This window comes from Diospyros lotus, chromosome 1 (genome assembly GCF_014633365.1).
Source record: "Diospyros lotus cultivar Yz01 chromosome 1, ASM1463336v1, whole genome shotgun sequence".
Classification (NCBI taxonomy): Eukaryota; Viridiplantae; Streptophyta; class Magnoliopsida; order Ericales; family Ebenaceae; genus Diospyros; species Diospyros lotus.
Window position 1 is genome coordinate 41,414,945 of NC_068338.1, and position 69,556 is coordinate 41,484,500.

Genomic DNA, 69,556 nt, shown 5'->3' on the forward strand with positions numbered 1-69,556 from the left:
TGGTTTACTTATAACCGAATACACAGTCCTAAAGGCAACCATGGTAGAAAAGAAAAGAGAGAACATTTTTTTTTATAAAATAATGAAAAAAATAAAAAAAATAAATTAAATAACAACAAATTTATTCTTAAACTTTCTAATAAATTACTCAAATAATCTAATCATTTATTATTTTTTTTTTCAAGTCATCCTGGTTTGTTTTTTTAGATAAACTCCTATTAAGTAAAGAACTCAAATGAATTCTCCTTTAATTTTAGGTTTAAATTATGAAAAATGAAAATAAAACTAACGAAGACTTTCAACTTAATGGAATAAGGTTGTTGAGAAAAATATAAAATTGTTATAATTTAATATAAAAAATACATTAATATAGATATCAAAATTACTTATTTGTGTGGGTTTAGATTAATTTTAGTATAAAGTGATTTTAAGATTTATATTAATATATGTTATATCAATTTTAATTAATAAAACTTGACAGAAAATTAAAAGAGAAATTCAACTTTAACATGAATCAAAATTAGTGGCTATGACAACAAAAAATTAGAGTAGAGTGATTTATTTGTTATGAAGTGTAAAATTTAAAAATTAATAATAATTTACCTAAAACAATACACGTGTCTAACTAATTTATATTTAAAAATATAAAATCATATACCTTTGAAATTAACTATTGACTGAATGGCCCAATTCGGAGCGGGCTCCATGTTTTTGGGCCTTGAGAGAGACAAGCCCACCCGAATACGAATCCGGGGAGCAGCCTCGGATCAATCTTTCCGTCAGGTCTAAGACTACGGTTCTACTTCTACCAGAGAGAACACTCTTGAATTCAACAGATCTTCGACCAAAAGGAGTTGTCGAAGAAGAAGAAGAAGAAGAAGACGACGAAGACGAACAAGAAGAAATGTTGCCGACCGCAGCGAAAGGGCGTACGGCCTCCAATGTCCGAGCCAATCCCTTCTTCCCTCAGTACCTCCGACGAATTGTCAAGGTTCCGATCGCTCGCCTCTTCCCCTTTCTTTTCTCTGTCTCCACACACATCCACGCACCCACACACACGCAATTACACGGCCATCTTTAATTTCAAGCTTCAACCATCGCCAATTGATCAGATCTCCTCCTTAATATCTGGTTTCTGAGAAACTGCCTTCATTTCCCTTTATTTCCAACATTTTTATAGGAAGGGAAGATATATTTGAATCCCTGGCGCTAGATTCATATAACAATCTCTTGTAGTTTGGTCTTTGTGAGAATTGCTTTATTGTGGTAATTTTGGGAGTTTCCATGATCAGGACATTTGGAATTCTAAGGATTGCATATTACTATTGGACTATATTTTGGTGGGGGATTGTATTATGATCAGCTAATGGATTTTGATATTGGGGTTGAAGAGTTACAGCTCCGTGATCTATGTTTTGAGAGTTAAAGTGTTGAATGTTGTGCTGTCTTGGCGTTTCCAGTAGCGTGTGATGCCAGAGTCTTGAGCCTTGTGAAGGAAGACTTTTAGTATATTCATAGTTTCATGTGATACAATATCCAGGAAATATTTCTCTAATTTTTGTTAACTGCAGAAACATTAAGATGGTTAAATTAATTTATATGTTTATTCAGCCTTATGCGCACAAGCTAAAATGAAATAAAATCATATCTTATCAAATTAGCAATTAGCAAACTTGAAATCTTTGATGATCTTAACCAAATTTTAGCTCACTTCTCTCCCCCCCCCACCCCAAAAAATGAGCGAGAAGAAACTGATTCTCCAGTGAAGCCGTATTTAAAATGGGCTTACTATGGCTTAGCTTTTCCTTTTTCTTCTTTTTGCTCACTGTTCACTTTTTAAGTAAAAATATTTGTTTTCATTTCTTTTTCTTGGTGGGAGGGTGGTTTTTTTTTTTTTTTTTTTTGGGGGGGGGGGGGGGGGGGTGGTGTTGAGAGTCAATTGTTGCATGGGAATATAGATTATAATAACAGAACATCACGTGACATCCTTCTATTTGTACCTCAGCTTGAACTTAAATTGACGATGCAACACTGTTACTTATTCTCTTTCAAGAATACATATAGATGAAAGTGATCTATTTCACCCATTCTTGTTTTTGATTTTCCCCCTTCTAAGTTTGTTTTGTTTGATTGGATATTTGTAGTGGCAACAAATGGATATCGAATATACTTTTTGGCAGATGCTTCATCTATGCACCTCACCTAAAGTTGTGTATGTATCTGTCCTTTTCTATCATTATTATAATTTTTGTCGTCATCCTGAAATTGTACTGGTGGTTGTGGTAGTTACTCTTATTTTTCATCCACACTGTCGTTTATATTCGATATCAATTAGGGCTAGAAGTGGCCTGTCGCTAGTTTTCCAGAATGTTCTTTTCATTATTAAAGAACCACAAATGCATATGATGATCTGAACACGACAAAAATTGACAATTTCTAAATTTGGCAGGATCAATTATTAAATTCTATGTGTCCTTAGGTTTTTACAAAAAAGGGATGGATACGTCATTATGTTGTCATAGATATTTCTAGCAGTAATTGCTGATGAAATTTGGACTATCTAGAATAAATTGTATGGTATGATTTTTGTTCTGAAAGGCCATCTCAAAACTTCTAACGTTATTTTTTCCCTGAATTTTGCATGCGGAACCATTCAATGGCTGCAGCTATCAGCATACAAAGTACCATAAGCGTAAGTCTGCCTTCCATTCTCTAGCTGTCATTTGGTTAGTTTTGGAGAATTTGTGTGGGCAATCTGTAATGTGTTGAAATCTTGATAACATTTTATTGGGCTCTGGCATGCAAATGTTTTATGTTTGTTTATTTAATAGCAGTCACATTTTTCCTTTTAAATACCAGTATTACCTTTCATCTTGAATGGCTTTTGGTCAAAGCACCATTAGGAACTGTTGGAGTTACAGATGCAGGGATCTTTTTCCTATTTAAAGATAACATTTCCATGATTAAATGTTTTCTTATTTAATAGTGTCTTTTGCCTGAAACAGTACAGAAAATAGTTGAAACTTCTAACATCATGAAGTTGTTTCCTAGTTATTGGAAATTCTGGGATGTCCTGACAGTGTGGCATTGCAAGCAAAAAAATTATAACACAAGCAATGTATCTATGTTGTAACTGGTGATGCTTGCAAATTCTCTGTCCTGGTCAGAGTGGCCTTTATATATTACATATAGCTATATTTTAAGAATATCTTGTATTAATAGAATAAAAGGTGGTGCAACGTGTTAGAATGAGATTCTGACAAGAGAAAGTTCTCTCGCAATTCAGTGAGGATTGCGCGCGAACGGGTGAATTTAGAAGGGAAGAAGAATAGAGAGGGAGAGAGAGAGAGAGATCGAGAAGTTGAGAGGGAATTTGAACAGTTGTATTTCCAAAAGATGTCTCCTCTGGCTGCAAAGGTTGGTTATATAAGTCCCAGACCTTGGCACCAATATTTGGGTTACATTTGAATTAGGCCCATGTGCTGTAATTGCCAACCTAATTCCTATTACTATAGTATCCTATATCCTTCCCTTATTTACATAATAGTCTTGTGACAACTCCCCCTTGCTAGAGACATTAATTGTCCTCAGGTAAGTCATAGAAGGTCGGCTGCCTTGGGAAACTGTTTCAAGAAGTCAGGGAGATATTCCCATGTGTTGTTTTCCAGGTGCAAATTGGACCATCGGACCAACACCTTTGTGATAGGTGCCTATTGTCGATAGATGATTCTCCTGTTGACTATAGCTATTGATTCAACCTCTTGGTGTGTCGGTTGTATTGTAGTGGGTAAGGCAGAACTGGTAGGATTGGTGCCCGGGGATGGTTTGAGGAGTGACACATGAAACACATGATGTATGTGAGACCCTGTTGGCAGTTGGAGTTTGTACGCCATTTGTCTAACCTTGTCTACTACTTTGTAAGGCTCGTAAAATTTAGGACTCAGCTTAGTGACCGCCTTAGGAGCCAAAGTCTTCAATTGGGCTTGCCTTAGTTTCAGATATACCGTGTCTCCCACTGTGAATACCTGTTCACTTCTCTTTCTGTCCGCATATTGTTTCATTCTATTTTGGGCAGTGGCTAGTTCCTCCCTTAAGGTTTGCAACATTTGTTGCTTCTGAGTTAAGTAATCGTCCACTATGGCTACTTGATTGGGGCTTCCTCTTAGTGGTAAGAGAGGTGGTTTATAGCCGTATAGGGCTTCGAATGGTGTCATCTTCAAGGAGGAGTGTGAAGTGGTATTGTACCACCATTGAGCTAGGGAGAGCCATTTGTGCCACCCTGTAGAATGCATTAAACTCATGCATCTTAGGTATGTTTCAAGGCATTGATTGGTCCTTTCGGTCTATTCATCCATCTCCGGGTGGTAAGAGGATGACATGTGTAGTTGTGTTCCTAGGGACTTCATCAGTTCTTTCCAGAGGAGGCTGGTGAAGATTTTGTCTTGGTCCGAAACAATCACTTGAGGTAGCCCATGCAATTTGCCCACCTGATTCAAGAAAACTCGTGCCACCTCTTGTGCAGTGAAGGGATGTGCTAAGCCTAAGAAGTGGGCATATTTGGTTGTATGATCCACCACCACTAGCACACAGTCCTTACCTTCTGACTTCGGAAGGCCTTCTACGAAGTCCATGCTGATGTGGGTCCATTCTTGATCGGGAATGGGAAGTGGTTGTAGCAACCCGAGAGGGCGTATGTTCTCATGTTTGCACCTGTTGCAAGTGTCACAGCCTTTTACATACTCCATCACGTCTTTTCGTAATCCTAGCTAGAAGAATAACTGTTTAACCTTGTTGTAGGTGTTTTGTATTCCTGAATGACCCCCCACAGGGGAATCATGTAATGCTTCTAGGATCTTTTGTCATAGAGCTTGATCCTCACAAATTATTAATCTATCCTTGTACCAAAGTAGCCCATTCTTCAACAGATAACCTAGTCTGCCATCTGGGGCCAAAATCATTTGTTCCAACAACTCTTTGGTCCACTCTCCCTTGGTGTAATTGGTTGTCACTTCCCGAAACCAATATGGGGTGATTGCAGTGATGGCTGCTGATGCTCCTTCTTCCACACAACGAGACAAAGCATCGATTGCTTTGTTCTCCTGGCCCTTCCTATACTGAATACTATAGTCAAGGCCCATTAACTTCGACATGCCCTTCCGTTGAAGGTGAGTATGCAATTTTTGTTGTAATAAAAACTTAAGGCTCTCATGGTCTGTTTTAATAATAAACCTTCCTCCTTCAAGGTAGTGACGCCATTTCTCTATTGCGATTAGAACAACCAGGAGCTCTTTATCATATACACTTAGGCCCAAGTGTTTAGGGGCTAATGCTTGGCTGATAAAGGCCAACGGTCTTCCACATTGCACCAATACTGCTCCCACTCCCCTATCTCCAGCATCGGTCTCCAGTATGAAAGGCCGATTGAAATCGGGTAAATTGAGTGTAGACATCGTACTCATTGTCTTTGATCATGCATTCAATTTCAACCTTATGTTTTGGGGGATATCTATATGAACGGATTTTAACGGCCTTAGCATTGGATTTGAGATTAATAGTATGGTCTAGTGGTCTTGGGGGTGACAGAGACTTAGGTTCCTCAAACAAATTCTCAAATTCATCGAAAGAGTAAATTGAGAGAATCGAATTGAGTTACCTCCCAAGGAGTTTGCGTAGTCTCCACTGAGTTCAGCCAGAAGCTCTTCATTATCTGTGTCCTCCCTCCTGTCCATGGCCTGTGCTGAGAATAGCTGTGCTACTTGCGTCCACTTACTCTTGAATAACTTTTGTAGTTTTTTTACCAGAAATCATCTTACATGCTCTTGTCTCCATACTGCCCGTTAGAGTCTCCATACTGCCCGTTAGAGTCATCCTCCTTCCCCCTTTCTCGAATGTGACCTCCATCTTGTTAAAGTCAAAACAAATGGAGTTTACTTCCCTCATCCAATCCACTCCTAAGACCATATCACATCCCCCTAACTTTAGTAAGCGTAGGTTAGCCTCAAAGTCTTCCCCTTGCATCTGCCAACAAAACCCCACACAAGTAGATTTGCACAAGACATTTTGATCATTAGCTACGATTACAGACAAGGTTTGAGTCCTCGTGAGGCTGCACTTCAGTGTTCTTACTATCCCCTCATCCAGGAAGCTATGAGTGCTTCCACTATCAATTAGAATCATCAAGCGGTTATCTCTTGCTTTTCCTTCCACTTTGATAATTTTATTGGTCACAATTCCCCTTAGTCATGTAGGGAGATCTCTACCTTCTCCTCGTTATCATCTTCTTCCACTATGTTACCGTCCTCTTCTACCACTTCTTCTGCCCCTTCTAATAGTAACAACTATCTTCTACATTGATGGTTGGGTGTATATTTATCTCCACACCTGAAACAGAGGCCAGCTAATCGTCTTTGCTCACCCAAGTGTCCTTGAGATGGTTGGGAAGGTGTTGGTAGGGCCACCAATCCCCTGCTTCCGGGACCCAAGGGTCCCCCATTCCTTCCCCATCCCTTATTATTGGGTGGTAAGGGTGTCGCCTGCCATCCTCTAGTTACACTCTTCTGCTTCTTAACCAAGGCCTCCATTGTTAACGCTTGCTGTTTAGCACATTCAACTGCTTGTTGGACAGTCTTGGGTTGGAACATCTTGACTATGGGATGGACTTCTTCGTTCAAGCTGCTCATGAAACTCGACACAAAGTAGCCATTCGTCAATGTAGGATTCGATAGTAACATAAAAGCCTTCAACTCCTCAAACCTCTATTGATAGGCTTGCACCGATCCTCTTTGTCTCAATTTGTTGAACTTTTCCACCACATCCATCATTCTTTTCTCTCCAAACCGTTCACAAAGTCCTTCCACGAATTCTTCCCAAGAGCACTCTTCCTTCACCCCATTCCAGCCTTGATACCATGCATCTCCTTCGTCATTGAGATACGTAATTACTAGTGTCACCCTCTGAGCTTCAACCACATGGTGCAGGCTAAACACCCTGGCATAACGTCTCGCCCACCACCTTGGGTTCTGGCCATCAAAGAGAGGTATCTCCATCTTAGGCATAGGGAAGTCGATCTGGTGTGATCCGGTTCTATAGCCTTGCCTCTTAACTCCCACATTCTCCTCCATGATCGATGGTTCGATCTCCAATTCTGCTGATCCTTCCGATTGGGAATTATCCCGTGGTCATGTAAAATCGGCTCTGATCTATCCCTTGGAGGAAACTCAGGTGAAATTCGTACCTGAGTTTGGCGAGTGAGCATTAAAACAAATTGTTGCATCTGATCTTTGAGGGCTTGACCCTGCTCTCTCATTTGCTTCTCCAACCTTGCCGTCTGTGACCCACTTTTCTCTCGCCACACTTGTACTGCTCCTTCAATTCTCCGATCAAAAGAATTCTCCAATGCCTCCATCTCCATTGTTGTCGATACCTGATGGAGCTGTGATTCCATCTGCTTCATTCGAGTTTCATCTGCCATCTCCGATTCCAATTGCCCAAGATAATGCTCTGATACCAAATTGTCAGAATGTGATTCTGACAAGAGAAAGTTCTCTCGCGATTCAATGAGGATTGCGCAGGAACTGGTGAATTTAGAAGGGAAGAAGAATAGAGAGAGAGAAATAGAGAGGGAGAGAGAGAGATCGAGAAGTTGAGAGGGAATTTGAATCAATTGTATTTACAAAAGATGTCTCCTTTGGCCACGAAGGTTGGTTATATAAGTCCCAGACCTTGGCGTCAATATTTGGGTTACATTTGAATTAGGCCCCTCTGCTATAACTGCCAACCTAATTCCTATTACTATAGTATCCTATATCCTTCCCTTATTTACATAATAGCCCCGTGACACAACGTTTTCAACTTTGTAGTCTTCATAGTTTCAGCACGTCTTGCACTCCAAGTGACTTTCTTTTTTCATTACCTTTTCTTCTCTTTCCTTGTTGGATTCTTGATGGGCTTCATGTTAGTTGCATGAGATTTGAAATCTTTTTTCTTTTAGAGAGCCATTCAAATTCTTGGCTTTATGATTTCAATGGTAAATTGTGTTTGTACAACAAATTATGATAATTGTACACACTAAGAGTTCACACTGTCCGTCATGTAACTTTCTCTTGTATGTGGGGAGAAGAATAAACATAATATAGTGCACATGAAGAAACCTTTACTTAAGTTTTATTTATTTAATGATGTGCGCACCAGTTCAGGTGGCATTTGGTTCAGTGTTTATTTTATTATACTAAAATATGGAAACTAGGTGTGGAGAAGTGTAATGAACACAATTTTTCAAGTTATGTTGTCTCAATTGACAGGGCAGTGGTTTCCTTATATTTTAATTTAAGAAATTTTTTTGGTTAGTTTTCATGATAATGTAAAGAAAATTATGAAGTTTCATTGGTGTATTTGGGTACAAAAGGTATGACCTTTTTGGTCCAGATGTAGGAGTCGAAATTTCAGGAAGGAAACTGTAATACCTTAAGAGCCCAGAGAAAGGTAGTATATATTGAGGATAAGTAAGGAAGGAAACACCATCAGTTGGATACCTTTTTGGATGAATGTAGATAAAGAACTCACGGGTTAAACATGCTTTAGTTAGGGAAGCTCAAGGATGGGTGACCCCCTGGAGGGTAAGTTGTTCCGGTCATTCTTATTACTTGATGCGGTATGTTACAAGTGATATTAGAGTCGTCCCTTAGTAAAGATGGTCTGATGAGGGTGGGGAGTGGCGCTAGGGCTAGAGGGCCTGTATAAGGAGCGACTTCTGGCATGTTTCTAGGATGACAACCCCCTAAGGGGAGAAGATCTAAGACTCCAGTTATAAGGTCGCATGAAGAGGACGTTATGTGCTCAAGGGGGGAAGAATGTATACCCCAAGAGCCTAGAGAAGGGTAGTATATATCGAGGATAAGTAAGGAATGAAACAACACCAGTTGGATACTTTTTGGCCTGAATGTAGGCAAAGAATTCCTGAGTTAAGTGTAAGCTCAAGCTCAAGGATGGGTGACCCTTGGGAAGTTCGCGTAGGCCCATCAAGATAAGTTGTTCCGGTCCTTCCTATCGCTCGATGCGGGATGTTACAGAAACTTTGGAGAGTTCACCTTTGAGCAGTATCCATTAAGAATACTGAAGAGCAGAACTTGGGCTGCTTTTTTATTCTTTTGGCTGCTACAGTTTAAAGTTCAAAAGGTTGAGCTTGTATGATAGTTTATCTAAGGGCAGAAAAAGGATGCAGAGATCTGTTTATGGTTAAAAAAAGCTTGAAAATGTCAAAAGGATTAAGGAGAAGGATTAGTAGAATAAGTTGCATTCCGACTAAATTTCTACATTCATCATTCCTGGGGATAGAATTGCATTATACAATCCCAAGAGAGTTTGAAAAGAAATTGGAAAGTTCTCCAACTTGTTTAATTGAAAGCATTTCGTAATAGATTTTCAAGAACTTTTACCTTTTATTCCCTCATATCAGAGGACATGAAAATTGAACCAGAAACATATTAACAGACTTGGAATGATTGTGAACTGAGTGCTAAGTGATCCCAGCATCATCTAGCACGTGCCAAACCAAAGTCTTGGTCTGCTAGAACCAAATGGGAATTGAGCACAGTCATTGCCTAATGTTAAGAATGGATAGGGTTTTCTTTCTTTAAAGCATGCAATTGGATCCAGGAAAGGTTAATTTATTGAAGCGTGGGAAAAAAATGACATTTTCTTTATGTTCTCAAAAACATAAAAATTACACACTATGCTTTTGTTGACAACTCATAACAGATTTAATTGATAATTGAAGTGTTAACTTTTGCTCTAGGTTCTCTTTGTATTATTTTCACTTAATATAAAATATTAAATTTAAGCTGAAAGTGGAATCTTGTCAGTTTATGGAGTTTGTCTTCTTTGTTTTTGTCCTCAAGTTGGCGCTTTTAGCAAAGTTCTATCAAGGGTTCTCCTCTGCAACTCCTTTCCTTGATATTTGCTTGAACTAGAACTTCAGCTCAACAACTAATTTTTCTAACTTTATTTGCTAAATTTTCTGCTTGATCTTTACTTCTGCATTTATTTTGTGTCTTTAAGCTAATTGAATATGCAGAGATCCCAAGCATGTCTTTGTAGGAGTTGGCATTGGATAGTTGTTCACATGTCTTTTTGGTCTCAGAAACTAAGAATCAGTGGGCACGTGATGATCCGGCATTCATTGTAATCTGCAGTCTTCTTTTGGCCATTTCTGCTTTGGCTTATTGTGTTGCGTAAGTTTTTCATGTACCCATCAGTTGCTGCTAATTTCTGTACAATTAATGTTTTGCAGATCATGATAAAATTGACCTTTCGGTAGTTTTATTTGCAATTATGACGTTTGTTTGTACAAGGGTCAATGCATTAATCATTTCTAAATATTTGGTGAAATTTGTGGCTCAAAATTTTTGGTTCTATTGGATTATGTTTTCCATGCTGTTTCTGATTCTGTATAGCTGTCTTATGCATTTCAGATATGACCATAGCACGGCACATGCAGCTTTTGTTATTATTTCAGTATTGCTCATCCATTTTTTGCTTACTGGAGTAGTTGTGGCTACATGTTGCTGGTAAGAGCCACTGCTAATGTGAAAAATACTTTGTTACTGTTATGTTATGGAAAGTACTCTTCTTGTTAACAGCACCAATGTCTCCATAAAATGGAAGTCGGTACTTGATGCTGGTTCGCTTGTCCCATAGTGTGGTTGACTGGTTGCTATGAGAATTAAAGTGGGTGTTAGGTCTTTTGATGTTGTTTTTCAATTGTTTTTGTGCTTGAGCTTGAATTCTTGTCTGAGGCCAATGCCTTTAGTACTGCACCAATAACAAGACCCTGGTATATAAGATTTGATGTTTGTGCTTCTTGTTTTCAGCATCCAGTTAAAACAATTATGATTTCCTTTTTTTATTTTGTCTCAATAAGACAGAATTTTATAACAGAATACAGAAACATCATCTTTTTTGGATTGGTAAGAAAGACTTCCATTATAGAAAGACAAAAGTTCCAAGTTTATTGATCAGCCTGAGGCATGCTTTGTCCATAAACCCTGCCCACAAACCGAAATAAAGAAACAATTCTTAACATCAAACCCTATTACCTTAAAAATACTTCAATCTTAAGCATATAAATGCTTGTGAACTCAATATTTCATCAGCAGTATGAACTTGCTCAAACTTATAAGCACAGAGAGAGATTCCATTTATAATGCTTAAGTTGAAGGTAGTATATCTGTAACATATTAGGAGTCATACATAGTATCTTTAACCTCATAACCATCTTGAAAATCTATTTGCCAATGTCTGTGCAGGTTCCTGACAAATAATTATCTTAGAGAGGAAGCTCCGAATAGTCATGTGGTGGAGCAAAGGGTTGAATGGCAAGTTCTAGAACTTTGGACTTCTCCCCAGTTATTGAATTTTTTCGTACCTTTTACCATTCAATTTCACCCGTATGTTCTGCAGGTTTGAAAAATCAAGCCAATTTTTCCAACCCATATCTTTGATTATGCTTTTTAATTTTAGTTTGGGGTTTAGGGTTTTCCATGCTTTACTCATATTTCTGTTTCTAATGAAGTTTATTTTGATTACTCACTCTGTTTGGTTTCACACTCCTGAAGGCTGTATGCTTTTGATGTACACTGCAACTCTTTCTTCCCAATATTTGTGGCACTTTATGGTAATTCTTTCTCGCTCTTGCCTTTTCAATTCCCAAATGTGAACCAGAATGTTACTTAACAATTCAATTTTTGGTTGCAGTGTTACATTATTTCCTATCACCACTTCTGCTAGCTCATGGTTTCATCCCAGTTTTGCTGTCAAATTTGCTTTTTATGGTGACCGTGTCCTATTATCATTACCTAAATTTTTTAGGTTATGATGGTAAGTTAAATTAAATCATTTATGTTATTGCTTCTGTCTAAATGAAATGAGGAATGCTTAGTAACTGAGTATTCTCATGTACACTGGCCATGGCAAACATCTGGGTTCAGAAGTTTAATGGCATGGGTTCCATTAGAACCACACTCAGATGTTAATGAGATTTTCTCATTCTATTGACATGAAATTTTGAATTTTTAAACTGGAATACATGGCTATTTCATCAAAGCACCTTCAAATATGCCTGCAAAATCAATCTTTTATCTCTAGGGAAGTCCGATCTAGATTGTGAGGATGCCCTAAACTTTCTTAGCCTGATGGGAGAAGTATGGCAAGTCCTGACTTTTTTTATTCTTGGAACCATTTGAAGTTTGATTCTAATGTTGATGGATCTTACATAAATTGTTCAGCTCAACTCATCATTTTCCCTCCATAACTTGGGATTGCTTATGCGGATCTTTTTTTCTCTATTTCACTCTTACAAAGGCATTCATTTTGGTTAAATCATAACATTTCCTTTATTTGTTTATTTTCTATCACATCTCCTGACATTACTCTCAATATGGATATCTTGCTTCGTCTAAATGGTGCACTTATCATCTCATGGATGTAGTTGATCCCATCTAGTGGGATTAAGGCTTGATATGTTATACTAGTATCATCTCATTGATCCATTGTTGCACTTATCATCTCTCATTGGAGTCACTATTTGATCTTGTGTGTCATGATGCAGTATTTGATTTACTTTTACTAACAATTCTTCTGATCTGGTGTTTCATGATGAAGTATTGCCCTTTCTAGAGCGGACCACCTTTTTCTTGTATCCAATTGGCGTCGTTATTGTCCTTTCACCTATCTGTGAGTTATCACCACCGGTCCTAAATTCTTTGTTCTCTGTGAATTATTACCATAAAAAATTTATGCAAATTTCTGGTTTGCTCTGCAGTGATTCTTAGTGGCTTCAATCCGTCAAGATACTTCATGAACATGTACTTCAGCCGGCGGCTATGATTCAGCATGGCTAACGCATCTGGTCGGCACATATAACATGAATGAATTGGGTATAGTTGATAGATCGAAGGAACACAAGGGATTGCACAACTGCAAAATCGATGGATTCATGCACATGTAAATGGAGGAGGTTAGAATGACAAGAAGGTTGTTTGTAGGTATTCTCATAGCCAGCCAGTAAAAAGCCAACATGAGTCATGTGAAGGCCTAAAACTGTTAGTAATGAATTTGTTGATTGCAGTGATTTTGGCCCCCTCATCTTCTTCTTCTTCTTCTTCTTCTTCTTCTTCTTGTCAATCAGTACTCAAGATTTCCTTCGCTTCGATTTTTCGCTAAATCTCTGGAAGCCCCGTTGAGTGTAGTTTAGATGTAGCAGTTTGATTTATAGATGCATTCTGTCTTCCATTTTACTTTACAGTGGATGCTTTGCAAAAAAGACTGGTTTTTTGTTGAGGTGAGGTGAGAAAAAGCTGGAATTGTCTTCCATTTTACTTTCCAGTGGATGCTTTGCAAAAAAGAGTGGTTTTTTGTTGAGGTGAGGTGAGAAAAAGCTGGAATTGCTGTGTTGGTCTCAGAATTTTGTTTGTCTAATGCCATGTTCATTGTTCGGAACTAGTATTTGCATTTTGCCCAATGAAGAGAAAAGAGAAGATATTTCAATAAATAGAAAGAAAGAAGGAAAGAAAGAGAAATGTGAATTTTATATTCTCTATTTATTGTCTGTAGATAAAGTTTGAAAGAATGTCATTTTTTAAATTACATTTTCCTCCCTAATCAAAAAGGTATGATAAGCCTTAAGCTTACATTCTTACTATTTATTTTTTTAAGTTGCAAAACATACCGTTTAAATACCGTTTACTCGTAACGTGACTTCAAGAATGTTTTTTTTTATTTATTTATTTTTACTACAATAAAATTCTTGACACCTTAACGTACTTAAATACATAAATTATATTATGTGAAATAATTTAGAGATGAATAAAGTTCTATATTTCTCAAACCCCCTGCCTCGACAGAAGTGTTCATTGTTGAAGCTACTATCTACACCAATTATAAGCGTGTCTAATTGGTCAATTTTTTTTATGAAAAATATTAATTTTTTATTTAAATTTTAACTTTTAGGGTGTTTTATTGTCCTTTTTTTTTTTTCCCTACACAATTTATTTTCTAAGTTTCGCTCATACTAATTTTTCTCCAAATGCTATAAAATATTTTTACGTGGTGGGAATAGTTTTTATTTTTCAAGCAATTTGGACACTTCCCAAACGTGTTTAGTTTACTCTCTTGTATTAATCTCATGTTATATTTTTTCTCTCAACAGCCCTTCATTGCCTTCACCTTCTTCTCATACTCCTCCTCATACGCTTTTGTACTAAGAATCTCAAAATCTTGTCTAATCCTCATTCTTAGCCTCTAAGCAATCGATCTTCATCACGTTTTGCGCAATCTTTGCATCCTTGGAAGCAATTTCGTTTTCAATCTTTGTATCCTTGGAAGCGATTTCGTTTTCAAGAAAAGGGAGAATCGTTACAGATTCTTGGAAGAACTTGTGCTTGAGAAGCTCAATCTTCAAGCGAGACTCTCTCTTGTGTAACTCTTCAACGAGACAAAAAGCTCAATGATGTCGGGATGGCAGGGCAGAACTTGGGTGGAGGAGCACAAGAAGTAGACACCGAATGAGTGTGAGCAAGATAGTTAAAATTGAAATTTTAAGTGAAATCGAAAAATGGTTCATAAAATCGGATTGTAAATTCGTAAGATTTTAGAAATAATTAAAAATATTTTTTAATTTTTATAAATATATGTTTATAATAACATAATTTTATAAAAAATAAATTAATATTATTTAATAACTTAATTATTCTTTATTATAAATAAAATACATATATCTATTTCAAAATTACTTTATCTATCAATTTCAAAAATACTAAATAATATGAAATTTTAATTTCAAATAATTCTCATAAATCATAATTTAATGTTAATAAAAATAACAATTTTGATTTTGTAATTTTATATCCCAATTTGATGTAATTTTATATCCTAATTTTATGTGATTTTATGCAATTTTACCACTCAAAATTTTGATTTTCGTGTAATTTTACCTCAATTTTGATTTTACATATGATTTGAATCATTTAGGCGTCTCAAACGAGTAAAATTATAAAATCATATACAGATAAATGGAAACTTTAATAATAATGAGGGGGAGAACACGATGGCCTTCTAAAGAAAGATTTGGGATTCACCGACGAGCTCTGGAGAACCATTGCCACTTTCACTTTCCCAACAACCATTATTGTTCCAAAGTCAAAATCTAGAGCCGTGCATGCATATCTGTTCTCATATGCTAGAAATTCCCATGATGGGATTTCATCATTTGGCACATCATGTTGGTCATGTCAAACAAGTGACCATTTCTAGTTCTAAAAGGTACAATTTTTATAAAAAAAATGATAATTTTTATAAAAAATAATAGTTATCTAACAAATAAAATTTGAAAAAATGACTATTTTCATAAAAAATAATGAGAATTAAATGTCAAAAAATTAAAAAGTATAATAATTTATAGGTTAAAAATTAAGTCAATCAAACATATTTAATTAACAATTTTTATGAAAATAATTTATAGGCAATTCAATTTAATTTATAAGTAATTCAATTCCTTAGACCTTATTTTCTTTTCACGCAAGTTTTATGTTTGTAATCAAATATACCTTAATTTCTTATTAACATATGGTATAAAAAAGAGGTCGGCTAAAGACATGCAACCCCTTCAACTTTCCTTATTTAATCGATTGGCCCCTAAGCTTGAGAAGGGGGCACATGCAACCCCTTCAACTTTTTCATTTAATCGATTGGCCCTTGATCTTGAGGAGAGGGGGGGGGGGGGGGGGGGGGGACTTATTAGGTCTCACAAGTTTCAATTTGGGGCCTATTAGACACCTTAAAATGGAGGTGGCATCCTAGTGCTTTTATTGATATTAAATCTTATATTAATATAATATATATTAATAAATTATATATAATTATTTTATTATTAAATGATAAATTATACACAATTATATCTATTAATAATATATATATATATAAAGTTGTGCGAGGAAAAAATTGATAGTTGGAGAGACCCATTTCATCTCTCACCTTCCTTAATTGTGCGTTATTTTACTAGCGTTCCTAACTAAATTGTGAAGGGTTTGATGAGTCCTAAATTAAATGTTGGGGTGTTTAATAGACCCCAAATTGAAATTTGAGAGGGTTAATAGGTCCATAAGTGTAACTAAATTGTGAAGGGGTTGATGGTCCTAAATTAAATGTTGGGGTGTTTAGACCCCAAATTATTGAAACTTGAGAGGGCCAACAGGTCCCCCATCAAGTGCAGGGGGTCAATTGGTTAAACGGAAAAAAATTGAGGGGACTGCATGTGTCTTTAGCCAAAGAGGTTGGGAAATTCTATTTGTAGCAGCGTGTTTTGCTTTCCATAGCCACTTTCTACTAAAATCGAAAATGATGAAAATATCCTAAAAGTAAAACCCATTTTTACCCTTACCCTTTTAAGTATGCAACCACCTTATATCTATCTTACTGCACTCTAGAAATCGAAATATTCAATGCATCCTAAACTGTAGAGTTTGGCATACTCTTCGCAATACTGTAAGTGAATAAAGAAGGATTAGAACATAAAATTTGCTGAAGAAAGAAGAACCAGGCAATACCAGAGGGAGTTTCGATTTAGGCGCTGTTGGGTGGCTGAAAACCCCAACGGGTGTCGCGGCGCCGAGATTTGGTGCCCGCCTAATCGGGAAGGCAAGAAGAGGCACCATAGGTAGCATCGATCGAGATTTGGGGCCGCCAAATCCAAGTGACTTGAACGGACCTCCAGCGGCGGCTGCAACGAAGGCTGCCGCCGGAAGTCTGTTCGAGTCGCCGATATGGTGGTTGTTGTCGTCATTGTCTTCTCCATGTGCGTCGCGGCCGCCGAGGATCCATTTGAGTCGTCGACGACTGTTATGGTGGCTATTATTGCCGTCATCTTCTCCATGTGGGTTACTATTGTCATCGTTGTCTTCTCCACGTGAGTCTTGCTATGGCTACCAATTTTGATTGGTTAAATTTTTCTACCTTTGTACGATGATGGTACGTGATAGTACGTAAGAGGGTATTTTAAAAAATATTAATTATAAAAAATAATTGAGTGTTATTGCAAGAAACAATTACAAAAAATTACTATAAAGAGCAAAACGCGTGACTGCATGTAGAATTTCAAAGAGGTTTTATATGGAACATTCATATGAAAGGATGTGGCCCATACCATAACTCATCATTTATTGAGTAGAAAATACCATCAAAATAAGCCCCATCTTCTTGTCAGTGGGGTGTGGTGGGGTCTAGAATTGTTTAGAAAAGTCGTGGCAGCAACCTGAGGCTCTGAGTATTGAGTGGTAATCCACCACAAGCATCGTAGTAGGTGGAAGAATTGAAAGCAGAAGAAGAAAATTGAAGGATGGGTCGTTGCTTTATAAGTTGGAGTGCGATTTTGTTCACCCCTTTTAACGGACACCCTCGATATTTTGAGGATAAAAAATAATAATCACTCTCAGTATTTTAAGGGTAAAAAATAACAAATTATTATTTTTTACCCTCAAAACACTGAGAGTGTCCATTAAAAGGGGTGAACAAAATTGCATTCTATAAGTTGCCATCGTCCACAAGGTGAGGAGCGAGAGGGGAAGGGGGCATCCTTGAAAGAAAAGCCTTTTTCTTCAGATGATAAAAAACTGCAAATTGAATTAATTGTTTCACTCTATTTGTACTCCACTTTATTTTTAGCATCGGCCCTCTTTCTTTTTCCATCACTCCCAAACACAACACGATCGTGGTAGGTTTTGACAGCGACTCAATGGATAACCAACCCAAAGCTTACCAAACATTGAAAAAGGAGTTCCACCAAAGTCATCAACTTATCAACAACGTGAAAAAGGACAAAAGCCAATAGGCCTAACTTGCACCTGCAAAACTAGGCCTTGCATTATGTTTCACACTGACATTATCATCCTCCACGTATGCAGATATATCAACACAATACAAAACAAGCAGACAAAAGTGTCGTCGATAGGTCATCTAGGAACCAAACGTCATGAACACCACCACCACCACCACCACCACCACCACCACCATTGTTTTATTAATGAAAGCAAAAATAGCTAGGCCATACATAGCCTATCATCCAGCGTGTGGTAATTTCTTGGAGAAAGCTCTGCTCTGGATTTGAAATTTGAAAGGCAGACAGCCACTGAGTTGGAACTGTTTTGGTTTGATTTTTCTTGTAAAGGGGATCAATCGTCAAGTTTGGTGTTCGCAACATCCACCACAAATCTGTACCTAACATCATTCTTCTCCAATCTCTCAAAAGCGGTGTTGATGTAGTCCATCTTCACCACTTCAATGGTTGAGCTCACACCCTTATCTTTGCAGAATTCCAGGACCTCTTGTGTCTCCTTCATGCTCCCTACGAAGCTCCCTGTTATTGTCTTCCTCCCTGTAACAAGTCAAAACTCTGTTATCATTGTCTGGGTAGTAGTTCAAACGTTCTATTCATTGGGGCCTAGTTAATCACCCGCCATGAGATTTAAGATGAAAGGAATACTAAAGCCTAACAAGAATATTATCACTCAGTCATTCAAAGTACAAGTTAAGTGATTGGATCATAATAAGTTGAGATTCGCACCAATAGATCTTGAGTTTAATTCCTTGCTCTGCGCAACGAGACAAAATCTTCATCTACGATTTTCTTACTCTATTGAAATCGAGAGCACGAGCAACGAGAGACCGCGCAAGAACGATGATTACAAAAAATACTAGTCACTCCCATGAATGCTAATATTTAAACATTTTTCCAAACTATTTTGGTTAATTTTTTGATCATATAATATTACCCAAAAATTATACAAAATCTCAAGCTACTACTAGACTTTTGATTCCCCACCCTGAAATGAGAAACATAAATCATTCACCCCCAAAAAATAAAAAAACAGAAAGAAAAACAGAAATTGTTAAAGAAATAAAATAGTGTTAATTATTTATTCTTCCTTTGAAGAAAAGATGCCAAAGCAATGGTGAAAAGAGTTTGTGGCTGTGGGTGCAGAATATGACATGAGTGCCCTTCAATTCAAGCGCATCATTTGATGATATCTTATTGCTAGTGAATAGTGATAATTATCTTCGTTTGATTTGATATATAAAAAGAAGAAAGCAATCAGAGGCAACACCATCTCCAACCCACAAAAGGCTTCACCCATCAACAAATTGAACATTATCCTAATGCCACTCCCAATCGAAATCCACTTATAACAGCATCATCACATATACTGCAGAAATGTTGGCTTTCGGCGGGTGCAATTATGCAAGACGTTTAAACAATCTATCATAACAATGTAAGGAGGGAGGAGTAACTCAACATCATTTATTTTTTATAATAGCAGGATAACAATATTAGCAAGATAACGTGTCACTTTTTGTTTTTTACACTAAAAAAAATGCACTATAATTGAATTCGATAAGAAACACTCAAATCAGGAAAAGTTGATTAGATAGAGTAATGTCATGGCTGTAGTTTTGTAATTAAGAATCATTTTTATGTTTTCCAAATTCTGTACAATTGTAGGGTGTACCATATTTGAATTTTTATCATTTTTAAAATGAATAAATCATTAAGATCATATTTGAAACACGGATCTGATATACAAGTGAGAGAGAGAGAGAGAGAGAGAGAGAGAGTTACCAAGCATGACCACAGGGGTGAGAAACTGGAGTGGAGTATTGATGACGCCCATCAAAATCAACTTTCCGTCAAGCTTCAACAAAGAGAGATAAGGCTCCAGTGGGTGGAACACCGGCACCGTGTCAATGATGTAATCGAGCGAGTCGGAGAGTTCTTGCATCCTAGCGGCGTCGGAGCTGACGAGGTACTGGTCGGCTCCGAGGTGGTCCAGGGCCTCCACTCTCTTCTTCTCCGACGAGCTGATGACAGTCACGTGATGCCCCATCGCCTTCGCTATCTTCACCCCCATGTGCCCAACCCCTCCCAGACCCAATATCCCTCCCCTCAGCCCACTCTCTGAAAAACCGAAGTGTTTCAAAGGGCTGTACACTGTCACCCCCGCGCAGAGTAGCGGCGCCGCCTGCTCCGGCTCCATCCCCGCTGGTATATGCACCACAAATCTAAAAATAAAAAAAAGGGAATAAATCAATAATTATTATAAGTGTTAAAACAGTTTATTTTCATGTTCTTAAAATAAAAACAGTTTTGAATTAAGATTTATTTATTATAATCACTAAAAGTGTTAAATAGAAAAATAATAAATTTCTATCCCAATCTTCTAACAACGCCCAACAAGTAGATGAAATATCAACATTAGCTGATTTAATTGGTAGTTTGATTGAATAAAACATCCAATGCATCCTAACATTGGTTTTAATAATTATTAATAAGTGTTAAATTAAGGTAATATCATATTGCATACTTTATCTAATTTAAGGGATATGTTACTATTTTGTAAGATAATGGTTAAATTTTTAAAATAATTTTATTAAACAATAATATTTATTATTAATTATAAAAATAGTTTTAAAATATAATAAAGATATACTATTTAAAAAAAAATTAAATTTATTGCACCTTAATACTCTGAGAGAATAAAAGAAATTGTAATTTTTTATGATTTTTTTTTTTTTTAAAAGAAGGGGTTTGGTAGGATTTACAGCTAATGCATGATGAATAATGGAGGCTATTGTTGGGGGGCGTTAGATTACTTTTGATCAACGACGATGGCGGGTGCAAATCCGCCTTGAGTGGGTTTGCCGTCAGTGTAGACGTCATTGTAGGACCATATCTTCTTGTTGCAATATTGCTCCTTATCAGATTCGCAGGGGCTGCAGTTTCTGCAGCATCCGACGATGCAGCCGACTCCCACGGTGTCCCCTAACTTGAACCTGCTCACACTGGATCCCACCTCCACCACTTGGCCAACAACCTCGTGCCTTTATGACATAAAAATTTGTTGATCACAAGATAAATACAAATAGCATTTTGAAAGAGAGAGCATAATTAAACAAACAATCAAAGTTAAAAAGTCACTGCTAATTATATATAAACAAAATTTTATATTATTAATAAAGTAGTAGTAATAATAATAATATTCATATTATTTTCACTTATTAAGTTTTAATAAGTGAAAATGAGTTTTGTGCTAATATTTTACAGCATCAACAATATTTGGTTAGAATTTAATACTAATATCATTAATTCCACTACCATTCTAGTGCTAGGGATACGTACCCAGGAACCATGGGGTAATTGGACATGCCAAGATCATTTTTGATCTGATGAAGATCGGAGTGACATATTCCACAGCATATCACCTTGATGTAAACATCTTCCGGTCCAGTGTTCCTGAAGTTCAAAAACATTGTTCACGACGGATGTTCAATAACCCTCTTCTCATCTTCCCGATCACTATCAGTACCAAAAATCTTCATAAACTAAGTACTATCAAGAACAGTATCGATGGTCATATTAGCTATGGCCTGGGGACCAGGGGATCGAGATAGAGAAGAGCAAGGGTTTTTTTTTTATTTATTTCTGATAATGAAATTACGTACCTGAGATCATAGGTGTAGGGAGAGAGGATCCCTGATGGGTCTTTCGCTGCAAATCCTGTAATTGTTCTTTCCGCTTGCAAACTGCCCATTTCTTCTTTCTTTTGATGATTAGCTTTCCCGAGAAGATAAATGCTTTTTCTTTCTTCAGAGAGGGAGACGGAGAAAATGGGGAAGTTGGTTTTGAGAGAGAGAGAGAGGACGGCTTCACGCGTATAAATGCAAGGGAGAAGTGGCGAGGCATACGATTACGGGGAAAGCAGGCGAGTTGGGGCAACTAAAAGCTGACATCTCAGCTTATGGTAGGTGGGTGGGGAAGGACGTGGTGGGTCGGCATCTTTTTCAATTTTCACTTGACCTGACCTTTTTTCTTGAATGAAATGAATTTTTAACATAAACTATACCAAAGTAATTTTAATTAAAAATATTATTATTATTATTATTAATATATTACTATTTTATGTAACACTTGTCTAATAGTACCATTTGAATATCATTAGACTACCTGCACAATTACACAAACTGGTTTAAAGGACAAGCAAAACGTCAAATGGCTAAACTCAAGGGTAAGGGTTGAGGTTGAGGGGACGTTTCATTTAGAAGAAAAGAAAATTACATGGGAAGCTCACTATTTACGTTAATCTCTCTACATTTTAGTCGTTCTCTTTCATTTCATATTCTTCTTTTTGGTTTTTATTTGGAAAGCTTAAAACATTTATGGATGCTTCAAAGTGGAGCAGGAGACCGACCAACTCTTCCAACATATTACTCATCTTTTGAGTTGCCCTGCACTCTCACTCACTACTCCTCAACGAAACCAATAGCACCCGCCCAAATTCTCAGCGAGCGTTAGGCTTAATAATTGAAGGTAAAACGTCTCCACTTTTAACTCGCCATGCTTGGAATGTTGGTTGAAGTGTGTTTTTAATTAATGTCAAATACAATAAACAGGGTCTTTACAAAATTTATAAAATTCTTCTCCAACTTAACTCGAGTGTTTTGGGTGGTGAGTTTAAATATATATTTTATTAAAAAAAATTTAATTCAAACTTAACTAACTGTCGAAACAATTATATATAATAATACGATTAAACTTATCTCAATTTAATCGCAAAGGAGGAAAAAAGACTTGGACATGTCAGCGTCAGCGTAGTGTCATTGTATATATATATATAGGCAGGGAGTTCGAAATTACGGGGCACTTGACGTCGGTTGAAGGAATTGATTTGATAGAAATGGGGCAGGCCAGGCCAGGCCAGGCCTGGGCTGGGCGGGGCGTAGGAGTAGGGGGAACGGCGTCACGCTACTGTCACGTCTGCATCACCCGCTAACCAATTGGATTGCTGCACCCCTCTCATTTCATTTCTTATGCTTCAACTCTACACTCTACTCGAACAAGCAACCGAGCCAACATGACATCCACCTACCTTATTCTCGTGTCTTGGGTATATATATATATATATATATTTTGATTTTTCATTTATTGGTAAAATCTTCTTTCCTAAAATTTTACATAACATTCATGTTTCTTTGAGAAAGTAATGATTGGTATATTTCAAATTTCATACCATACAAGAACGTAATAAATATTATTTTTTCTTTAACAAAATAATAGTTAGTTTGTTTTAAATTTTATACCACACGAGAGAAGAAAGAAGACATCGTTTCCTTCTTTTTTTTTTTGGCATATATTTTAAATTTCATGTTATATGAAAAATATTTCTTTTTCTTTCTTTTTTTTTTTGGCAAAGTAACAGCTAGTACATTTCAAATTTCATGCCATACGAGACATATTCATTTTTCTTTGGCAATTCAAATTTTATTTCTTTTTCTATGCTAATTCAAATTCATATTATATGAGAAATATTCCTTTTTTTTTTTGTAAAGATAATAATTAATACATATATTTCAAATTTCATGCCATATAAGAAATATTCCTTTTTCTTTGACAATTCAAATTTCATGCCATATGAGAAATATTCATTTTTTTCTTTGTAAAAATAACAGCTAATACATATACTTCAAATTTTAGGCCATTTTTGAAACATTTCAATTAATACATATATTTCAAATTTCATGCCACATAAGAAACATTCCTTTTTATTTGGCCATTCAAATTTCATTCCTCTTTTTTTTTTTGGTAATTCAAATTTCATGGCATATGAGAAATATTACTTTTTCTTTGTAAAGGTAACAGTTGATTCATATATTTCAAATTTTATGTCATATTAGAAACATTCCTATTAATACATATATTTTAAATTTTATGCCATATCAGAGAATGATTAGAATAAAATTAAAATTTCTAAGAAATATAATTATGCGAGCATTTAATGCTATGTAACATCTATTTTATTTTAAATATTTAATCGAGTAAGACGTGACTTTTTACTCAAACTACAAATTTTACTTAGTTGACTAATAATTTAGATGCAGAGATTCACTCTTCATTTATTAATTTTATTATACCATATAATGCAGTTAAGTGTATATATTATTCGATTAAAATATCTTTTTAATCTATTAACTATTTTTGTATAGAGATTTAATATTTTTGTTTCATATTTTTTACTCAAGTAAGACTTTTAAATTACTCAACTAAAGAATGGGTTACTCAATTAACACTTATCTTTTAGTTGATTAATGACACAAATATAAAAAATTTTCATTTTAATTATATATTTTGCTCGACTAAGTTTATATAATACTCAATTGACATGTTCTTCTTAGCCGATTAATGATGCAAGTTCAGACTTGTCAATTTGTTTTAATTTTATTACTCGACTAATGAATATAATTAATCGACTATTATAATACTTATTCGATTATCATTCTAATTTACTCTATTAAGACTTTCCAACATAATACTCCAATAAAATAAACACATAATCAGTTAATTTTTTTAATCATTATGTGTTACTCGATTGCAGGTATTTAGTTACTTGATTGAATCTTATCAAATACTTCATTAAAGTTTTGTGTTTAATTTTTATCATCAAAACATAACTCAACATTGTTGAGAGTGGAGTAGCGATCAGGACCAATGGAGAGAGTTGTGTTGACAGCAACGCAAACAATGAAGTTAGAAGAGCAGCGACTGAAGGATCTTAAAGCCAAGAATTATCTCTTCCAAGCAATTGATTACTCAATCTTGGAAATCATTCTTAGCAAGGGATACCTCCAAGGATATATGGGACTCCTTGAAGAAAAAGTATCAACGATTAATTAGCAAGGGCAAAGTGGCAGCAGCTTTAATTTAGACACTTCATTTGTAATTCGAAACATTGAGGATGCAATCGGGAAAGTCAAGTCACAAATTACTTTTCACGAGGTAGTTGTTAACAAAATGCAGATTCTTGGTGACAAGATGGCGGACATCACCATTATTGAGAAGATTTTTTCGATCCATGACACCAAAATTTAATTTTATTGTCTGCTCTATATATAGAAAAAGCCAATGATATCGAGGGGCTTTCAATTGATGAATTGTAGAGTTCACGAACAGAAGTTCAATCTGCAAGAGATGGAGGAGCAAGCGTACGTTAAAGGCTTCAAATGGCAACTACTCTTCTACATCAAATAGAGCACATAGAGGTCGAGGATAGAGGAGGCAGAGGAAACTCAGGCTGCAAAGCCCATCAAGAGAACTAATCTAAGTACTCAACCACTCATAGACCAAAAGACAAGTCTAAAGTTGAGTGCCATCGTTGCCACAGGTATGGTCATTACAATTCTGAATGTCCAACTTATCTATCCAAGAACAATGGCAAAAATTTAAATTTTACAAAAAATGAGGAAGAAATATCCCTGTTAATGGCTTGCTATTTCGGAGAAGAAGCCAACAAGAACTTGTGGTATCTAGACACTCGTTGTACCAATCATATGTGTAGTGATAGGTTAGTTTTCTTCACTCTAGACGATCCATTCCTAGATAATGTGAAGTTTGGAGACAATTCGAAAGTCTTGGTCATAGGAAAATGACAAAGTAACCATTCAAACCAAAGGCAATGTTACTCAAATAACAGATTTTTCCCTCTCTATCTCAATAACATTCATTGGTTACGTCTCTTAGCAAAATTGATCGATGTGGCTTGGCTATGGCTTTTTCGCTATGGTCATCTGAATTTTGGTGGTCTAAGAATGCTTCACTAGAAGAACATGGTAGCTGATCTTCTAAGTTTTACAAGTCCCTCAAATGTTTGAGAAGAATGCATTGTTAACAAGCAATATCGAGATAGGGGAAAAACACAGATAACAAGGAAGTTGTTGGAGATTGTACACTCTCGACATTTGTGGACCAATTATAATCATGTCTCCAATAGATGTAAAGAATATATTATTACTTTCTTTGACAATTTTAGTTGGAAAACCTAGGTGTACTTCTTACAGGAAAAGTCCGAACCTTTAATAGTTTTCAAAAGCTATAAAGCAATGGTTGAGAAAGAAATAGGAAGTCCAATATAAGTATGTACAGATCATGGAGGGGAATGTAACTCGCTTGAATTTGAAATTTTTTGCGAAAAGCATGGTATCTCAAATGACAATTGACATCAACCTATTGAAAGGAAGCAACGAATATTGCACCTTCTAACGTTTAGTAGTAGATAGTAGATGCAAGGATACCAAATCAATTTTTAATTTTTTTTAAAAACAAAATAAATAAAATGTGAAAACGGATCATTTCTTGTATAATATAATGATAGCAGCTATATACATATAAAAACATAATCACATAATATGAAAATGCAATAAATTATAACTTTTACGTCAGGTTTAAAGATTATGCCGGTTGCTTCTATTATGCGTCTAACCCGAACAATTCGGTCTCCCAATCGAGCTTCCTGCGATCTTATCACGTACTGACTTACCAACTTGCTTCCCGAACCAGTTTTGATTTCTATCCTTGACTGATCAAGCCATTCTCACAAGCATAGAGGATCAAATTAATCCACCCGTAGGCCGCCCTGGAACCCTTTATTAAACCCGTGTTAAGACCATCTCAATGAAGATGAATCGGAGCTGGGGCTGATCTTCCAAAGGGATACCGGCTTATCACAAAAGGGGCGGTGACTATAAATTCACACTGGTAACTCCTGCTGAACAGCTGTCGAAAGCTCGCTGAAAACCACTGTCGCTGACACCGCTGGCAACTTTTGCTGTCATAGATGCTGGAATTGCTAGAGAATGAATCACGACCACGCTGCCTATCACAGCACACTGCTGGCCACCGACAACTCTTACCGTGCCGGAGATGCTGTTTTTCGGCTGCCCGCGTTGGTCTCTTGCAACGGCCACGACGAACTCCTTCGAAGAATCTGCATGTTGCTGTTTGTTCTTCCTACTATTAATTTCCCAGTATGCTTCCGCCCATCTCATGGACTTTCCGTCGAAAAGCTTCTCGCGGAAGCTGATCTGTTCATTTCACAAATGGACACTGGCACTGATTGCAAGTACTCCTTGCAATTTCTTCCTTCTCAAAATGCTGCACCATCCAACATCTCCTTCTCTCTCTCTCTCTCTCTCTCTATATATATATATATATATATGAGTGTGGCCGAGAGAGAAGGAAGAGAATACGGACAGAACGAGATGAAGAAGACAAGACGGGAATCGGAAGCTTACCCACGCAGAGGGAGAGGGGGGCCTTCGGTTGCCACCTATGTTGCACGGAAACAATTCACGAGAGTTGTTTTTTTTTTTTTTTTTGAAATGTTTTTCATTTTCTTTCAGACTTTATTTATGTTTATTTTTTTTAAAAAATATCTATTTTTACATTTTTATTTTTGTGCAACATAGATGGTCTTTTTCTGATTTTATTATTATTAATAATAATATTATATAAATATAAAATAATATTATTTATTTAAACTGAATGACTTTTTCATGATTCAATAAAAAAGTGTTCATTAAATTTCTTAAACAATAAAAAAATACCACCTAAACTAAAAATTCATGTTCCTTAGACGAATAAATGTAGTCATCATATATATCACGGCAGTGAAGGGGGGAGAACTTTCTCTCCCTTTTGAATTTTCTCTTGCAGGCGCATCATTCAATTGCCCATTTCAATTGCGGTTTGACTTTTCAAATTTACTTTCCACGTAAGCAATTACTCTTTTTTGATTTATTAATTAATTTTTTATAATACATGTATAATAATTATACTTATAAATATTATATGAAAATTAATTATACACTAAGAACAATTCTTATATTTAATATTTTGCTAAAATCTCATTAACTCTAAATAATATTTTTATCAACTATTAACTCTTAATTGTAGAAGTATAGTCTATCAAATCAGATTCACTAGTTCAACGCATTACATATTTAGAGAGTGATCTTTTAGGTTCATAACCATGTAACAATCAAGATACATCAATTTTTTGACGTTGATTGAACATTTGGATCTACTAAAAAGATATCTCCAAAACATGATAAAAGATCCTAATTATTCTTTACTCAGGACTCAAGATGATCTTAATCGCAATGAAGTCAGAACTTCTTATAAACTTATTTAGGCTCTTGATTATCATAATATTTTTCTCTAATTCCCTTCTATTTAGAAATAAAATAAAATAAATATTTTATATTAGATTTCTCATAAATTACCTCTTAATTCAACCACAATAATCCTTTTTAATTGTCCCAATTAAGCTCTCAACTCCACAAGCTGTCAATTAATCACTAAGGAATCATTTCAATCACAAGAATTGTAAGCACCCCATCGCCGCCCGGATATCCCTAACCATCCGAATTACTCGAACGAGAGAGCTTACGGAGGCAAAAAAGAATGGTACACGAGACCAAAATCACCCTAGCATGCATACACAAAAATAAAGACAACGGAAGCGAAGCTAAACACATGCATGCGTTACGGGTACCCCGCTAGCACAACGGTCACATGATAAATAAATAAATATAGACTCCTGTGCCGACATACACGAGACTCGAGAAAAGACCTGGCACAGTACAAAATAATAGAGTAAACCCTACTTAGACATCAGAGTTGATAAGGATTGACGGGACTGCCTGTACACCATACTGACTCTGCCGTTAAAAACTGACTTTCTTGCCCATGACCCACGCTATCACTGCTTGGAATGATGAAAACATAAAGTGAGTCGAGAGACTCAGTAAGCATAAGAGAAGAAAGGCTGAAGATTGCACAAAACCAGAAAACTCTCCCCAGAATAAACTCCCAGGTACATACAAGCCATGAAACGCTACAACACAATACCATAACAAAATAAAAGCACATACCGGTTCTTGAGGCCCACATAAGACACACGGTACCCAAGTGCCATACCAACCTGCCGCTGCCCTGAAAGGCAACATGTATCTCCAACAAACCTGTGCGCGCTGTCTCGGTTCAGTACTCCCGTCACCCGTCCATGTCGGTACTCCCGACACCCGAGCCATAGGCTCTCTCGGAACGGTACTCTTGTCCGAGAACTAAATACTATCAGTAACCATGCAATGCACATAACAATGCAATGGTGTAGTGAGCATCAACGTGATACATGGCGCCCATACATCCAGGCATTAAGCCATGCTCCGCCCACATAGTAAACCGCACGTGATGCATATGCCTGTGCTGGATGCAACCTGACCAAGCTAGCATGTCCGTGTCCAAGCATACTCAATAAATGAATATCCCAACATGCAACCCGTACCCATGTGCATATCAAATCATGAACAGTAATATAATGAATCTAAGCGTGCAGTAAATCACATATTGGTAGAGCTAGTCAGCAGTGCCCGGCACTAGTCAACGGCTAGTGACTAGGAGTATCCACCTGACGGTCCACATTAGGGCCGTACAATAGTCTACTCCAACGTCACCAACAACCGACCCCTGCCGTACTGCTCGATAGCTCTAACCGAACCATAAATAAATCCGAAAAAAACTGTAAATAAACCCGATAAAATCATAAATAAACCCGCACGTCTAGAAACCTAATTCCCAGGCTGGTTCAACATCATTCCCAAAAGGAGTGGGGGCGGTACAAACCCCCATAGGTTCACAACAAATAAAATTCTAGAAGTCTCGAATTTAATTTAAATTGAAATAAATGAATAATAATTCAACAAATAAGGTTAGGTGCCGAATTAAAGTAGGAGAGGTGATAAAATACATGAAATCACGGGGTCTTTCATGAAAATTAAAGATAATGAGGCGAGGGTTAGGAGCTTGCCTTTACACAGCCGTTTCCTGCCTTTCTTGCACTCCCGCTGCGAAGTAAAACGTTTAATAGCGATTAATAAATCTATGGCTTGTATTAATTAAATCTAATCGTGTAATATAAATAATTTAACCGTCAAAAATCTTACGTAAGCACACCGTAAATAAAATCCCAATAAATCACATATTTATTTTAAATTAAATCGCGCTAATAAAATCCTCATTTTATATATATAATTAATACGCGATACCGAAACGAGTTAAGGGAAGACAAGGGGTTCACAAAATGAAAAAAAATCGCAAGGGTAGAAGAGAGCTTGCCTCGTTTAAGTTGATTGCAACGTTTCCCCACTTAAATACACCAAATTAATACACGCTGTAAATAGATTAAACTCTCAAAATTAACAAAATATAATTCAAAATAAAATTTTAACGATATAGAATGTTTAATAAATATTTATTTACTTACCTAACTAATTAAACCTCTTTTAAGCTTGCATTTTCTCCCAAATTTTGCCATTTTCATCACTGCGTGTGCCTCTTTCTTCTCCATTTTCTCCCCTGATTTCTGCTCGCAAAATGGCCGAAATCGGCCTTAAAAATGAAGCTCAGCGGGGGGCCAGCGTGCGCCACGTGGCGCGCCAGCAGCCACGCGTGGCTGCCACCGCCTTGCCCCAAAACGACGTCGTTTTGGGGCTAGGCTGCTGATTAAAACCAGCATTTCTCCCCCAAACGCACGCCTGCTCCGCCTCGATCCCGCGACCTGCCGCAAGCCCCCCCCCCCCGCGCGAGACAGCCTGCGCCAGCCGCATCTTCACCGTTAATACGCCTCTAATTAGTTTTAAACCTATCCTCAACTTTCTTTTCAAAAATTGCAAAATCACCCCAAAACTTTCAGAAACTCACAGTTACACCCACATCCAATTTTTCTCCTATTTCACTTTCACCCCATAATTTTCAAAAATCACTAAATTAATTTATTTTATTATTTTCCTAAATAATCCCCAATGAATAATTATTTTCTTTAAACACTAAACACTCAATAATCACCAAAATACAAATTAAATCATTATTTCCTTATTTTCATAAATACTTCCCAGTAATTTAATTAAATACCCAAATAAATTAATATTTTCTTTTAACTCACAAATATTCAATAATGTCTTCAAACACCGATTTGAATAATTATTATTTATTTTCAAATTTCGAGATATTACAAGAATAAATTTTTCTTCAAAATATTGAGATGTTACACCACCGGACCCAAGACAATTTAGACAATTTATAAGAAAATATTTTATAGTTTAAAATTAATATTAGAAATTCTTATGTTTTATAAATTTTTTTATTCAGACACCTTTTAACATGTGTCTAGATGAGATGTCTGGAAAAAAAATTAAGCAACGTAGACCTCAAAAAATTTGAAATTACAAGAACTTAAAAATGTTTTGAATGACATGTTCAAGTAAAAAATGTAATATATAAAAATATTTTTAAATCACAAAAATTTTCTCATAAATAACCTAAATTATAGGAGAACGCAACTTACCCTTTTATTTTCATTTAGATATAAAATTCTCAATCTCACCAGGACTTTCCATTTCTACGTCCCCCAGCGTCGCAGAATTCTTCATGGTCGCCAGAAAAGATCTGTCATGAAAGCCCTCTGTCTTTCTACGTCCTGAGGTTTTTGCCAAAATGAAAGGAAGAAAAAGAAAAAAAAGAGAGACGGTAAGAGATTGAAGAGTTCTAGCCATATTGATTGGGTAGTGTATCAAGTGATGGATGATGATATGTTATGTGCTTTAATTTTATAGTGAGATTACTGTTATGGAAGGGGATGGCACCACGGGCGGAGCCACTGTAGGCCCAATGCAAGCCTTGGCCCGCCATTAATTTTGGCTGCACACGGGTTCGGTATAAATTTTAGAAACCTTCAGTCCCTTTCTCGTTCAAGCATCCGTTGCCCACCCCCTACCCTTCTCCCTCTCGTGCTTTACTCGTTGTTGGTTGCAGGCTACTTATCTCTCACTCTCACTCGGTGTGGCCTTCGCTAGACAACTTGGATATTCGCTAAGGACCTAAGGTTCCTGACTCACTTGCTTCGCTCACCCTCCTTGCTCAGTCGTGAGCTCTATGCCTCTCTCTGGCTCTATCGCTCGCTGACGCAGCCTCGTTATCGTCTTCGCCGGCTCACCCCATCGCTGGCCGCTGGTCGCCGGCTCTCCCCTCGATCTCTCGTTTACTGCCTCTCTCAACTCTCTCGCTTCGTCGCTCGCCAGCCACAGGGTGGTGTTGCGGAGGCATCAAGTGAGTTTGGCTCCTCAGAAAAGGGGAAAGAAAAAGTCGTGGGGAGAAAACAAAATTGCTGCCACTACATGGTTCTATTATATTTTTCTTTTTCGATTTGTTAGTTTGCTTTTTTTTTTCTTTTTTTAATATTCACTATTAACTATTCATGATTTAAAAGAATATAAATTGTAGGGTTAATAGAAGCAATTTTTTTTTGTGTTTTTATAATATTTTAATTTTAATAATTGTATCCTGATTGACTCAATTGAATGTAATTTTATTTAGCACCCAAAGTCAAGACCGCATGCATCATTACTGTCGTATCATGGCACTCGTTATTAAAAAAATATTTAAATGAGCCCTACATGTAGGGTCCATTCAAATATTTTTTAATAATGGATAGTGTGTCACTATATGTATACATATATGTAGGGTCCATTCAAATATTTTTTTAATAATGGGTAGTGTGTCACGTTGATGCATGTATTTTAAATTAATTTTGAATGATCGATAAAATTGCACGAATTTATTAAAATATAATTGTCAAAATTAAAATATTTTATATAAATTATAAAAAAATTAAATTTTTACTACCATTAGTAGTAAATTATAACAGTTGAGAATGCCGTTGGTCTTATAGTATGATTATTGTGAAGGATTTTAGAACAAATGATTTGACGTAGTCAGACAAATTTTCATATATGTTTATGTAAGTATTTATTCTATATATGTGTTTTTTTATTTTAATATCGGGTAACATTATAGAAACAATTCTTTTATGTTTGATTTATTACGTATTAAATGGTATCCATTTGATGCCTAACAAGTGATACTATTATAAAATTTGAGCCCAAAAAAATATTAAAATAATGTAACGTTCGATCATATATATATTTTATAACTGTAAAATAGAATAGAAAGTCTTTCTTCATTAAAAATAAATAAAGATTCTATTTTTAATTTAATAAATCTTATTCAATAAGAAATTAAAATTAAAAAAATATTTTTTACAATTAAATATTGGTTTTTCCTAGACTTCTTTGCGGAACGCGCGAGGAAAAAAGCAAATTGCATTGCTTTTTTTATTTTTTTTATAAATAAACTCCTAAAAAAAGTCCAATAACGACAAGTTAATTTGATTTTATTTAGAGAAATAAAGTGGGTATGGCTTAACTTTCAATTCATGGTGCGGCCTACCATGTTCTTACATTTGGATTTTAGGAGAAAAGCGATGAAGATGGTACAGTACTGTACAGATGACCGGGTAGTGTGAACAGATTGAGGTTGTGGTTCGAAGGCTGCAGGTTTCCTTCATTATATGTATAGAGATCCCCCAACTCTATCTTGGCCATTCAGCTCTCTCTTAATTTCTTCTGTCTGGATCCCCATGGCAGCCATGGAGGCTGAGAAAGAAGAGATTCACGTACTAATGGTATCGTTCTCAGCTCAAGGCCATATCAATCCCTTGCTCCAACTGGGCAAGCGCCTCATTTCCAAGGGCCTCCATGTCACCCTAGCTACCACCGAACTCGTCCGCCACCGCATGCTCCAATCCTCGTCCTCCGCCATCTCCGCCGGCGCCGGGATCCAGCTGGCCTTCTTCTCCGACGGCTTCAGCCTCGATTACGATCGCGGCAGCAATATCGACCACTTCATGGACACCTTCGGCGCCGCCGGACCCGTCAACCTCTCCGCCTTAATCGCCGGCCGAAAATTCTCATGCATCATCTGCAACCCCTTTGTCCCCTGGGTCGCAGACGTCGCCGCCGAGCATGGAATTCCTTGCGCCATGCTCTGGATTCAACCCGCCATGCTTTTCGCCATATACTACCGATTCTACAACAACCTCAATCCATTTCCCACGTCGGAAAATCATAGCATGACCGTGGAATTACCAGGAATCCCAGTTCTAAAAACCGAGGACCTTCCCTCTTTTGTTCTTCCTTCGAATCCTTTCGGCAGCTTCCAGAAGTTACTAGCCGGATTGTTCCAAAACATGAACAAGATGAAGTGGGTTTTATGCAACTCATTCTATGAGCTCGAGAAAGATGCCGTTGATTCGATGTCCGAAATCAATCCAATCCGACCGATTGGCCCTTTGGTGCCGCCGGCTATTCTTGGAGAAGACCAGGACAACGATGTCGGAATCGAAATGTGGAAATCTGAAGACCGATGCATCGAGTGGCTGAACCGGCAGCCGCCTTCTTCAGTTATCTACATCTCGTTTGGAAGCCTCTTCGTGTTATCGGAGAAGCAAATGGGAAGCATTGCAACGGCTCTGAAAAACATTAAAAGGCCGTTTCTTTGGGTGGTGAAGCCGCCGGATGGCCCAAAAAAGTCTGGAGATCACGGACAGCCGCCTCTGGGTTTTTCAGAAGAGACCAAAGGCCAAGGCCTAATTGTGGCATGGAGTCCCCAAACAAAGGTTCTGCTTCACCCTTCAATCGGGTGTTTTCTGAGCCACTGTGGGTGGAATTCGACGCTGGAGGCGTTCGCCAACGGCGTGCCGGTGATTGCTTTCCCGCAGTGGACGGACCAGCCGACCAACGCCAAGCTCATCGCCGATGTTTTGCGGGTCGGTGTGAGGCTCCGGCCTAACCAAGAAGACGGTTTGGTGAGCCACAAAGAAGTAGAAAGATGTATTGAAGAAGTTATGTCGGGGCCTGGTTCGGAGGAGTTCAAGAAGAACGCGGCGGAGCTGAAAGTAGCCGCTCGAGAAGCTGTGGCCAACGGCGGCTCGTCCGACCGGAATATTCAGCTGTTTGTGGATGAGATTATTGCAAATTGTGTAGTCGAGCGTTAACATGAATATGGATGTTGGCTTTGCACGTACCATCATGATCACAGAGAGAAGCAGTTTCTATAATGTTGTCACTCTTATATTGCACTCATAATATATAAAAGGCCCAATAGACTAGTATATCATAAATTTAGGGTCAATTTTTAATTTTATTCAATTTTAATCTTTACTTTAATTTGATCATCGAACTTTTACTTTTATTTCAATTTTATCAATGATTCAGTAAACGTGCATCTTACCTTACGTGGCGACTGATGTGGTGTGCTAATGTGTCTAATAATGGACAAGTCAGCAAAACGACGCCATTTAACCAGCCACGGCCATAGTTGTTGCCAATTGTCGCATACGTCGCCGCTATTCGTGTTGCGAGCGAGCGTGGGTCAGCGTTGCTAACTGAGGCTTGAAATCGACCATGCCCGTGGGTTTTGTTGTCTTCTCCATCGTGGGTCATTGTCATGGTTTTCGTGACCGACTGGCGATGGGACTTGCACATTGTAAACGAGGTTGCCTTCTTCTCGTGGGTTCATGATGTGCTCAAAATACAAAAAAAATATTAGCATCCCTTGTTGGATAAGAAAGTTCACCATAAATAAGAAAATACTAGTTTTGATTCGCCACACTCTAAGATAGAAGAAAGAAGAGTGATAAGAATTAAGTAAATTCACCACTAAACAAATGAATTGTTTAGATAAGAATTAGAATAAAAATGCTTTTGCACTTTCTTCATAAAAATATTCATCCAAAATATTACAAGATCACACCTATAAATACTAGTTTCAAAGACAAATCTAATAATTAAAGACAGACAATATCATTGCCTTTTTTGACAAAAGAGGGCTAATGATGATAAAAGATAAACCAAAAGTATAAAGTAAAACATTATCATGTCACTTTTGACAAAGAGAATCATGATTGGCTCTCTTGACAAAATGGGGTTAATGATGATAAAAGATAAATCAAAAGTATAAAGAAAAATATCATCATGCCACTTTTGACAAATGAAGTCATGATAAAACACAATGATACATAAAGACAAAACACTCTCAAACATAAAGGACAAATGAAGGGTGACATCATCCATGACATCAGTTATGAGACTTGGGTTTGGTGGAAAGACCGGCCAGCCAAATGGGCTGATTGCTTGGGTTTGATCATGGAGTGCCTAGGTTGCATTTTGGTCAGAAGCTTCCAAGCAAATAAGCAATATGATTAATTTGGGTTTTAACTTATTTACTTTGAATTCTAATTCTTCCAAATGAGTTGGAGTCTTCCCAATAAATAACTTAAGCTCCGTTTGAAATTTTTTAACCCTTGAACGAGTAATTGGCCCAAGACTTGTATGCTCTTGGACAATCCTTACCTTTGTTTCTTTACTATTCACATAAGTTCGCCATGGAGATGATGAAAACCGAACGAAATCGATGAAGATGGTGTCATCAGCGAACATGGGGTGAGGTGAAAGTCGTGAATCTAGCCATGGCAGTGGGTGACGTTCCAGTGATTGTGGCCATTGGGTCATCGTGACCATGACCGTCGCATTGTTGGCCATAGTGTTGTCCTCGATCTCAACCGGTTGAATTGTTTGACCTCTGATCTTCTCCCCTCCTTCTTCTTGTTCAGATCGATAGCCTCTATGGCCGCCGTTAATAGGAGCAAGCCAGTAACTCTAGCCGCCAGCAATGATATTGGTGAGGAAGATGGAGTGGCCAGCAGTGATTAGATAAAAAAAGAGGTAGAAGGAGGCGGTCGATGACGATGAGGAGGAAAACAGTGGCAGCAACGTATGGATGAAGCAAATCCTAGCTGATTTTAGGAAAGAAGGTGGGTCAACCCATTAAGTTGTTGGGTTGATCCATTGGGTCAGATCTGAACATGTTTGATCCAATCCATTTTTAGATCCATAAACGAATCTAGATCCACAAATCCATGATATGACTTAATGATGATGTGTCCAGGACACGTCAGCAAGCCACATGAGCTATCATGTAAGTTAAGAGAGACGCTTGTTGGATTGAGAATAAAATTAAAATAAAAGTGAAAGTTCGATGATCAAATTAAAATAAAGGTTAAAACTAAATAAAATTAAAAATTAACCATAAGTTCAAGATATATTTGTCTATTCGACGTATATAAAAAACCCTTAAACATACAAAGACGCACTGCTTCATTATTCTATAATTTAACACCCGCATGCATATATTGCCTACTTCTTATACTTGGCCTTGTAGTCGCTCCACAGCTGATCAACGGTCTTCCCAAGCAGCTCAACAAAGTAGTTGGCACTGTACCCGCTCTTCATCTTCTTGTTAAGTTCCGCCACAAACCCGCTTCTCAAGCCATCGCAGTAAGCCAGAAACTGGGCTGTAATGTCGTAGCCCTGGTCCCATCTCTCTCCCTGCCCGGGTTTCACCCAATGGCTCGGCGCATACCCAGCCTTCAGTCTCACAAAATCTGCTATTCCTTCCACCAACCCTCCCGGTGCCTGCCCCTTCCCGTCCCACTGCCAAATGTGAGTCATCTCGTGGTACAAAACTCCTGTCACCTCCCTCTTCACGTTGCCGGAGTAACCTCCAATGTACTTGGCGCTGAGGTGAATTTCATTGTTGACGGAATAGGCGACACCGTCCATGTCATCGACGAACAGGGTCACGCGCTGCGGCAGTGGGCTCTTCCTCTCGGCCGGAGAGCTCTGCTGGAAGATCCTCCATATGAAGCTTGTGGCGGACGCCAGCGTTTGCTTGCTGTACTCGGCGCCAATTTCGGTTGTGAAGCGGACACCGCCAGGAGATGTTGCGGCCTTGTTGTTGACAACGTATGTCACGGCATCCGTCTGCTGTGTGGCTGCTAGGATCAATAGATAAGAGAGAAAGAAGAACAAGTTAGCCATGGCTTCTATGTATGTGTCTTGTTTTTGGACAAGAAGCGTATGGTATTCAACATCGTTTATATAGAGATGGCTGTTGGTCAGCGGCCAATTTGGAATTTTTGGCTATGCTGGCCCTGCCTCATTTCCAGGAAAGAGAGAATGGGCCAAATTGCTTACCTTACATTTAGTTTGTTTGAAATTGTGCCGACCTGACGCTGAAAAAGTCTTGTTAAGATTTTTCTCAAGTGGCTTCTAGACGTCAAAGGGCTCCTAATGGATGAATGTGTTTGATTTTTGATATATATATATATATATATATATATTGGCATTAATGGCAGTGGTTGATGGAGACTGCTACTTTGGATGACAAAATCTAATTAAAATGACAAAAAATTGTCTCTCACCCATTTATAAAATTGTTCCTCTTTCCTCTCACCCATAGTCATCTCATCTTTCCTCTCCCATCTCTCTCCCCATCCCATATTTATTTCCAGCAATCTTTTTTACCTCACCTCATATCGATCGTCGTTGCATCTTCCCTTTTCGTAGGTGATGCGACTAGGTGAAGAGGGTTGCTAAATGTTGCCATAGGAAGGGAAGAAAGAGGAAAGAAGAGGCGGCCATGTAAAAAAAAGAAAAATAATTTTGCAAATGAGTAGGAGGTATTTTTGTTATTTTGATCAAACTTTGTCAACCAATCGGTCAACCTCTCACGCCCTGTGTAGAACGGCTTATTGATTGATTGTTAATAGTCTAACTAGACAGTCGGGGCAAAAATAGTATAAATTATTTGTATATCAACCAAACTAAGAAAATGACTCTAAAAGTAGGCGCTAAAAGAACTATGGGTATATACCAATAGAAGTTCGTCACAAACTCAAATTCAAACCAAAATGCATAATACATTAACCACTTACCCGTTAACCCGATGATTTACATCTGTAGAATAAAATGATGGAAAATAATATAATAGATGAGTTAGGCTAAATTTCAAATGTTGTAGATTTTATGCTGATGGTAATATTATTATCTATATTTGCAATAATTGGTTGTTCTTATGCATGGCTTAAATGACTCCACGTTGAGTATCCACATATAGTGGTTTGAATGAACAAAGGTTTATTATTTACAAATGGTTATTTTACACAAAAAAAATCAAGAAAATAAGAGAAAAAACTGTCCAAAAGAAATGAAAGTGTTGTGGCAAAACTTTAGGCTTGAAAATACGTGAGAGGTGCAACTAATTAAGTAGATGGTATACTTTGTATCAATATTTTAAATGATTATATAAGTGTAATTTATTTTAATAGTATTAAATATTTATGAATACAAAGTATTACTTTGATGTATAAAGTTTAAGTAAAATAAAAAATTATTAGACTTAATAATATTATTCGATTAGATTAGATAGATTTAATATAAGCACTTAGCTACTTTTAAAGAATGTACATAAAGTTAATTTATAAAATAATAATAATTAAATTACAAATAATTTAAAATTTTAAAAATCTAAAAATCACCACAAAATTAGAAAAATCTAATAGTAATTCAAAAAATAAATAAAATATTTACTTATTACTATAAAATTAAAAAAATAAAATTATTAGATTCAGCCTTAATATATATATATATATATATTGGCATTAATGTCAGTGGTTGACTGATTGTTAATGTGCTGTGATTTTTTTCCAAGAGGTACAATAATTGGATAGATGAAAAATCCACACCACGAAAGTAAAGCTGAATAAAAACAATAATTGATTTCACCAAAGTTTTACTTTCAAGCCATTAAGCTGTTGCACTGATTCGTTCTTAATCTAATCTTATCCTTTAATATTTCCAGCAATATATATTCTCATATTATAGTTATTTAAAATCTTATTTAAAAACATATGTAGAAGACCCAAGTCTTAGGATGTACGAAAATTTCTGTAGGGTACCGTTTTAGCATTTTCAAAATGTTTTCATTTTTAAAATACCAAGAAATATTTCTGGACTACTTTCATAATTTTAAAAACTTTTTGTAATCGTTTTGTAATACTAAGAAAATATTAAAAACGTATTTTTAATTTAAAAATATATTTTCAGTCACGAATAAAGATGAAATATTTTCCACTTCTAACTCAAAATTTTAATTTTTTCAAAATTTATTTAAATATATTAAGATTTATGTTTATTTTGTAGATTAAATAACTATTTTTATATTAAAAATTATATTTATTAAAAAAAACTATATAATTTTTTATTTAGACATTCCTCTGCATTTTTATTTCTTATTTTTTAAAAAAAATAATATCTCTCCATTTTTTATTTTATATCATATATATTTTTTATTTTTATTTCCATGTAATAATGGATTCTTTCGTTCAAAAGAAAACCTAAGCAAAAAAAAATTGACTTTTTGACCTTTGTACTTGGGAACATGGTTGTTAAACTCCCAATTTTACAGGTACGATTTTACAATTTTTTGTACCAAAAATCCTTACGATTTTATGATTTTGAAGTTGAATCGCATTCAATTTTACGATTTTACATATTAAAGACTCTTTTACGATTTTAAAAACCTTGTTTGGGAAATGTATTGGATGGAAGACTATTAAATCCTATTTAAACATTATTTTGTAACATTTTTAATTATATTTATATATTAATTAATGTATTATATATTCACATTAATATAGTATAAAAATACAACATATAAACATGTGAATTAAAATAAAAAAAAATACTACTTATATATAAAGAGCTACACCTTGGACTATACATTCTGTGCAAATGACTAAAATACCCTCACACCAATTACAAAATTACTTTCCTACCCTTGGTCGTCTCCTCTCTCCTTTCTCTCAGTTGTCGTAGTTATAAATTTATTATTGTATTTAGATAATAATATTTTTATGTTTAGAATTTTTTAAAGTAATTATGTTTTTTTATGTATCAGATATAAATTTTATTTTAAAAATGTATAAAATTGTGTTTAAGATATAAATTATTTAAAATTTATCAATTATCATTGTGAATGGTGATTGTAGCAGGTTGGGACAGGTGTGGGCAATCCTACCGTAGCCCCAACCTCGAACCCTAATACTTTACCTTAACAGAATTATAAACTAATAAAATTTTACTATATAAATACAAAATATTATATATATATATATATATATATATAATAGTGGAGTAGAGAAGGGTGGGACGAGAATGTTAAATATCATCTTTCCCTCAACTTTGTTTGAAAACCAATTGAAGATTCCCTAAACTCTCCCCGACTTGGTCAGTAACGTTTGACCTTGTCCAAATGGAGGTGGGGTGGGGTCGAGTCCCTATGGGTCGGAGTTATTTTGTCAATATTAATTTTTATAGTATTACAGTTATCAAGTTAAATATCAATAAATTAAATTATTTATAATTTTATACTTTTTTATAAAATTAAAATTCAATCCAGTCTAAGAGCTAGAGTCCTTAGAGGACTTGGGTCGCAAGTAAAAAAATATTAGATTAACCTAGTTCTAAATAAATAATGAGTTGACTTGAGTGTGGGTCGTCCCTACAGACAAATCAAAGAGTCTATTGTCTTATGGCCCATAATTATGTCAATTTAGGGGTTCATAAATTTAAAAAAATATATTATTTTGCCCTTGTCTCAAAATGACTATTTTGCCCCTATATAAATCTCTCCCCCCACGAAAAAATAAATAAATCTGTAGAATGTAGCAATCTCTTTTGCAAACTCTCTCCCTTTCTTTCTTCTTTCTTTCATTTTCTCAAGAACAACTCTCTAAATTATTGATTTTTTGAAATCCAACCGTCTAATCTTAAATTCGACTGTATTTTTACTGTAAAAGTGGTCTCGATTTACAAGAAGATAAGTCTTTTAGTTTTATCAGTAATTATTTTCAATATAGATACATGATATATACGTATATACACACGATTTTGGCTAGCCCAAAAGTTTAATCTTAGATCTATAGAAATTCGGCCGTTAGATCTTGTTGGTTTTTTAGTATGTTGGTCGATGGGGATAAGGGTGTTGGGTGGTTGCCTCTGATCACTGGAAACCACCGACCACGATGGTCGGAGGTGGGGTCTGCTAGTGAGATCTCCTTTTTGAGTTATTTACATTTTTGTTATTTTTTACAGAATATATGTAAATATATTTTAGTGAATTAGAAACTCTAGTAATGGGTAACCATGATTTTATGCATTCATTGATTTGGCAAAAGAAAAAAAAAATTATTCACCCACAATAGATAGGTATTGAGAGTAAATTTCCTGTTGAGTTCATTGATAAAAAGAATTAAAGAACTTTAGGAACATGTAGTGTAGAGCAACATGTAAAGCATAGAAAAATTATATTTTATTATTATATATTCTCATGTGACACTTTCTATTATTGGGCCAAACATATGTAAGTACTTCAAATATTTATTCTGGTGTACTAAACTCAATTTTTAACCTCTAATTTATTTATGAATTTTTATTGATTTGTTGGATTATAATTTAAAAATTAAGTTTAATTTTATTATTACTTAAGTTTAAAAATTAAATTTGATTGATATTTTTGCCTCCAAAATTATAAAGAGAGTAATTTTTAGTTGATCAGTTAGAAAATTTTTGATTTTATTCTCATATGGTATGAGTATTTTTTTTATATTTTATTATAAAAAATAAAATTTAAATGTATACTTATAATTCGATAACTTATTTTTTATATTTCAAGTCAAAACTTCAAAATCTCAAATCTCAGAGATATAACACTGCTTGAGTGTACCTCGTTATAATGAGTCAAGCTGAGCTTGGTTCATTACCAGCCACTCGATCCATTTAGCTAGATATGAGTTGGGTTTTTCATATTGATAGGGAGGGTTCTTTCAATTGGAAGAAATGGGAGAGAGTTGGAAATTGAGAAGATATTTTCAGTATTTTAAAAATTTTAACAGTTATTTAATAAAAACGATATTAACGTGTACACCTTTCGAGCGAGTTTTATGAGAGATTGATATGAGGTTGCCGGAGAGTAGCTTCGCCAAGCTGTTGCAGTCATTTTTGTGGTCCTGACTTGACTGACTTCTGAGCCTGACGCAGAATGCATTAATTGCTTGGTGCGTTCGAAATCTTAATTCGCTTGGCGACGAGGCAGCGCTGCATCTGCAGCGGGAATTAAAGCCACGTCGCCCACGTAGATGTATGCAGTGGGAATGGTCGGCCTCTCTCGTCATCAACTCAAAATTCCTTCCCAGTAACGTACTGCCACATCCATCCCTAATCTCTACGTTAATTATAAGTACTAATTTGGCGTAATAACTCAAAAATAAAAATCAATTTACTTGCCCACCTAAATGTAAATATATATGTCTGTGTGTGTATTAATTTACCACATTCAATATATAAACCATCTAACCACTGCATATTGTTATATGTAAATATATATTAATATTATTTAATAACAATAATTTTGATAATTTTGTGATTTTTTAAATGTCAGTTGTCATTAAATAGAAATTGATTGTCCAAGAGAGTAGTTCTCAGTTGGATTAATTCTAATTTTGTATAAATGATTCTCTGTAAGGTCGATTAAAAATTTGCTATAGTCAACTCTATAAGAGTTGACTTTTACTGCTAAAAGTCGACTTCTGGTCTAAGCGTTGAGAATGCAACGATCAAAAAATGAATTATTGTAATTTTTAATTTGAGGGCATGTCTTTAAATTTAAGGGCCGTGACTTTTTTAATGGATAAAAACATGATCTTTTAAATAAATTGTGTTCTTTAATTTTTTTTTATATCTATTGAAGGCACCCATTCATTGTTTATAAATAATTTAGGCATTTGGGATGCAAAGATATATAAAAATATCAACATTTCTTCATTATCTTGTTATCAACTATCTCTCTAATTTATTTTTTATTATTCTCAATTGTTGGATTTAAGTTTTTAGCCATACAATTTTGATTTCTTGAGTTAAATATTGTATGTTGGGATTAGACAAATTATTTGTACTTAGTGGAAAAATTATTATTTTAAAGATAATTTTTTGAAAATGCCTTGCCTAATATATTTTAATTTCTTATTTTGTACCTTTTCTCAATTATATTCTATCATTTTTTTCTATATTACTACAACACGTACAAGAATAGTTATATCTAGTATATTCTCTATTATTATTATTATTATTGATTCCCTGATGTATTAATTGTGTACAAACGTTCGTTTGTGACGTGCATGTAAGATGTAACACTCCTTTATTCAATCATGCAAATATCTGGTAATAGGAGTAGTTAATACCTTTGAGACCGGTAATTAGAGTAGTAGATGAGTTATGCACATGAATCTCATTGATATTATTAGATCTGAAATGTTTTTTTAAAAATTAGCTCATGAAAAGTAGTCACTGTTTGGTGTATTAATTTAGGTAATTTTTGTTAAAATAAGTAAGGTAAGATTGTATTAAAATATTTTTTAAATTAAGATATAAAATATCAAGATAAAATTAAAAAATATTTTAAAATTTCTATCAAATTATTTATTAAATTTTTTTAGAATGTATTGAGAATTGTATTTTTATGAAACGGGATATATAGTTCATTTTTCATAATCTGTAAAGTCTCAGATAAATTTATTTGAAGGGAAAGAGATAAATTTATCTGTAAAATTCTAGATAAAAAATTACATGACTTCTTTTCAGCAAATTGTCAAATAAACTTAATAAACACAATAAAAATTATTTTTGTCCAGAATAATTTTTAAATTTCACTTTTTAACAAATACTAACTTAAAAAGTTAGTTAAAAAAATTAAAAATTAAGAGTTACAAAAAAAAATGCTAAATTTGTAATTAAAAAAAGAGACATAAGTTTTAAAAAGAATACCAACTACCTAAATTTTTGTTTTGTAAGGCAGCTAAATACATGTATGTATCTCTCCGCATGTGTGGGTTGCAAGAAATTCTATTTGCAGTTAATTTTTTTGTTTTACGTAGTCAATAGAAACTTATTTTTTCTCTTTTACTCTTTGTAGTAAATATTTTTCAAAAAATACCCTATTTTATTACCATCGCACACAACCACATCCTTGAAACACATTCTCAAACCTCAACAACTCGAATCGTCGAGTGGTGTTTGCAACGAATACGAGCTTCATAAGAAATAGAAAACTGCAAAATCAATGGTAAGTTGTGTGAGTGTGGGTTGTCTCTTAAAATTAGATATGGTATCACAATTACAACTCGAGCTTTTGAGCTTAATGAGAGCACCAATACCCACTGACAAGGGTTCATAAGGCCATCAAGGATGGTTGCCCTCGACAGATATGGTCGCCGCTAATTATGTATTTTTGTATATATATGTATATATATATATATATGTGTCTATGTATATGTTAAGATACATCACTATTATTTTTTTACTCTATAATTATATTTTTATTAATTTTTTTATCTTCACCCCGTCGTACCATCTTCAGTGCGAATGAGTTTTTGCGTGTGGCGACTGAGGAGCAGTTTTCAAGGAGAAAGTGTGTCGGGGGCGGCGGGGGGGGGGGGGGGGGGGGGGGGTGGGTTTGATAAAAATAATTTTGTTAAATATAAAAACTTTAAATATATTAAAATATGAGTGTAGAGAATAAATTGGGTGGCTGAAATGGAATTTTTGGTAGATTGCCTGGCTGGCTGAGTGGCTGGCTAGTTAGCTAAGGTAGCTGCTACTCCCGACCCCACCAATTAAAAACCAAGACAAATCTAAAACACCAGTAGCTTCTTCACGGTTCCTTTACCACTGCGGCATTATGTGAGCAAAGTCGCTTGTCGTAGTGACATTAATAATTAATATATACAGATATGACAGCAACGCACGCATTTGATAATGAATATAAATATAAATTAATGAACTCCACAGCCCCATCCTCGTTTGTGGTCCTTGCACGAGACTTTTTTTTTTTTTTTTTTATAACTCAAATTTCGAATTTTTAATAGAGATATCAAATGAGTCACGCGGTCATGAACTCGCCTAATCAGCTTGCTTCCTAACCCAACCCAGCCTAGATCGATATTGTAGTAAATGGTCCGGGCTAACTCGATACTGTAGCAAATGAATCGGACTCGGCCAATGTTTTATGGCTCACAACCCAGCCTAATCCAATCCATCAAAAATAGAGATGTCCCACCAAAATATCTACTAAAATGAGGGTGACTCACCAAAATAGTTTGGTTCGGCCCACTTTGACCGGATTATTAAAGGCCATAACAACGTATTGGGCCCTTAATTCTCATTACTCGGCCTATCTAACCTCTTTTGTGGGCCAAATTCGACCCGATCTGTCCATTTGTCATCTCTAATTTTGAGGACTAAATTTAGGGATGGGTGATCTTTTTTTTTGGATTGGCTGATCGGATAAATTTAGATAGGTTACACTTTATATACTCATAAAATAAAATATTAAATTTATATCTCTACATAAAATAAATATTATTACAAAAATTTAATTCTTAATATTTTTTTTTTATAAAATTTCACATATTTTACGAGATTTTAATTTGTCGTCCTTTTGTTCTTAGACTTTGAGTACTTATCACTTTCTCATCCAAACATTATCGTTGGGAGCATTTAATTTGAAAAGTGGCTTCAATACAGAGTTATATTGGTTAAAATTTGAAATTAATATATATATATATATATAGAGAGAGAGAGAGAGAGAGAGATAATTTTCAACAGTGGAGTGGCATGTGCATGTGCAGATCTGATTCCTGTGCCAATAATTTTGGAAATCATTGCTTTTATAAATGAATGAAATTCATGGCGCTACGTCATCTCCTGCTAGATTTTCAGTTTATGGCTTCAAAAGCCTACATATATAATTGGAATTAATTTTATAAAATATAACATAATAAATAAATATTATTAAAAAGATAATATATATTTAGAATAATAATTAGCATCATCGCGCGTGTGTGTGAGTATATATTAATTAATTAATCTGATGGGTTTGGTTGCCACCCTAGCTTAGCTAGCTATCCAGTGCAGTGCAGTGCAGGCGCAGGTGATAGTTTTATTTTAAAAGAAAAATACAAGAATATTATGGTATTACTCATAAAAACAGTTGCTGTTGCGATTGATTGTCGTTATTTATTCTAGTATTTTGATGGGCGACGGCACATGCACATAAAAATTAGAATTTTTTGTCCCACACCAATTAATTAATTAATTAATTAATGCGTCGATTTCGAATTTGGATTCCAATCAACGTACGTTGGTCGAGGGTTGATGTTGAGGTTGAGGGCACTGATGCACTCTCTTTTCTCCTTTGATTTTGCTGACTGTAATTTATTTATAATTCTAAAAAGTCTCCATTATCAGAATGACGACAGCTAGCTAGCTAGGACTAGGAGCATGCATGGGATCCACTTTTCTTCTTATATTTCTTGTCTGATACTTACTTAGTTTGCCATCTGATCTCTACGTAAATAAATGGGGTAAAAATTGTGATACTTATTATATGTTTTTATTTTACAAGAAATGCATGGAATGGAGTAAAAATTGTGATTGGCGATACTTAGTATCCTCTTGAGATAATATTTGACTTAGAAAACAATGACGGCATGGCAGGACAAGGCTACACGTTGAACTTGGTAGATAACTTTGTTGGGAAGTCTAATTTCTCGCAATATTTTAGTGTTAAAATATCATGATATTTTATATCAATTTTTTTGAATGATTGTCGATGTTCTATTTATCCTTCCTCCCCCCCCCCCTCCCTCTCTCTCCTTCCTCCTTTCTTGCCTCATCTCTCTCCCTTCTCATTTTCGCATCCATTGTCCGTAGCCATCGAGGCCGTCATCTCCGTCTTCATCTCCACCCCTCTCTCTATCTTTGGGTCTTCTGTTCTCGCTCTCCAGGTCGTCTTCTCCAGTAATCATCGACTCCTACTCGCCACAGTCGCTGCATCACCTTCTCCAACAACCGCTAACTCCTTCTCGCCATAGCTGCTGTATCGCCTTCTCCAACAACTATAAGCTATCTCTCACCACAGCCAATGCCGTACTTGAAATTTTGGGGCTCTAAGATGAAATGTAAAAATGGGCCCCAAATCGTAGCAACTAACCATTGAAATTTGAATGCTGAAGTAGATATGAAATTTGAAGACTGAAAGAGATCTGAAATTTGAAGGCTTGAAGCAAATGCAAATGTAGATATAGCTAGCGAGGGCGAGAACAAGAGGGAGAGAGAGAGGCAGTGCAACGAAGCCAAGGAGTGAGAGAGAGACAGTGAGCAACAAAGAGCAAACCACCACCATCAGCCATGAGGGTGAGGCGAGTTGGCAAGGGCGAGCGAACGACTGAGCAGCAAGAAGCAAGAGAGCGAATGGCGACTAGCGACGGAACAACGAGAAGAGAGAGAGGCAACGAGCGACGGTCCGACGAAACAGCAAGAGGTGAAAGCAAAGGCGAGGGCGAACGCAAATCCAGGAGTGACGGACGGAGTAAGAGAGGCAGCGAAAGCGAGAGAAGAAGAAGAGTAGGGCGAAGCTTTGCAGAGGAGAATGGGGTGGGTGGCTGGGCCTGGGTAGTTAACCCTTATAAGAGGGAGGTTTGGGCCCCTAAATAGTTAATTTTTTATGGGCCCTGAGGCAACCACCTCATAGGCCTCGTGGAAGGTCCGGCCCTGATTGTAGCCATCGTGTCATCTTTTCCAGCAACCGCCGACTTCCTTTCCCCGCCCCCGCTGCCGCGTTGCCTTTCCAACAACTATCCTCTTCCTCTCCCGTGCGCAGCCGTGTCACTTTCTCCAGCAATTGTCGCTGCCGCCTTGCCTTCCTCTCGAAACATTGAGATGGTTGTTGGGCCCACCTTTCATTTACTTTTTTTTTTTCTTCATGGGTTCTGTTGGGTGCCCAATTTGTTCATGTAGCATTGCCAATTTTCCTCGCATCCACAGACGTTGGGTGCCCAATTTGTTCATGTAGCATTGCCAATTTTCCTCGCATCCACAGACCATGATAGCTGTTTTGCCCCTTTTACTCGTCAACTCTTTCGCTCGCTTCAAAAGTTCAGCAAGTCAACGGACTCAAAGACATTGATTTTAATTTCTAAACTTGAAGATTTACATAACTACTTACTTAGGTTTGGTGAATCATACTTCGTGTTATTGTTAAAGATAAAAAGTTACGAAATTCTTAGATTTCGTATTCAAATTTGGTTTCAATGGATATGTACGTGGTTGTATTTGATGGGTAATTTTTGTTTAATGTAATGCATGATGGTGCTCACGTACGTTATGTTAGAAAATATGCGTGTACACCATTATAGTGGTTCAACATCTATTATGTCCATGTCCACCTTAGAAGGCAAATCTGCCCTGGATTCCACTATCAAAAACTCCGTAGAGGTTTTCCACAAGTTCACCTTAGAAACTTGTTGCAAACACCTATTTTGATATATTTTAGTTATCTTTTATTTACTAGTTATATCAAATATTTTTACATAATGATCGAAATTATTTTTGGCACATGTAACTTCGAAATCAAGCAAAGAAATATAGTTTATTTTGTGCACACATCATGCATTACATTTGTAATATCTCAAGATTTGAAAATAAATAATAATTATTCAAACTGGCATTTGAGGACATTATTGAATATTTGAGAATTTAAGAGGAAGTATTTATTTATGTGGGCTTGAGGAAAATAAGGAAAATATTAATTTATTTGGGTATTTGGAGATTTAAGAAAAATATTTATTTATGTTATTTTGGAAAAATAATTATTTAATTGGGAGTATTTATGAAAATGAAAAAATAAATTAAATTAGTGGAATTTCTGGAATTTCGGGGTGCAAATGTCAATGTAAGGAAATTCGGGTGTAAGGGAAATTATTAAGAGGGCGCGTGTGTGTAATTAATGGAAAACTGTAGGTGTTGGTGTAAAAGTTAGAAAGTGACTGAAAGTCACTTTAAATTTAATTGAAGGCACTACACGGTTGAAGGATGTGTGCAGCGCGAGAGGCACAGGGAGCGGACGCGGGATCGAAACCGTGTAGGCGCGTGCGCGCTGGAGGGGGTTTTGGCTGATTTTTCAGCCAAACCTTGCCCAAAACGGCGTCGTTTTGGGCAAGGCGGTGGGCAGCCAGCTGCGGCCACGTGGCGTGCGATGGTGCGCCCACGTTGCTGCTCTCTCATGTCCACTGTTTTGCACGCTTTTTAAGGCCAAATTGGTCATTTTTTGTGTGCTGATTTTGCTGCTATAAATTGCTTCAATTGAAGCTAAAATTTAGATTAAATTGGGAGCAAAACAGTAAGCGACAGGGAGCTTCCGGAAGAAGAAAATGGCGCGTGGAGGCTGGAAATGGTGAGAAAATTGGGAGAAATTGAGCATTAATTCAAGTTTTATTACGATTTAATTAGTCGGGTAAGTAAATGATTATGTATAAATAGTTTTGTACGGTTAAAATTTAATTAAAAATTTAATTTTATTAATTTTGAAAAATTATGCTATGTTGCGTATAATAATTTGTTGTGTAAGTATATATATATATATATATATATATACTAATGCACTGTATGCAAGGGATGAGCTGACTGTGTGTATATTATTTTGATTGTGAGGGTTTGTGTCGCAGTGAGTGTGCCGTGAGCCAATTTATATATCTATATATATATATATATATGTAAACACAGTGTGTGAGTGTGAATGTCATAGTGTGTGAGTGCAATGAAATTAGGATAAAAGAAAAGAAAAGGAATGCCCTAGCCGTGTATGCATATTGGTGGAGATATGTGCATGATGTTTGTATAGTCGGATGCATTAAGTTAATATGATTATATATTAATTATATGATTTGAGGATATTATTGACATGATTTAATTTAAAATAAATATAAAATTTATTAGGATTTTATTTACGGTGCGCCCACATAGGATTTTAGACGGTTAAATTATTTATATTACACGGTCAGATTTAATTAATGTGTGCCACAGTTTTATTAATCGCTACTAAATGTCTTACTTTGCAGCGGGAGTGCAAGAAAGGCAAGGTACGGCCGTGTAAAGGCAAGCTCTTAACCCTCTCTTCATGATCTTTAATTCCCGTGAAAGACCATATGATTTCCTGTACTTTATCCTCTCCCTTACTCTAATTCGGCACCTAGCCTTATTTGTTGAATTATTATTCATTTGTTTTAATTTAAATTAAATCCGATATTTCTAGAATTTTATCCGTTGTGAGCTTATGGGGGTTTGTACCGCCCCCACTCCTTTTGGGAATGATACTGAACCAGCTTGAGGACTAGGTTCCTAGACGTGCGGGTTTATTTATGATTTTCTCGGATTTATTTATGGTTCAGTTAGAGCTATCGAGTAGTGGGGCAGGGGTTGACTGTTTAGTGACGTTAGGGTAGACTAATGTACGGCCTTGATGTGGACCGTCGGGTGGATGTTCCTAGTCATTGGCCGTTGATCGGTGCCGGACACTACTTACTAGCTCTGCCGGTATGTGATTTACTGCATGATTATATACATTGTATTACCGTTTATGATTTGATATGCACATGGGTACGGGTTGCATGTTGGGATATTCATTTATTGAGTATGCTTTGACATAAACATTCTAGCTTGGTTAGGTTGCATCCATCACGGGCATATGTATCGCGTGTGGTTTACTATGTAAGCGGAGCATCGCCTGATGCCTGGATGTATGGGCGCCAGTGTATCACGTTGATGCTCACTACGTCATTGCATTTCTATGTGCATTGCATGGCTACTGGTAGTTATTAGTTCTCGGACGAGAGTACCGTTATGAGGGAGCCTATGGCTCGGGTGTCGGGAGTACCGACATGGACGGGTGACAAGAGTACCGATCCGGGACAACACGCGCAGGTTTGTGGAGATTTATGTTGCCTTCCAGGGCAGTGGCAGGTTGGTATGGGACTTGGGTGCCGTGTGTCTTATGTGGGCTCCAAGGACTGGTATGTGCTTTTATTGTGTTATATTATTGTGTTGTAGCGTCTCATGACTTGTGTGTACCTGGGGGATTATTCTGGGGAGAGTTATTGGATTTATACAGCCTTTAGCCTTTATTTCCTTATGCATGTTGAGTCTCTCGACTCACTTTGCTTTCCATCATTTTAGGTAGTGGCAGCGTGGGCCATAGCAAGGGAGTCATCTTTTAGCGGCAGAGTCGGTATAGTGTACAGGCAGTCCCATCAATCCTTATCAACTCTGATGTCTAAGTATGATTTACTCTATTATTTTGTATTGTGCCAGGTCATCACTCGAGTCTCGTGTATATTGGCACAGGAGTCTGTTTTTATTTATTTATCATGTGACCGCTGTGCTAGTGGGGTACCTGTAGTGCATGCATGTATTTAGCTTCGTTTCCGCTGTTCTTATTTTTGTGTATGCATGCTAGGGTGGTCTTTATCTTGTGTCTCATTCTTTCTTCTTCCATAAGTGCTCCCGTTCGGGTAGTCCGGGTGGTTGGGGTATTCGGGCGAGGGTGCTTACAACATTAAACAAAAAACAAAAAAAACTAGCACCAGTATGAGGTTAGTTGTACATGCACAGTGGTTGGTGACGATTGACAGTGTGTTTATTGAGTTTGGTCGAAAGTTTAGATTTAGATATATAGAGATTCGGTCATTGGATCTTGTTGGTTTTTGGGTATGTTGGTTGATGGAGATAAAGGTGTCGGGTGGTTGTCTCTGATTGCCTAAAACCACCGGCCACCGTGGCCGGTGATGATTGGCTGTGCGTTTTTAAGTTAGTGGCTGAAAATTACAAATCAGATCTACAAAAATTCAACCGTTAAATCTAGTTTATTTTTGTGTATTTTAAACTTCTTGACTTGGTGTTTCTAACGATAGACTCTAATCATAGGAATTTTCGATCGATGGTGGTCGCCGATCACCACTTATGGCGGTGATTTTGGCTTTTTGCATGTACAGACGTACATACATATATATTTATTTTTTGTATATTTCTTCTACATTATTTTTTTTTGTTTGCTAATGTTTTTTTGATGGGGTGATGTTGATTTGGTTGTTGAAGTGAAAAATAAAAAAATTAATTTATTTTTTTATTGTGATTTTTTGAATATTGTGAAAGTTAAAATGAAATAATTGATTAAAATTTGAGGGTTAATAAATTGAATTGGTTTATATTTGTTTTGTGAATTTTTGAAGTGAAATTATTAAGTTTATTTAAGAATTGAATGGTAAATAGTTGTTGTTAATTTTATTTTGTATTTAATTATTTATTAATGTGTATATATATTTTAAATTTATATTAAAAAAAATTAAAAAATATTAACTAAATAGAATTACAATTTAAGTGATATATATAAGTGATGATTGTTATATAAGGTCTCCCAATTTAAGTGTAAGTAATTATTATAATTTTATATTTTTTTCTTAATCATGTTTTATTTATGAGTATGTTTAGCTAGTTAGGAGTTTCAATGTATTAATATTAATTTGTGCTTTAATTTCAAGTTTATTTATGAGTATGAATTAAAATTAATATTAATTCATGATGTGTAATACCAAACAAATACATTATGCTTACACATGATATTTTGGTGCGAGTTAGAAGAATTGATTGCAACTTTATCCATTTTGAAATTAGAAATCATAATTCTTAAGAGTAAAATTTAACTAAAATTTTATGTAGCTAAATTTAAAATTAAAATATTATAAATATCATTTAATTTATACACTATATAATATATAAAATATATTACTACCGAGTGTACAATACATAAATAATTTTATATTTTTCAAGGGTTTGAATATTTAACTGAATTTCTTTCGAATATCTTTTTTTACAGCAAATGTTTGAACAAATTTTATATTTATTTTTACAACAAATATTTGATCAAATGTTTAATTATATTTAAAAATTATAATTCCATTTAGTTAATATTTTTTAATTTTATTTAATATAAATTTAAAATATATATACACGTTAATAAATATCTAAATTTAAATAAAATTAACAACAAATATTTAAAATTTAATTCTTAAATAAAATTAATAATTTCATTTCAAAAATTCACAAAAGAAATACAAACCATTTCAATTTATTAACATTTAAATTTCAACCAATTCAATTTAATTTTAACCTTCATAATATTCAAAGATCACAAATTCAATATTAACTTCAACATCTTCAATACAAATTTATAATTAAATATTAATATTTATAATTTAAATTAAAATAATTACAAAAAAAAATATGTAAATATATATAAATATATATGTATGTATGTATGTAAGGACAGAAATCACAACCACTGCCGCCAACGCTGTCGGTGACCACCGTCGACAAAAGCTTCCCACGATCAGAGCTTATCATTAGAAACACCAAATCAAGAAGTTAAAATACAAAAAAATAGGACAGATTTAACGGTTAGATTTTAACAGATCTAATTTTTAATTTTCAGCTAAACTTAAAAATGCATTGCCAACTACCACCGGCCATCGTAGCCGGTTGTTTTCGACGATCAGAGGCAACCATTTGATACCCAAGGGCCCATTGACCAACATACCTAAAAACTAGCAAAATCCAACGGCTAAAACTCCGTAGATCTAAGTTTAAAGTTTTGGCCAAATCCAGAGCCATTTAAACGCACTGTCAGTCGTCATTGGCCACCATGGCCAGTAGTTTTTGGCGATCTGAGGTAACCACTCAACATCCTTTTTTCCATTGACTAACATACCAAAAAATAAATAAGATCCAACGGTTAATTTTCTATAGATCTAAAGCTAAAATCTTCGACCAAACCCAACACTCACATATTTACCTTTACTGAAAATCATTGCTAATAAAACTAAAGACTTGTCTCCTTGTAGATCTGGGTCGAAAGAAGCTCAAAGAAAGTAGGAGAGAGAGAGAGTGCTAATAAAACTAAAGACTTGTCTCTTTATATAGATATGGGTCGAAAGAAGCCCAAGGAGAGAGAGAGAGAGAGAGAGGGGGGGGGGGGGGGGGGGGTTGTGATATTTGGGCCAGAGTAGAATAGAATTGAGGGTGTGTTAGTAATTCACTCAACGGGTAAATTTGTAATTTAGTTGTGGGTGGCTTTCCGCCCGCGGGGGGGGGGAATAGCATTACTCCGCTGGCGAGCGATACTTTTGTGTCTACACAAGTTGTTTCTTGCCCCCTCGTTTGCGTACGCTATCTCCTTTTCCCTCTCACCTTTCCGGCGCGGGAATGGGCTCCGACCAAGCACTCGTTCATATCTTCCTCGTCTCTTTCCCCGGCCAAGGCCACGTCAATCCTCTTCTCTCCCTCGGCAAACTCCTCGCCTCCGGCGGCCTTCTCATCACCTTCTGCACCACCGAAAGCTTCGGCCGGGAGATGCGCAAGGCTACCAACATCGTCGACGGCGTGCTCACCCCAGTCGGCGACGGTTTCATCCGCTTCGAATTCTTCGACGACGGCCTCGATGACCTCAAGCGCCTCGACCTCGACCAGTACTTGCCTCAGCTCGAGCATTTCGGCAAGGAGTTGATTGTCCGAATGCTCCGGAAATACGCCGGCGAGAACCGTCCGGTTTCCTTTCTCATCAACAACCCGTACATTCCTTGGGTCTCCGATTTGGCCGAGAGCCTCGGCCTCCCCAGCGCCATGCTCTGGGTCCAATCCTGCGCCTGTTTCTCCGCCTGTTACCATTATTTCCACGGCTTGGTTCCTTTCCCTAGCGAAACACAGATGGAAATCAACGTCCAGTTGCCATCCATGCCGCTTCTGAGTCATGACGAGATCCCCAGCTTCTTGCACCCTTCGACTCCGTGTCCGTTTCTCAGGCGAGCCATCCTGGGCCAATTCAAGAACCTGTCGAAGCCGTTTTGCGTTTTGATGGACTCTTTCCAGGAGCTCGAGAACGACAACATTGAATACATGTCGAGGTTTTGCCCCATCAAGCCGGTTGGGCCGCTCTTCAAGCTCACTAAACAGACGAATTCCATGGTTACCGGCGATTTCTTGAAGGCGGATGACTGCGCCGCCTGGCTAGATTCGAAGCCGCCATCGTCGGTGATTTATATATCGTTTGGCAGCGTCGTGAGGTTGAATCAACAGCAAGTGAACGAGATTGCTCACGGGCTTCTGGCTTTGCTTTCTGGAGATGAACTTGAAGTTTCGTTCTTGTGGGTAATGAGGGCGCCGGCTAGCGAGGGTTTTGGCTCCGACAAGATCGATTTACCCGATGGATTCTGGGAGAAAGCCGGCGACAAGGGCAAAGTGGTACAATGGTGCCCACAAGAGCAGGTAGTTAAAATGTTTTTAAAAATATTTTCTGGACACTAATAGGCTGGATTAATTTACAGAGCAGGTGAAATTCCTTGCCCTCTTGTTCACTTGGCAGATTAGGGAAGGGCAAAATAGGAATTTTACTTACGATTCTTTTATACGAGTAAGGCCAAATTATATTATTAAAAATATTTTTAAATTATTTTAAATCTTATATATTACATTTTTTACATAAAATTTTTATTATTTTATTAATATTTATATTTTTAAATTAATTTAATTCTTGTATTTTGATGTGAATAAGTTGTTGATATGTATTTTATTATTTTATTTTATTTTTTATATATTAAAATATAAAATTTAAATTAATTTAAAAATATATTTAAAATAATAAAAAAACTTAAATAATCATAAAAAAAAAAATTTAACAATGAATTCGACCATTTGGATAATATTTGATTCGAGAATTAATAATGGCAAAGCATAGTCTTTTTTAGTGTATTTTTTATATCGACATCGATCTTTCTTCTTTTCTTGCAAATCAAGGTGTTGGCCCATCCGTCCACGGCATGCTTTGTGTCACACTGCGGCTGGAACTCGACGATGGAGGCGGTGGCAAGCGGTGTGCCGGTGGTGGCGTTCCCGCAATGGGGGGATCAAGTGACCGACGCCAAGTACTTGGTTGATGTGTTTAAGGTTGGGATTAGACTGTGCAGAGGCAAGGCGGAGAACCGCGTAATTTCGAGGGAAGAGGTCGAGAACTGCCTGCGCGATGTGACCGTTGGCCCCAAGGCGGTGGAGATGAAGGCAAATGCCCTCAAGTGGAAGAAGGCGGCAGAGGAAGCGGTGGCGGAAGGTGGCACCTCCAACCGGAATTTCAAAGCCTTTCTAGAAGAGGTTAGGACGGGCTCGGCGTTGAAAGCTAGTCCAACCGTCTAAGGTCTACTAATAATGGTAATAATTCTAAAATTTTAATTTATTATTATTATTATTAAATAATATTAATAATAATAATATCCTTATATTATGTTCACAACATTACGTATTAGTACAATTCAAATTAGTTGCGGGAAGTAAACTTGACAATTAAAAATATCATAATTTTGTAAATGCGTATTAAATTATTTAATTGAGCATTATTTCATGTTCTTTTTATTATGGGTTTATATGAATTCAAAGGAATATATAGAGTTTTATGAATGGAGACAGATTCATTTAAATTAATCCATTACCAAAGATATATTTAATAAAAAATAAATATAATTTTCTGTATAAGCATAATTTATACGTTTAAACTCCTTTATTACAGGGGACGATTACTCAATTTTAAAAGTAACATAAACCACACTCGAACCCTAATAATAAAATATTAGCATAAAGAGAAGGATGGTGTCTTGTTTGCTTGGAACCCACGTGAATGTCACGGACTCATGGTTGTCCCCTTTGCTTTTTGTTTATTTTTATATATATATATATATATATCATAATCATATTTGAATTTGATTTCAGACAAAAAAGATGTTGATTTAGTCAAAATTACATTGTACAAACGTGTATTTTTTTTATTAGATATGCTCAGTAAATTTACATTACTAATTAGTTGATTTAATTATTCCCCATTGATTTTGTCTAGACGATTAGAGAAATTCTAAAGTTGAGATTAAAAAGGCTCTTAGGGTAAATCGAGTTGTATCTCCACTAACTACGATTACACACTTTACTAATTAATTACTTAATTAATACTCCATTAATTCTCTTTTGTGAAAACTTGCCAAACAATCCCAGATGGGTTAGATTTTTTATCCCTTCACAAGGTTACCTTTTGATTATGGTCGTTGGTCATCATCATATTAATGTTTATGCATTTACAAGAAAATTTATAAATACTACTCTTGTACATTAATCATTCAAAATGGTACTATTAGATGTTAAGCATAATTAGTCCTTTATAATAAAGATAGTTTAGTCTTTTGTTCTTTTATTCATTGTTATATATATATTTTCTTTGTGTTCTATTTCTAAACCCTAACTTTGGTGGCTTAATAGGAGCCGGGTGCTTCTTCCTCATTCTTCATCTTATTCTTTTTTCTTTGTTTGATTTACGCATTGAAATTACTTTAATTTAGATTATTCACATAATGATGTCAGAGCTATTAGATTAAACGTTGGCAAATCACAACCGTTAGATTTGCAGTTGTTCTTTTTCATCTAGCTTGGCCTCCGTTGTTCGCTTGGAGTTTTCTTCTTCGTCAAAGTCTTTTCCAGTTTTGAGACCATTTTCTATCACTTGTGGTTTCTTGCATGACTGTCGCCATCCCCTTGCTCGCACCATCATCCTCGCACGACCACATTTTCTTCGGTCGCCTACTCTTTCGTAGTGGTCGTCTTGCCTCCCACCGGCAATCTACCTTCACCGACAACAATCTTCATTGTGATCTCTGCTCGTCACCACCACTGCATTCTCTACAACCATCGACATTGCCTTATCCGGTTCCCTCATCTTTATCATTTCTAATGCACCTCGTTGTCATCCATCGTTGTTTTGCCGGATCTAAAACTTGCGCCTACTAACATTGCGGATTTTCGACGAACGACTTATTTCCCTGCCATCTGCCCAACACCAAAGACTATTAGCCTTTTCTTTTCACCACCTTGCTCACCCTCACTGTTGATGCCACCGACAACCTTCCTTTAGTTTGCCATTATCATGTGCTTCTACCATTGTTTGGCGTTTCAATAAACCCAAATCTTGCCCATATCTGGTTAAATCTGACCCGTCAGATCTAGTTTGTTTTTTTGTCCAGATTTGGACCAAATTCATTGTTTATCGTTGACTCCATAATGACAACTGAAAGGGATGATCCACTTCTATTCATTAGTGTATGATTAAATGGGAAGAATGATTCATATTGGACTACTATGATGAAAAATTTTCTTAAGGGTAAAAAATTATGGAGCTATGTTAGTGGAGCGATTGTGCAATCTAAGAATATTGTTGCTAATTGTGAGACAAAATTCAATAATTAGGAATCAAACAATGCAAAAATTCTTACTTAGATTCACAACTCTGTTGAGCATTCCATTTGTACATAGTTGGTAAAGTATGAAACAACAAAGGAAGTTTGAGATCACTTGTAGAAGTTATACACTAGGTCTAACTTTGCAAAGCGACATCAATTGGAGAATGATATATGGGCATTGAAACATAAGAATGTGAGAATTTTGGAGTTTTATGCTGCTATGGCTTCAATTTAAGATGAATTGTCACTTACATAATCAACACGATTAAAAGTATGTTAAGACTATATTACTTATAGAGAAGAGTAAAGATTGGTTTAATTTTTTATGGCACTTCACAGTGGTTTTGAGGGACTTAGAGGCTCCATCTTGCATCGCACTCCACTTCCATCACTTGATTCAATGTTAATTAGTGAACTTGTGGATGAGGAAACACGTTTGAAATCTTTATCAAGAGGTATCTCTTTCCTCTATCTAACACCTTAGTATTGGATGCACCTTCTTGATCATCTATGCAGAATCTGAATAAAGGTTATGTACGGGTTACTACCAATGAGTAAAGCTTTTGCCATCAAAAGGGACATTGGAAGTCTCAATGTCCTAAGTTATTGAAGAAACATCAATCTTAATAGAGTAAACAACAATCACAACAACGATTTTATCGTCCCAATGCTAACACAATAACTGTTGTACCACCTTATGACTCTTCTATACTTAGAGCACCATCTTCCTCTGGTCCCTCGTTGACTGATCTACAAGAGCAATTTTAGAAGTTCTTAGCCACACAACCACATGCTATGTCAACCTCTATCCATGCAGGTTTGTTATTCGAGTGTCCCTCGGGTATTTCTTCCTCATGGATCCTTGACTCAGGTGCTTCAAAGCGCATGTCATTTGACTTAACATCTTTTGATTTCTTGTGTTCTTCTAACTCATATCTATATGTTATGATTGTCGATGACACCCCATTGCCCTTGGCAAGTCTTGGTTATGTTAACACACATAATTTATCGCTTTCAAATGTCTATCATGTTCCATCTCTTATCTTGAATCTTATCTCTATTGGTCAGTTATGTGATTCTGGTTACTTGGTTCAATTTTTCTCTATTCCTTGTTGTGTACAGGATCCTTGATCTCAGAAGTTGATTGGCATAGGCCGTAAACAAAGAGAGCTATATGTCTTAGACATTCTGAGACTATCGCATGTTGTCACCTCTAGTGTTGATATGTCATATTTCTCTTTAAATTCCTCTTCTTCTAGTTTTTATTTATGAAATTCTTGTCTTAGACATGTTTCTACTAGTCGTTTAAAATTTTTAGGTTGTAAGGGTCATTTGGATAATTTGCAAACTCATGACATTTCTGACTATAATGGTTACAAATTAGCTAAATTTCATGCTTTACCTTTTACTCGTAGTGTTTCTCGTTCAATTGCACCATTTGACTTTGTTCATTCTGATATGTGGGGACCAACTCCTTTTGCTACAAAAGAAGGGTCTAGATATTATGTCTTTTTTATTGATGATTAATATAGTCGTTATTGTTGGGTATATCTTATGAAGCGACGTAATGATTTTCTTCCTATTTATTGTTCGTTTAGAGCACTTGTTAAAACTCAACATTCTACTATAATTAAGTGTTTTTGGTGTGACTTGGCTGGGGAGTATACATCTGCTGATTTTTCTGCATTCCTTGCTTTTGATAGGACAATTCACTAAACTTCTTGTACTGACCCCACAAAATAATAGTGTTGTTGAACAAAAGCATAGGCACATTGTAGAAATTGCTCGTTCTCTTCTCTTTTCTACCAATGTTCCTATAAAATTTTTGGGAGAAGCAAATTCTCAGTGTTTGTTTCTTTAATTAATAAGAATGCATCTTCTCACACTTCGAGTTTGTCCCTATTTGAAACATTGTTTGGGCATCCTCTTAATCATTCCTTATTGAGAGTTTTTGGTTGTACTTATTTTGTCCTTCGTCCTAAAGTAGAACATAGTAAGTTGACTTCACGTTTTGCTATCTGTGTCTTTTTAGGTTATGGAAAAGGCTAAAAGGGTTATCGTTGTTTGGATCCCATCAATCAAAAACATTGAAATAAAACTCGGCCTAGGTGGTGCCGAGGCGCTAGGTGGACACTAGCCGCTGCGATTGTGGCTTAATCGGCCCCCTTAGGCACCGGCCTGACTAATCGGTACCGGGCGACACTTAGGCGGCCAAGGCAGTTACTTAGTCACGTGAATCGCCTGGCTGGTTATGGCCTAATTGGTCACCTAGGCCGCATGAATCGTTTGGGCTGCCTAATCCATTTTATATAAATTGATTATTAGGGTTTTTGTTTCCCTTTACCCGTTACCCCTTATCTCTCTCGTCGATTTCCCTTTTTTCTCGTGCGCACCGTCGCCGACTGTCAAGCTCCATCTCAGCCCAAGGTCGCTGCTGCCTCAACGCCGCCAGTACCTCATCGCTGCCTCCAACTCCATCGCGATCTCCTCACCACTTCTATGTTGTTAAGCTCCATCCTCGTTGCGTCAACATCGTCGCCTTCGCTGTCAAGCTCCATCGTTGCTTCTGCTTTCGACCCCCCTTCTCTCTCTCTCTCTCTCTCTCTCTCGCGCGCGCGCGCGCGCGCGCATTGTTGGATGTTAGGTTTATTATGTTATTTAATTTCATTTTCTATTTTTATGTTAAATATATTACCTATATATATTTTATTTCTATTTATATGTTAGATATATATATTTTCATGCCATTTTCAACTTCGATTTAATTGAAAATAACATCAAGTTACATCACAAAGTTAAAAAAAAAAAAAAAAAGTAATAGTTTTCCTAAGCCGCCTAGGCGCCCTAGGTGCTAAGCCCCATCCTGACGCCTGACTAGCGCCTAACGCGTTTTAGAACACTGATAAAAAAATTATATGTTTCTCATCATGTTGTATTTCTTGAGCATATTCTATTCTTCTCAATTTCTGATAATACTCTTGATGTGACAAAGCCTGACCTCATTCGTGTTGATCCATTATTTGATGATCTTAATAGCTTTCTTTCCCATACCCTATGTACTGTTGGTCCTTCATGCACTATAGGTACACATGCATCGGCTCAAGATGTCCCCATTCTTTTTATTGCCTTTCAAGCATCACTTGAGACTGTTGATCTTGCTCATGCTCTTTCTCTTACTCCTTTACCTCCATCTCATCCTCATCCTCCTCAATATCCACAATGTATTCATAAGTCTAGTCAATTGCTTGATTTTTCTTATTCTTGTTATTTGGATTCCTTTCGTTGTCTCTTAACTTATATTCACAAACTTTCTAAACTTTCTTTCTATAAAGAAGTTATTCTAGATCCTCTTTGGCAACATGCTATGACTGATGAACTTTCTGCTCTACATAAAACAAACACTTAGGACTTAGTTCCCCTACCTTTAGGTAAACATGCTATTGGTTCTTGTTGGGTTTATAAGATCAAAACAAAATCTAATGGTTCGATTGAATGTTACAAGGATATATTGGTTGCTAAATGGTTTGCTCAGCAGTTTGGTTTGGATTATGAGGAGACTTTTGCTCTTATTGCCAAGATGACCATTATTCATACACTTCTTACTGTTGCATCTGTTCATCCATTGATTCTTTCTCAATTGGATGTTAAAAATGCATTTGTGAATGGAAATTTTCAAGAGGATATTTATATGGTTCATCTGCCTGGTGTTTCTCATAATCTTGGATATCTTTACAAACTCAAGAAGACACTTTATGGTCTCAAATAGGCACCTCTTGCCTGGTTTGAAAAGTTTTCTAATATTATTGTCTCTCTTGGGTTTACACTTAATCATCATGACTATGCCTTATTCTTTTAATGCATTTCAGTCGGTTGTATTTTGCTTTTATTATATGTTGATGACATGATTATTACTGGTGATGACGATGATGGGATTATTGATTTGAAGTTTGAATTGGCTTATCATTTTGAAATGAAAGACTTGGGTCCTTTATCTTATTTTTTGGGGATCGAAGTTGCTTCTTCTCTTAGAGGTTATCTTATTTCTCAATCTAAGTATGTTATTGATGTTATTGAACGTGCTTGTCTTACCAATACAAAAATTGTGTACACTCATTTTGAGGCCAATGCTCAATATTCATCTTTTGATGGTGTAATACTCGAGAATTTCAAAAGGACTGGAGTAAATTTTCTTAGGGCAAAAGTGAAATTTCAGATAAATTTAGGGTATAAGGGTAATTTATTACAGTATGAATTATCAAATCGACTGCAGGGAGTGCCCTGGAGCCGAGATGACAAAGAAAAGTGATGTGGTATTAACGAGCATCCCGAGATAGAATTTATGGTATCGAAAGAAATCGGATTGGGAACTGTTTTCGGTATAGCTAAAATGCAGCTGACATTTAGGCTGCAACATCAAATCTTTATAAGCGACTTACAGGAAGTTAACAGAAGCATGAGGGGGCTTCTATTTTTCATAAGGATCAACCCTTCAGAGGTTTCAGGAAGAAACGGGAGGGTTTAGGGCCAAAATGAAGATTTGGACCTAAGTGTAATTTTCTAAAATTGCTAGAGGGAGGCCAAAATGATATTTTTTCAAAATCTTCGGGGGTCAAATGGATGTTTTTGGACTTGATATTCCTAAATGCAATATTGAAAAGTTCAGGGGCTAAGTAAAAAGGGCCAAAAAGGTAAAGGCTAAAAATTGAGGGGCCAAAATGTAAAAAGCTGAAAATATTAGCAATGGGAAACTGACCAGCAACTTGTCGGTCAACTACGACCGATTTTGGCCATAGGGTTTGCACGAGCAATGGTCGAGGATGACTTTTTGTAAAGGAAGATTCGACAACGACTACTAGGTTGGTCGGAACAGTAAGAAAAAATTACCGAAAGTTTGGTCGGTTGGTCGCTCACATGCAAATCACTTTTGTGGTCGGATAAGGCTCGCTCGAGGTTGATGCAGGGGAGGTAGAAGATCTTTAGGGCTTGGGTTAGTCAAATAAGAAAGTTTGAAGGTTCAGATTTGCCTATAATAAGCATGAAGGCCGAAAATTTCAAGAGTTGGAGCTTCAAATTGAGGCTGATTTCGAACAAATTGGGAGACCAAAATAGAGAGATTTTGTTGCCCATAGCCTGAGGAAGCTATTTGGAGAATTTGGGGCATTTTCATGGCAGTTTGAAGGTTGTTCGAGGGTCGCCGGTGATGAGAAGCGAAAGCTTTGGTCAAGGCTTTAAGCCCTCGGTTGAAGGCCTTCCGTCCATCATTTGGAGCTTCAAGATGGGCCAAAAGGATTGACTAGATGAGGGCTTTCAAAGGGTGGAAGAAACCAAAAACGCCGGTAAGTCGTCGCCGGAGAAGACGACCGGCGCGTGGCCGGCACGCGCGGGTCTCCACGTGCCGCCAGTCAGGCTAGCGCATGCGAGGCGTGGGTGGTCCGAAAAATTTGAGAAAAATCTCATAAATTCTAGAAAAATATTTTACGGGAGTTTATGCAAAAAGTTTTTGTGTTTGTCATCTCGATGTCTAAGTTTTTGCACCAAATAGTTTCATTTTGCGTGAAAACGCAACATCCGGGTAAGTTCAGTAATTTGTCTTTGAAGTTCATTGGCTATTATGAATTATTTTGGAAAGAAATTTGAGAAAATAGTCTCGAAGGTATTTATTGAGATTTTTAGAAGAAAAAATGGAAGAAAATGAAGGAAAAATGAAAGAAATTGGAATATTGAGATATTTAGTGATTTTATGTGCTCTAGAAAAAGTTATTGGTACAACTTTCAAGAGTTGGCACGAAAATCGAGATCAAGCACGCATATCGAGGCGATGCGCGCTTTTCGAGAAAATTCAAGTTTATATCAAAAGGTGAGTTGTTCTTAAGTATGATTTTGTGAGTGGTTTATCTTAAGAACTTATATTTTTGATATGATTGCTTATATATGCATGATATTTATGAATGTTATAATTATTTTGTAATAGTGCATAGAAGGTCGTGATGTTGCATGGCACGATATTATTGACAGATTGATATTTGTGCATGGGAATGGGATGTCACCCTAAGAGTGTAGCCGTAATTTTTCAAGGACAATTGATGAAATAATGTTAGGATTATCTTGCCGTAGGTGCCAAGATTCTGCCTAGGATTCATTGTCGGGCTAGTAAGCCAAGGAAGTTACATTAGGGCAAATGTTTGTTCATGTTATTGTATCATGCATCCATATATATGTTTTTGGATCCTCACTAGAAGTTTCATCTTCTAATTGGATTATGCCTTTGGAACATTCAAATGTTCCAGTTAGGATTTGCAGCTATGGCAAAGGAATGATTGATGACATGGCTGATGGGTTCGGCGAGTTGTTCGGGTATATGCTCATTCGTGAGGATTCAGGACATGTTCTTAGTCATGGTTAGAAGATTGCACTGTATTGATGATCATGAATAATCATTACGGTTTAATGTATTTCTGAGAAATCATCAAATTGTATAAATAAGTCTCCATATATTTAAGTATTTGATGATATGATGGTACAGATTCTTATGTTATAATTAAGTGAATTCAATTATATACCATATCGGGTTTCGATTTTAAGCTTTCGCAATTATGATGATTACCTGTCTTAGCTTATTGATTCTTATTTAGTATGTTAAGAAGATAAAACGGGATTGTTGGGAAATGATTTATATTGAAAAAAAAAATATTCTCAAAATTCCTATGTTATTTAACGCTTGGAAAAGCGAGGCAATACAGATAGTGTACTCTTGACAGATCCCATTTTGTATTGTATTATTGTTGGATGTCTAGTTTATCTCACCATTATATGTCCTAATATTGCTTACGATGTACATATTGTTAGTCAATTTTTTTTCCATACCTACTACATTTCACTAGGCAGCTGTTATTCACATTTTGCGCTATCTTTGTGATACTTGCTTTCAGAGTCTTTTGTTCCCATCGACCTCCCATTTAGAACTCCATGTATACTCCGATGTTGATTCCCTATTGATCGTAAGTCCACCACTGACATTTGTTTATAGTTAGTATTTTATCTTTTTCAAATTTTGAAGTTAGTATTTTATTTTTTTTTTTCAAATTTCGATCATCTTCTGTTGCTGCCAATAAGTGATTATGTTCTTGAACAAAATAAGTTTCCCTCAATTGGCCTAGCTCATCAACTATAAATCAAATTATTACTTTACATCCTGTCCTAGCATCTTGACTTCATGAATGTTGTCCCGTTTGGTTGTTTGGCATTTTTAAATTCTTATTTTGAACAATAAAAATCCTTTGTTCAAGCATTTTTTTGTGTCAGCATAGCATAGTATGTTTGCTTCCCCATTTTGATATTGAATCTTGTGCGTACAAAATCTCAACCGACTTATTTATATCTTACCCTATAATGTAGTCACTTTATTGCAAACGAGACAAAGAGTGAAAATAATGGCTCATCGATCCAATAGATCTCAGCCCTTTTCTTTAAATACCAAAAACTAATACATTGTCTAATTACAAAAATACTTCTAACTTGGTTTATCAATTAAAACAAAATTAAAACTATACAACAACAAAACATATCAATATAACAAAATACGAAATTACAACAAACTCTAATACTCCCCCTCAAGATAAACATTGTATGTCATGAATGACTACCTTGGCTAACAAAGGAAACAAATGAGCTGCTGGTAATGCTTTGGTGAGTGAAGACGTCAGCCAATTGATGTCGTGATCGAATGGGAAGCAGCTTATTGTGCAGCCAGCTTAATAAGATGCCGTTGATTCGATTTCCGAAATCAACCCAATCCGACCGATTGGCCCCTTGGTGCCACCAGCTATTCTTGGAGAAGACCAGGACAACGATGTAGGAATATAAATGTGGAAATCTGAAGACCGATGCATCGAGTGGCTGAACCGGCAGCCGCCTTCTTCAGTTATCTACATCTCGTTTGGAAGCCTCGTCGTGTTATCGGAGAAGCAAATGGGAAGCATTGCAACGGCTCTGAAAAACATTAAAAGGCCGTTTCTTTGGGTGGTGAAGTCGCCGGATGGCCCAAAAAAGTCTGGAGATCACGGACACCCGCCTCTGGTTTTTTCAGAAGAGACCAAAGTCCAAGGCCTAATTGTGCCATGGAGTCCCCAAACAAAGGTTCTGCTTCACCCTTCAGTCGGGTGTTTTCTGAGCCACTGTGGGTGGAATTCGATGCTGGAGGCGTTCGCCAACGGCGTGCCGGTGATTGCTTTCCTGCAGTGGATGGACCAGCCGACCAACGCCAAGCTCGTCGCCGCCGGCCTAACCGAGAAGACGGTTTGGTGAGCCACAAGGAAGTAGAAAGATGTATTGGAGAAGTTATGTCGGGGCCTGGTTCGGAGGAGTATTCAAGAAGAACGCGGCGGAGCTGAAGTAGCCGCTCGAGAAGCGGTGGCCAACGGCGGCTCGTCCGACCGGAATACTCAGCTGTTTGTGGATGAGATTACTGCAAATTGTTGTCGAGCATTAAGATGAATATGGATGTAGGCTTTGCACGCACCATCATGATCACAGAGGAAAAGTTCTCGGTTCTCATCATTATGTTCTTCAGCGAACGAATAACTTTTCACTTTGAGAAAGAACAAAAATTACATCAAATTGGAAGAGGCCTCGGCTCTACAACTGGGCTCTTCCATAGTCTATCACCAAAATAACAAAGATACGCTTAATAATTTGGATTCTTCAGTGATTTAGAAGTTTCAAATGACTGGTCATGTCTTCCTTTATACAGAAAAAAAAGTATAAAATTACATTGAATGTTGGTGAAAATCATAACAGACACCTAGAGACTTTTAGGGAGCCTAAATGCCTAGTGTTATGGTGATTTCATGAAAAATATAGGTCAATAAGTCTTTAGTTATATGTGTCAGATGAGAGATGGGATTAACGATAGAAACTAAAAAATTGAATCCTTGACTCTCTGCTCTTAGTGAGAATGAGCTAGCATCCATTGAAGGAGAAGCTTGACATTTGCTGGAGAAGTGTCTATGAGTGAATCGTTGACTTTCTACTCTTAGTGTGAATGAGCTAGCATCCATTGAAGTAGAAGCTTGACATTTGCTAGAGAAGTGTTTATGAGTGTTGGGTCGGCAGCAATTGGGTCGGAGGGCCCATCTTCGTCTAGGATCAGATTTGGGCAGACTGTTTTGAAGATGGCATGGGTTATTAGGTCTTGATATGTACGTAATAGAAGTGTTTTCTTGTTAAATAATTACTTCTAAATAATATATCTTAATATAATTTATTAAATGAACAAGATAAAAAATATAGATAAATTACATTTGATATCCCTAAAATTAGGCAAAATTCAAGAGAATCTCTCCAATTTTTTAAAATTACAGAAATTTCCTTTGTTGTTAAATTAAAAATAAAATGACTATTTTATCCTTGTAATTTCCTCTCACATCATCTCTCCACACACTATATCATCCTAGAAAGATAAAAAAATAAAAAAAAATATTGGTGGTTGCCCAAAGAAAAATAGAAATTAAAAACAAGAGGAAAAGGGAAAAATAAAAAACTTATGTCCTCTGTTTGAACTCTTCTTGATTAGGTTAAGTCCAACCTTTACTAGTTTGTAGGCCAGGTAAGGAGGTCAAATGAATTGACTCGAACCTTCCATTGGTCTTAAAGAAATGGGCTGAGCTGGCCGGCCTATCGGGCTCCAGAACCAAGCCCAACAAAAGCCTAAAAGGGTTGATTTATTTTTAAAACAATTTAAATTTTTTAAAATATATATTTATTTAATTAATATATAAATATATAAAAATATTTTAAAGTTACAAATTCAACCTGTAAAATAAAAATTTAGAGAGTAGAAGTTAAAAGTTTGAAAATTGAACTTTTAATAGTTTAGGATCCCACTTTTAAAGTAATATTAAATTTTATAAATATTTAAGATTTATAAAAATTATTTTATATTTTGAATTCATACTTAAATAGTTGTGTATAAGAAATATATTTGTTTATTATTGTAGTCAAGGAAGTGGTCCTAAACACAAAATAGCACTAAGAGAAGAAAGCCCAAAGAAGAAACCAAAGAGAGGAGACGGTTTTTGGGGCCACCCTTGGGGGACCTTGTCAGGGGTTTCTCCGATCCTTATGGGGGACTTTTCTCAGGAACCATTGAGAAACTTTTTCTGGGAGCCTTTCCCAAGTATAAGAATACATCAATTAGTCTTTAAGATTTATCATGAAAAATTCGTAACTAACAATCCTAAAAAATTTGGATGTATTTTTGCCTAGCAGTCTCAATCTTGATAAATAAAAAATAATTCTTTCGATTGAGGTATGACCATAATTTTATTCAAAACTATATTTCTATTCTATTATTTTTATATATTTTTTCAAAGATCAGATTAACCATCGAAGACCCTACGTGGGAGATATCCCATGCCTCTAACTATTTTTTGTTTTGCAGGTCTGTCAAAGATTAAAAACTCAAAATAAATACTCATTTGTAGTTATAAATTTATTATTATATCTAGACAATAATATTTATATATTTAATTTTTTTAAAAATAATTATGTCTTTTTGTGTACGAAATATAAATTTTCTTGTAAAAAGGTATAAAATTGTGTTTAAGATATAAATTATTTAAAAT

General features: G+C 36.1%; 5 protein-coding genes across 5 annotated transcripts; 3 read left to right on the forward strand and 2 right to left on the reverse strand.

Annotated features, from left to right (window-relative positions):
- Nucleotides 1-797: 797 nt before the first annotated feature.
- LOC127812313 (uncharacterized) lies at nt 798-13,335 on the forward strand. The gene is made up of 10 exons (XM_052352742.1): nt 798-991; nt 2,145-2,212; nt 2,667-2,692; nt 10,139-10,229; nt 10,470-10,565; nt 11,304-11,372; nt 11,613-11,671; nt 11,752-11,874; nt 12,658-12,729; nt 12,818-13,335. Exons 1-10 carry the CDS (start codon nt 905-907, stop codon nt 12,880-12,882), a joined length of 756 nt encoding a protein of 251 aa, XP_052208702.1. The 5' UTR covers nt 798-904; the 3' UTR covers nt 12,883-13,335.
- Nucleotides 13,336-17,826: 4,491 nt separating this feature from the next.
- LOC127813899 (cinnamyl alcohol dehydrogenase 1-like) lies at nt 17,827-21,769 on the reverse strand. Its single transcript, XM_052355022.1, has 5 exons — nt 21,544-21,769; nt 21,221-21,334; nt 20,695-20,922; nt 19,664-20,103; nt 17,827-18,421 (listed from the first exon to the last, which is right to left on the reverse strand). The coding sequence occupies exons 1-5, from the start codon at nt 21,630-21,632 to the stop codon at nt 18,219-18,221; spliced, it is 1,074 nt and encodes a 357-aa protein (XP_052210982.1). The 5' UTR covers nt 21,633-21,769; the 3' UTR covers nt 17,827-18,218.
- An 11,480-nt stretch (nt 21,770-33,249) lies between these two features.
- LOC127795005 (UDP-glycosyltransferase 84B2-like) lies at nt 33,250-35,017 on the forward strand. The gene has a single exon (XM_052326398.1). It carries the CDS (start codon nt 33,336-33,338, stop codon nt 34,818-34,820), a length of 1,485 nt encoding a protein of 494 aa, XP_052182358.1. The 5' UTR covers nt 33,250-33,335; the 3' UTR covers nt 34,821-35,017.
- A 1,898-nt stretch (nt 35,018-36,915) lies between these two features.
- LOC127811049 (uncharacterized) lies at nt 36,916-37,739 on the reverse strand. Its single transcript, XM_052350767.1, has one exon. The coding sequence runs from the start codon at nt 37,702-37,704 to the stop codon at nt 37,021-37,023; it is 684 nt and encodes a 227-aa protein (XP_052206727.1). The 5' UTR covers nt 37,705-37,739; the 3' UTR covers nt 36,916-37,020.
- A 17,025-nt stretch (nt 37,740-54,764) lies between these two features.
- On the forward strand, nt 54,765-65,515 carry LOC127806923 (gallate 1-beta-glucosyltransferase 84A24-like). The gene is made up of 3 exons (XM_052344871.1): nt 54,765-55,932; nt 56,461-56,868; nt 65,222-65,515. Exons 1-2 carry the CDS (start codon nt 54,874-54,876, stop codon nt 56,851-56,853), a joined length of 1,452 nt encoding a protein of 483 aa, XP_052200831.1. The 5' UTR covers nt 54,765-54,873; the 3' UTR covers nt 56,854-56,868; nt 65,222-65,515.
- Nucleotides 65,516-69,556: the final 4,041 nt, after the last annotated feature.

What these genes read in the sequence shown, in the direction of transcription:
- LOC127806923 (XM_052344871.1), top strand. Translation starts at nt 54,874, where the DNA reads ATGGGCTCCGACCAAGCACTCGTTCATATCTTCCTCGTCTCTTTCCCC. An exon ending in AATGGTGCCCACAAGAGCAG is followed by an intron (nt 55,933 to 56,460) that starts GTAGTTAAAATG and finishes TTGCAAATCAAG; the next exon opens with GTGTTGGCCCATCCGTCCAC.
- LOC127812313 (XM_052352742.1), top strand. Translation starts at nt 905, where the DNA reads ATGTTGCCGACCGCAGCGAAAGGGCGTACGGCCTCCAATGTCCGAGCC. An exon ending in GCATACAAAGTACCATAAGC is followed by an intron (nt 2,693 to 10,138) that starts GTAAGTCTGCCT and finishes TTTTGGTCTCAG; the next exon opens with AAACTAAGAATCAGTGGGCA. An exon ending in GTGGAGCAAAGGGTTGAATG is followed by an intron (nt 11,373 to 11,612) that starts GCAAGTTCTAGA and finishes ACACTCCTGAAG; the next exon opens with GCTGTATGCTTTTGATGTAC.
- LOC127795005 (XM_052326398.1), top strand. Translation starts at nt 33,336, where the DNA reads ATGTATAGAGATCCCCCAACTCTATCTTGGCCATTCAGCTCTCTCTTA.
- LOC127811049 (XM_052350767.1), bottom strand. Translation starts at nt 37,704, where the DNA reads ATGGCTAACTTGTTCTTCTTTCTCTCTTATCTATTGATCCTAGCAGCC.
- LOC127813899 (XM_052355022.1), bottom strand. Translation starts at nt 21,632, where the DNA reads ATGGGCAGTTTGCAAGCGGAAAGAACAATTACAGGATTTGCAGCGAAA. An exon ending in CCCTACACCTATGATCTCAG is followed by an intron (nt 21,335 to 21,543) that starts GTACGTAATTTC and finishes TTTGAACTTCAG; the next exon opens with GAACACTGGACCGGAAGATG. An exon ending in GCCATCGTCGTTGATCAAAA is followed by an intron (nt 20,104 to 20,694) that starts GTAATCTAACGC and finishes TTTTATTTTTAG; the next exon opens with ATTTGTGGTGCATATACCAG.